We start from the raw sequence: 72089 nt of genomic DNA on the forward strand, positions 1-72089 counted from the left end.
GCACGACGGAAAAATCGACCGATTCGGCTAGCAATACGTTGAACCTGCAGAGCACTAATTACAGTGAATTCGAATTAAATGTGAAAGGGCAACCAAAGTCGAGCGCTCATACATCACCTCATTCGGTTATAAACTCAATTGTGCATCGCGACACGAAATTGGCCGTTTCAGATAGCCCGTCGATTAACATGTCCAGCGAAAGTGAATTGCTAGATATACGGCCAACGTTCAGCGCAAAAGCATCACAATTGGGTACAAAGTCAGACGAACGACAACTGTGTAATTGAAACCCAAGAAAGATGAGTAAATTCTTTACAGCGTATCCCGAAATTCGACACAGAAATAATTTAGTCGCGCAGAAGAAGAAATTCACACTGCTACCACACTGTTCGCGTTGTCTACCTGTCAAAATCAAAGAAAATGGCGAAATAAAGTCCTATTACGTCATTAATACGTGCGCCTTCGACGCACTACTCTACGCGCTCATGAGGCCTGCAATTGACGACGTCAATTACTTCAACTTCCTGAAGAGTTCCAAAAATTCCACATTGGAACTTGTGTGTAATTTAATTGAGAAAAGAGCAACGCCAGCCATGTTACGCAAGAGAATTCTAATTCTTAAAAACCTGTATTCTTGTAAACCGCACATACAGACAGAAGTACGGGTTGTATCGTACGTTATCGATGCTACTGACAGTATTGCGAATGTGGCCAACAAAACGCTAGCCTCGGAGCCTAGTGTTGAGAATACGGAGATTTGTTCGCACTGCAAAGGTAGAACTTATGGGACAATAATTCTAGCGCCTAATCACAGGAACATTGTAAATAAAGGGTTTGGCTATTTGGAGACAGCTTTACACTTCCGATCACCGATTTTCAAGATAAAATGCCGTGACCCCTGTCTGGGACAGTACACGTGGTTGAGAGAACCAGGAAATCACATTATGATTGAACTTGATATACGTTCAAATATCAAATGTACGACAGGAAAGACATACGCTCTGAAGCAAATGCCAGCTACACTGACACTTCAACACGAAGATATAAGTTTTGAATACAGGTTTGTATAATGATATGCTTTTTTATTGTATTTTTAAATACACATTTTAAGAATTATTTTTAATTGGTTTGTTACATTTACAGGTTGGCCGAAATAGTAGCCTTTGACTCACACTCTGACCATTATATCTCATACTGCCTGCTCCCCAGTGGAGTTTGGCACATTTATGATGATATGGCTACAGCCATCCGGACGTGTAGTCCAAACACCGAAATCAACCCCCACCTCGCCGTGTATATACGTTGTTAGGATTTCCATTCTACACAAACGAAGCAATTGTATTAATCGAATACAACGCGACATTAATATCGATTATTAATACATACATTGTACTTTAAATTTTAAAAATGAAGTCTTAATTTAATTAATTTTTTAAATTATCTTTGAAGTTGGTTAAAATACTTTTCTCTTATTGTATACCTATATTGTATATTGCATTTATTTTTCAAGTTCAGCAAGTAGACTAAAATTTGTTTTTGACGTTAAAACATTTTAAATATTAGTGATATTGACTTCTATCCATAAAAAATTACACATACTATCAACATATATGCCTCATCGACAAATAAAGGAGACATCCTCTTTCTAGACTTAATTACTGGTGAGATAATCTTTAATACGGATCTTGATAGCTGATTCTTTTCTTTTATATACATATATATATGTGTGTGTAACAAGGCCTATTATTTTTACAGTCATACGAAGTGCAATTCTTTGCGGCGACAACTCTGCACGTAAAGATATCCAAGCAGTGGAATGAAGTGCTTGAAGCTGAGCATCCATTGTTAAGGGAACGTTCTTTCAATAGTGTGAAGAGACCCAATATCACTTTGCATCCTTATAAAGCTTTGTCAAGCGGTAATACATCATTCCCTGTGTTATTTAAGAAAAGAAGAGCATACCATAAATAAGAAAATGGACCTCCTTTTGTTAATTATCTAACATGTACTGTTTTCAGTTAGCCGTGTTTGTGGCCAGCGTTTAAAGTTCAAAAAACAGGGAATAGGATAGGAGCGTAGTCGACGAATTGCTCGACATGTCACCTTATGATTCTCTTCCGTCTGCGTTAGAATTATTGTTTTGTGTGCTCTCAGTGCTTCCTGTTGAACCGGTAAAATATAACAATCACCCCACCACCACCACCATCATCATTAACCGTCGTTTATAAAAAAGAGGCCGCAAGAGGACGAGCGACAAATGATATTGACTGGTTAGTAAAAAAAAAAAATACAGTTTATCGATTTAGGATTAATAGATTTAAATACAATAAGATTTATTCTTTCTGAAAAGAGGAGTCGGGTTTGTTTCTACTTATGTACTACATATTGCAATGTATAAAATACATTTATAATTAAAAAATGTGTTTTGCTTATATACTGAATGTACCTGTTACTATGTATGTATGTATGTGTTTATTGCATTTCCCCGCAGGGTTTACAAGGCGTTTTTAAACGAGGAACGTACCCAAACCTCTTACAAAAGTTCCCCTTTATTCATTTCCTGGCCTTTTGCGACCTCACAATAAATCTTTTTCCCTTCCCTTATCCCTCCACCTCTTCCTGTCTCATCTCTTCCTTCCTGTCTGTCTCCTGCCCTGGGTCTGTTGATCCTCTTCCCCGCTCCTGTGGAGTTTCTCCTCCGTCTCTCTCGTGCTCTCCTCCACCTCCTACCTCCTCTCACTCCTGCTCTCCTCTTCTCCTCCACTCTCTCTCCTATTCTAATTTCCCCTCCCTCTCTCTCTCTTATCCTCGCTTCCACCTATCTGTCCTCCGCTCTTTACCCTTAGCCTCTTTCTCGCTTTCCTTCTATCCTCTAGCACCCTCCCCTTCTCCTCCTCCTCCCGTTCCTAGCCATCAACGTTATTCCCTCCCCTTTATACCTCCTCCCATTTTCCCTCCTCCTCCTTCCATTCTATCTCCCTTCCATCCACCCACAGTCTCCTGTTTTCCACCCTCGCTCTTCTTCCCTTGTCCCTCTCTTCCTTCTCCTTCTCCAGCATCCTCCACCTTGTCCTCCTTCTTCCATCGACAGGTCCTCGTCCACCCCAATCCCCCACCTCTGCCTAACCTCCCCAAATCTTCCCAGCAACTCTGCCCTCTCCCTCTCATTCTCCATCTTCACTATCAAAACCTCTCTCCCTCCTTCCCCTTTCCTTTCCCAGACCCTTCTAATATTTGGCTCTTTCCCCAGTACCTTCTCTGCTACCCGTACCATGATTGCTCCTCTTTTCTTTCGCGTCCCTCCCATCCAACCCTCTCCATACTACATTCTTCTTTCTTCTCTCCTTTTGCTCTCTCTCTTCCTCCAGCCTCTTTACTCTCTCCTTTAGTCTCCTCGCCTTCTCTTCCTCTTCCTTCCTCCTTCTCTCCATCTCCTCCCTCGGCCCTTCTCCTTTGTCCCTACCTTTCCTTTTCTCCAAATCCTCGCTTCTCCGCTTCTCCAATCTCCAGCCTTCCCCCTGACCAAGCATCCTCTCCTTCTCCTTCCTTTCCTCTTTTTCCTCTCTTTCTTTCCTTTCCCTTTTTCTCCTCACTTCCTCCTCCCTGTCTTCTGCCGCCCTCCGCGCTCTATTCCTCTCTTCTGCTCCCTCCTCCTCCCTACTCTTTTCCTCCGGTCCTCCCTTGCCCTCCTTGGCCGCCCTTTCTTCTCTGTAGCCTCTGTCTTCCTTCTCCCTGCTCGCTCTCCCTTCTGTTTCCTTTTTATTCTCATCCTTCCTTCTCCCCCCTTTTTCCTCCCCCTGTGTATGTCCTCTTGCCGCGTACATGTTCTCCTCCTCCTTTCTCCTATCTTCCTCGCTGGCCACCTCCTCCCACCGGTCTGTTCCCCACTCCTTCTCACTCCAACCTCCCTCGCTGCCTTCCGTTCCATCCTCCTCCGTCATCTCCTTTCTTGCCACTCTCCTGTTACTCCTCTTCATCCTCGCTGGTTCCTTTTCCCTCCCTCTCCACCCGTTGCTCTCATCTGTCTCTCTTTCCTCCTCCTCGTCCTGCTCCTCGCTTTCCTCGCACCGCCAGCGCCCCTCCTCCAGCCTCTCCAACCTCACTCTAATCTCCTTTAATTTCTTCCTGATGCCTTTTCCTTCCCGTCTTATTTCTTCCCTGATTTCCTGGCCTATCTTCCTAACTTCTTTCCTGATCTCCTCCACCCACTCTGTCTCCTTCGACCTTTGCCCCATCCCTGCCATCGTCTCTTTTCCTATCCCTGTATAAACAAGCCGTATGTATGTTATTTATTGCACCTCTCTTCTCCCTCTATCTCCGTCCGTCTCCGCCTCCTCCTCGTCTCTCTTGTTCCTCCTCTACTTACAGTCCTCCGTCCGCTCCTCCACGGTTTTTCTCCTTCGCATCTCCCTTACACCTTTTCTTTTCACCTTCTGTATACTTTCCTCCTTTACACTTCACCTCTGCCAGTGCGTCCAACTTTTCTCGGTTCCCTACCTCTCCTCTCAGTCGTGCCAGCCCTTTTCATCTGCAATCCAACGCCGCCGTCTCACTTTCTTCCTTTTGCTGCGCCCTCTATCCTCTCCGCTTTCTCCACACAACCTCTCGCCCATTGCTGTCCCGCGCTGCCGTATCTACTATCCTCCTCCTCCGCGCTCATCACCCTCGGCGCGCCTGCGCGAGCGCCGCGTTGCTCTCGCATCAGTTCCGTTGCCCCCGCTCGTCTCCCCCCTCTCGCTCTATCAGTCTCTTTCCTAACCTCCATATTACTCCGCCTTTTTCATCCTCCGTTTCTCTCCTCCTGCTTCGATTTTCCCGTCTCCTTCACTTCCTCATCTTCCTCTCTGCCCTCTCCATCCAATCCACCTCCTCCGGCCTCTCTCTCTCCTTTCTCTCTCCTCTCGCACCACGTTCTCCGCTCCTCTCTCCTTGGGCCGTCCACCACGTCCAAGTCCGTTCTCATGTCATGTACCTGTTACTAAAGGTCACTTTCTTTTTTTTTTATCAGGTTTAGTCGTAATGGCGAAGCTCGCCGAAGAGCCGCTGGAAACGGAAGACATTCTAACGATTTGTTGGGAGCAGAGTCAACACAAGTACACAGAGAGAAAATTACTAGCTGTTGAATGTTGCTCCTACATACCAATATCAGCTGCTGTTAGAAACTCGTTGATGCTGTCAATGCGCTTCCGGAGTAGTACTACCGGAACTGAGGCATCTCAAAACGTTGGTAAATCAATGCCTACCTCAGCAAGAAGATGCAGTGCGTTTCTTGCTCAGAGAAGCGGAGTGCAGGCAGTATTTACTGAATGAAGCCAATAGATAGGTATTGAATAAAAATAATTATGTTAATCTAAACATATCTGATCGTGTTTATAATAATTGACGAATTAATAACTATAAGACATACAGAGGTAAAGAAATATAAGAAATTTTATATTTTATTACTGTAATTTATCACGCGGTGCAATCTTTCGAACATCCCTCATTATTATAGCGACACGCTAATTTTCTTGGAATTTTTGATTGCCGAAAAAAAAGATCTCCTGATCTCGGCAGACCAGGCAGCGACCTGGATTTGAAATTACTGTGATTATATAATTGTAATCTACAGTCGCAATAATCCATAGTAGATTTGGTAGAATATTTCTGAATATTTCTGAATTTCGATATCTTTGGACCATTGAATACTTTTCTAGAAACATTATGTATCCTGTACACATTTTCTCGATAACGAAAAATGTTTAAACGTTTGTAAAAAAATTATCTTCATTCCAGGACACTCGACGAGCTCCGGGTTTTCCCTATCGATGACGACGGTGAATGTCTGCCAAGTATATGCGCCAGAAGATGAACAAGATCTTTTCAACAGAAAATTGAATCGCCCAGCATGCCGAGTATTTTCCGCAAGATGTAAACTCCCCTTTGTGTCTTATAGCAAGAAATTCTGGGTGAGAAAATCGAGTAGCACGTCGGCAAGAGATTCGCGAGTGCAAGCACAAAAAATTGTTGTTAGGCATAAATGTATAATGTTGTTTCAACGAATGTTAACTTATTTTTTTATCGCGCTAGCTCTGAGTGACGTGTAAATTATTTTGTTTAAATGTTAACACGGTCTGAGGAGTTTAGAGATGAGAAAATACGAATGTTTTTTTACGTTTTGTAAAATTCGGATGTCCATTGTGTCTGCATTCTCGCAGCGTTTGGAATTTTCTCACTTTCTCATGATCCTCTTTAGGTAAAAGAAAAGAAAAAGAGTAAATTCAAAACGCCACGATTAACAGTAATTAATGTTTAATTTCGAAGTCTGTCACTTTACATAGTAATAAACAAACGTCATAGATCATATATCATATCAAATTGTATATCGCATATCCGCATATACATATATATATAATACACAAGTGTTTTCCTCGTAGAATAATTTACAAAATCAGACTTTCTAAAAATACAGATATCCTGTTGCGTCCTGTTCTTGCTCGGTTCTGTTTTCCGTTATTTTTTTTCTTTTTTTTTTTATATAATCACAGCTTATCCTGATACGTAAAAAAAACATTGCTATTGTATTTTCCTTTTTCCGTTCGATAATTAATCAACACAATCAGAGAGTTTCTCTGAGATATTCGTAAACTGCGATATGAGAATTAAGGTTTCTCTGGGATATTCGTAAACTGCGTCGTAGTGAAATGCTGTGCCAGAGATTCTGGAATATTTATCACCAGTAGGTTGCGCCGGAAGTATAAGCTGAAATAAATATCAGTGATATATTTGTATATTTGTTTTCAGTGAAAGATTAGTTTTTAACATAAATTACAATCCTTGTATAATTTTAATTTAAATATGAAAAATAAATAAAATGCAAACGGCAGGAATAGTTTTTAGTTGTTGAAAAATGTATCCGGCACAAACGCTTTATAGCTTATATATTTGTAATATATATATATTAACTAAAATTTAATTACTATATAGCTTACCTTGTTCTTAATACTCATTAGGTCATAATCCTGCTCTAGAATCCGTTTTAATGTGCTATCTGTAGCAAGATCATCGCCTGGTTTCATACTGGCTCCAGATTGGCTACCACCACCCACTGTGTTCATCGTTACTTGTTTCACCCATGTAATCAGAACTACTCTCTGTATCCTCTTCTATGTTTACGTCCTATAAATTACAAATGTAATTCTTATAAACTTTTCTTACTTTCGCAGTCTTCGGTCTGCAATATCATACGGATAAATTAAATCATGCAGTAAATTAAACCTTTCATAGCGCGGCAACGTTAAGAAAATTACGCCCTCACAACACGATAGTCAATCAGCGTTACACATATTTTTCAAGTTATTGCTACTATCTCTTTCTGTTATTAAATTATAAAAGTTCTGAAACGTCCAAAATCAAATTTGTAACTTGAAAATGAAACTTACTTCTGTATAATAATCAGCGTGTTGGCCTGAACTGCCATCTTCGGAAATTCCGGTCGTAGATGATGCAGCTCGACTGCCACCGCTTCTCGCTCTACGACGAGGTTCTTGATGCTCTGTTTCGTTTCGATTAAGCGCTTTGACATCTTATGGCTTCTCTTTTTGCGTTTGTCCCAAGACAGATTCCAACCCTTACACAATGACAAAATATATTTATATTTCTTTAATGTCTACTTTAATATAATTTGTACAAGATTAAGTAGCTTCGCTAATGCTTTTCTAACTTACTTGGAAGTGCATGAAGTATTCCACTGCTTTTCTACCTCTTAATGACATCAAGCATCTGCAAACAATTTTATAGTTAGTTTAAACTGCGAGTTTTCGTACGATGACAAAATTACTTATATCTACGTGTACATACAATATAAGTTTATTTCTATATTTCATAAATCTGTAATTTGATGTAATTGTTCAAATACAACTTTAGTAGGTTACCTCTCTACTTTTGCAATTATCTCTTTCATATTGCAAAGATACTTTTTACTAAATTCAGAATTAAATTTGCATTTTACACTTACCTATACCTATATTTTTGCACGTGAAATGTAGCCAGGTATTAGGCATAAACAAATCTGACAAATAAATTGAAAATAGGTTAAGCACGTTTCCCGTGTTGATAAACTATAACGTAATGCGTTCCGAAACCACCACATATTCTACGTCTCACCCCCACTCTCCGGCAGCTAAACAATATACAGTTTTTCGCTTTTTTTAGCGAAACCGTAATCTAACAAACGTTTTACTTAGTATATTCGGAACTAACAAACGATTCCGCATCGATTGACCACGGTTTGAATCAAAAATTGTAAAGAATTCTATATTTACCGGCTAAATTAACACTAAAAATTATTTTTGTGATTACGTAAAAACTATTAACTAACAAACGTTCTAATTAGTCTAACAATCAATAACAAACAACTAACAATCGATTCGTAAAAAAAAATGTAAGTCGAAATTGTCCAGCTAACTTTTATGAGGTCACGTAACGGCAGTTGCTAAACGTAAACATGCCGGTGAATTTTCTGTCATTCGCTGGATAAGGTTAGGTGCCCGCGATTATTTGGCTATACCCAAATTCTGTCAGAATGTGCACGTTTTTGGTTCTCTTCCGTGCTGTGTCTACTATTTTGTGGTGATGTCAACGATTTTTGGGTTCTCTTTTATGTTATGTTCACAATTTTTTGGTTTTCTTCCGTTAGATTCATGATTTTTTGGTTTTATTTCCAAAGAGAATCAAAAAATCGTGGACATAGCACGGAAGAGAACCACAAAAATGTGCACATACCGACAAGATTCGGGTACAGCCAAAACGCGGGCGACGCTGCGTTGCCACATCTACCTACTCGCGAACTATCAACTGCTATTTCAGTCTAATTTCGATCGCTTTAACTTGTAATATATTTGTTATTAGATGGTGAATACGTGTTTTCTTGCGTTCTAAATGTTCGCATTAATTTACTGTACGCGTAGGCACGTTTTTTGAGCGTTTATATAGACTAGATATTAAAGAAAATTGGGATCAATCATCGCCGTCAACGCTTTCTCCATATAACCCCATGTAAAACGACGCATTTTTGGAAATTAATATCTCAGCTTCTGGATGGTCAATAAATCTGAAATAATTCTCACACATGCGGTAGATCCTATACTATCATATATATTTTTTACAAACTAAAATCTAGAGTTGACCAAACTGCTTCAACCTCCTTAATGCTGAACACTTTTCATTCAATGTTTGATCCTGAATAGCAACAATTTCAGCTTCTTTGTTTTTCAATGACTGCATTAATAATTTCACACGATATTTAGTACGTTTTGCCTTCCGTGTTTGATTGTTCAGTTTTTTTCGCATTGATGCTAACTTTTTTTGATCAATTGGATTTGACGATTTTAAGACACGATTAAGCGCCTTGCAACTCTCCAATTTTTTCCTTTTTGTAGTACTGTTTTTCTCAACTTATTGCAACGATCACATCTTTTTTTTTTTACAGCAGAGAACATTCGTGGGCACGCCATTCATCGACATAATCCTTGAACGCGCATTGTTCCGGAATACAATAAACATTAATATTTCCTAGACCATTGCATATATTCTTATGTTGAAACCTTTCCAAAACAACTGGCAGCGATATAGTGTTGTTCCAAAATTGTACAAGGTCAGTATCGTTTTCGTCAACGAGATTACCGTATACATAATAGCGGAGTTTTCTTTGAGTATTAAGAGTTACGCTTTTTTGTGTAACCGGAGAATCGACGCCGTTTTTTATTCTCATAACTGAATATGTAAAGAGTACATGTTGTTTTTCACGCGCATGTATTTCGGTGACCCCCCAATTTTTAAGTAACTTGGCAGAAAAATTTTTGCTACATTCTCCACTTTTGAATAATTCATGACCTAGCAAAAAAAGTACAATAAAAAATTATAACGATTCTTCACAACTAATTGTAATTAAATAGATATCATCAATTGCATAAACTATGATATAATGTACTCGCAAATACGTGAGAGTTACAGAGAACGAAAGTTAACATAGGGTAACTCCGGTATATCCGCACTTAAGGAAAACTTACTTTATCAAGTACTATTTATTATGTTTAAGGCATGTTTATACTGTCTACTACTCGCAAAGCGCGGGCAAAAAAGCTAGTGTCATATATCCTAAACAGCGAGATATACAAGATATCAAACTAAACAAAGAATACAAGAGCTATGCACTTGTATTTTGTTGTATTCTATCCTTTATTACTATCCCTTCACACTTATGTACACTTATGTGAAATAACCATTAAACCTTTTACATTCCCTACAGTAATCATTTTACGTAGTCTATGATCGTAATATATATGATCGCGCTACTTATTACGGTGAGAAATCGATTCAACTCACGACGGTTTCGTTAATGTTCAATAAAGAACTGAAATTGCAACACAATATTAATATATATGACATAAAGGCACATAACAAAATAATTGCGAGCAAATACCTTCATTTCTTTAATTTTTTTTACTTCTGCGGCGTAAATACTGGAGTTACACTATTTCTATATCAATTTGAGATAAACGGAATTTTTGTGTTTGAAATTTTTATTATATTTACAACTGCGTATTGAGTGACACCTCTTAACTACAATGAGTGGAAAATGCAACTTACATTCGCTAATGACTGAAACATTGCCGAATTTCTCTCGTTCCAAAGCCGAAACAGGAATAGAAATCTGATATGATTGTGCAACTACTGTTGGACTGTGCTTTTGAAGAATAAACTCTGTATTTTCTATTATGGCACTATCATTCATTGAGTTTGCAACATTTTCGATTTCAACATCCACTTTTGCCGACAATCAAAGATTTATCGAGGAAAATCGAAGATACGTTTACAATATAAGGATACAATAAATAAATGCTAAATGTATACATCAAGAAATGCAGCAATATTTTGATGAAAAGTTTAAAAAAATTAATAAAATTAATTTAAAAAAAAAATATATATATATAATATATATAATATATATTTATATATCTCTATACAATGAGTGGAAAATGCAACTTACATTCGCTAATGACTGAAACATTGCTGAATTTCTCTCGTTCCAAAGCCGAAGCAAGAACAGAAATCTGATGTGGTTGTGCAACTACTGTTGGACTGTGCTTTTGAAGAATAAACTCTGTATTTTCTATGATGGCACCATCATTCATTGAGTTTGCAGCATTTTCGATTTCAACATCCACTTTGCCGACAATCGAAGATACGTTTATAATAAGGATACAATAAATAAATGCTAAATGTATACATAAAAAAATGCAGCAATATTTTGATAAAAAGTAATTTTTAAAAATAAAGAAATATAATATATATGTTGTCACGACTTTTTCACTCCCGGACCGCTCCGGGACGTGTGCCGGATCAAAAGGAGTAAGGAGAGCGGGATGACGGGCCTCTTCGATGATTCCCTCGCACCTCCGACACTTCGCGAAACGAATTTACCGTTGGGCCGGGGCGCCAGACGCGTCAACGCGCGTCCGCGAAATCGCGAAAGAAAACCAACACGAGACGCAAAGCGAGACGTGCGGATGTGCGAGGAATCGGCTAGCTCGACCTAAGGGCTGGGGCTGGGGCGGGGGTGATGAAGGGCGGCGCGATATTCGGCGGCGTGACACGCCATAAATAAGGCCACGAACTCAAGCAATTAACAAATCAAAATAACATTTATTCTTTAGAAATTCGCGCGTGAAACAATAAAGGCCGATTTGGCTTCGGTCAATCAGACAAATCATATAATCGATCACGCGAGCGTCAGAAATGAAACAAACAAAATAATGATGATAGCGCGGACGCCAGAACAAACGAAGTACCATATCGTATAGTACACGCGCGGAATGCACTGTGGTTAGATTAAAGAATTACAGTAGAACGAAACTTTTGATTGACAGGGAACATCAGGAAACGCGAAATAATCGTAGAAACAGAAACTATGGTCTCGCAGAAAAGATCGCGAGAAGACGGTACGTCACGCTCGGAGCGCGTGAACGCCACGTATAGAGCCGCACGAGAATTCTGTCGCCAATTATCTTAAGCCTAACGCAAGTCATTCGAGAAAATACAAGACGGCCTTCAGTGATTTTTGAACGCAAAAAATGAGACGCCGAGGTACTCGGGATAACGCGAAATATGGGAATGAACGCGAGGAAAATTACATAATTACCGCGAGCCATAATGGCACGGAAGGCAATATGAGCCTATCGCGAGAATGGGGTAACTCACGCGAATACGTTCTCCAGCCAGCACGGCTAGTTCTTACACGCAATTACCAAAACAACGCATCCAAACATAACTATCCTAACACGAATAATCTCCTAAGGCAATCAGCCCACATACGGCCGATTAACGCGATTGATGTGCCGACGCATACGACCTTCCACAAGAGCAATGTTTGGTAATTTGATACGCCGGGAACACGAGAGGCGCGAGACACAATCACGAGCACGGACATTACACGAAACGGACTCGCAGTAACGGATTTCGCCACGAATCTATCGCGATCTCCAGAGGCTCGCAATCGCGTCTTTATCCCAATTCCGCGGCCACTATACCATCCGGAGGCCCCTCGCTCTCGCTGTCGATCGCCATTCGATACGCGGTCTCAAGGGACCGTACGCGTCGCGATGTTACAACGTTTTTCCCGGACGAGAGCGTGCACCGGAGGGCGGCGTCGTGGCTTTACATCTCGATAGTAATGACTGCGGGCAACCTCACCGATGTGATGTCTCCTCGTAGGGCTCCTCGCCGTCACCTCGTACGGAGGATCGTCGCAGCGTAACAGATTTTCCCGACTCGGGGTGGCTATCGCGTATCTTAAAAAGGCTATTCTACAATTGCGTAAGCGTGGTCGTAAGTGGTTGTAAGAGTGTTGTACGGCGTGGTTGTAGAGCGGTACTGCGGTTGTAAAGCGTGTTGTGGAAGATGGTTGAACTTCATCTTTCACGACTACGCCAGATGTGAACGTAAGAGCCAACCAATCAGAGTGCTGTTACGCGTCATCACGCCGCGCGCTGATATAATTGTTTTTGTCGAAACAGTAAATACACGTGATCCGAACCGAAGACCGCTATAAAGATCTCAAGAGTCAAGTTATAACATTCTTTCTCGGCATCCGAAAGTATTCTTTTTTTCTATTGTAGTGTTTTGAATACGAGGAAAGTGCTCAGTACGAGGAAGATGAAACTTTTTTAAACTTATTATCGTGTAGAGAATTGATTGGGCTGGTGAGAAACAACGAGTTATTATGGAAAAAACGATGCATTTCACACAAAGATCAACAAATGAAAAGTTTGTGCTGGACGAGTATCGGAAGTGCCTTGACCTCTGTACTTTCCACTGCACTCTGATTGGTTGCTGTAATCAAGTTTACAACGTATCGTTACTTTATTGTAGACTGAACCGTTGTACAACATTCACGACTACTACTACTCCTACTCCTACAACCTTACGCTTACGCAATTGTTGAATAGCCTTAAGAAGAACGTTCGGACTCGCCGACGGACGACCAGAGCAGAGAGTGTCTCGCTAGATTCGCTCGATAGCGGAATCGATGCGGCACCCCCTTCCTGAGGGGCGCGCCGACCAATCGGGAGCGAGCTTGCAAGCTCGCGCGGTATCGTAACGCAGGATCATCGCAAGGAAATCCTTCGGGGGCGCGCAACGGTCCCTCGGCGGCGTAGCGATTCCTCCCAATCTGTCCCTGGGCAGCGGACTGGACTTTGTTCTGGCCGGTGTGCCTCCGATTTGACCTCGGGGCGGTGGCCAGCCACCCCGCGGGCCGGTATTGCGTGAAGGTAATTTGCTGAGGCCGGGTTTCTCCCAGGCGCCTGGGGCCCCGCTATCGGCGGCCTTGTCCGTCGCTGCCTCATTCGCCGCACGCCTGCCGCGTTGCTCTCGCCGCCTGTGATCCATGTAGCTTCCGCTCTCGCTACCCCTCCTCGGTCCTTGGTCCTCCCGGACCCCTCTTGTTATCGGTACTCCCTCGAAGATTCGCCGTGGTGTGGGTGAGGCGCCGCGCGCATTACAATTTATACATGAAAATAAAAGCATAGTCAAAACGCGGAAATGATATCAATTTTTGGCCTCTGGAGATCTCGTCGTCGCCTCTCTGGCTCGTTCCTGGGCGCAAATTTCCGCGCCTTGTGACGGCGGCGGGGCGCTGCCACGAAGCGGTGGGCCGCAACATCACAATGTATATATTTATTTTTAAAAATCACTATCTATTATCATATGTACATATACATATATATATATATATATATATATATATATATATATGCAATGAACATACTTTCCACAACAGACAAATTTGTCCGTAAAAGTATCAATGACTTTACTTTTTGCGTCACTGTTATTCTCTGTTCGTTTTGAGATAACAGTTTCGTCAGTGTCATTAAACAATGTCGGGACAGCATCTGAGATAACAATTTCGTCAGTGTTATTAAACAATAATGTCGGGACAGCACCATCGTGTAATCGTGGACATATATGTGTACTGAAAGTGAAAAATTCGAAGGACGATATAAAAGTAATGCCTCCTAATATTTTTCTTTTAAATCTGGCGCCATAGAAAATTTTGCGTTTCAATAAAAGTTGTTATTTGAAATCTCTAGTTGAGTTATGTTGAGTGATATTGTGATCATTTACGTGAATAAAACATACACACCAGTATCTAAAACACACACTAGTTTGAAGTATTCGTGTAACACACTAATGTAACTGATCACAACACTACCACTCAACATAATATAGAGACTTCAAGTAACAACTCAGTAAAACGCATTTTCGTACCGATCTCTCTCCACGTATTTATAAGAAATATACTGGCATATAAATAAGAAATAAACATTTTCATTGTGCAACTATATGTAACATGTACATACATATACCATATTAATTCATATACCATTTACTACGAAAAATAATACGATTATTTCTTCGCGTAAACGGGATTTTGTAGTATTCTTACAATAATTTACTTCGCGTAAACGAGTGAATTATCGTAAGTTTACTGCAAAAGTAACGCTCGCGTAAACGGAGTAATTGTATTATATGTATGTTTTGTTATAAATAATAAAATAAATAAGAAAAACTTACCTCAGCAATAATTTTTCTATTCAAATCACGTTTAACCCACTGTCTGTTGATGAATCGTTCTTCAAAGTGTTTTTCACACACGTAATGGGACGATTTTAATTTTATATTGCCCGGGATCGCTGCTTGCCACTTTTTAAATAGGTCTATTTTTTTTGGTACTTTAAACGTTGACCGTTTTACTTTCAAGGATTTATATCCCGTTTTACACTTCGGGACTACGCAAGAATTCGTCATATTTAAAAAAATTTAATTCATTATATGTCATTTTCAAAAATGCACTTGAATTAGGGTGCATTCCGATGGAGAAAAAATAACGGAAACGGAATAAGCGGAACGGAACAGTAACGGAAAAGAGATATGGTGGGGGGTTAACCAATCAGAGTAGTTCCGTTTCAATTCCGTTCCGTTATTTAGTGAGTGGGTTCCCCATGGCACGGAGCTGTTACGGAACGGAAAAGAAACGGAAAAATTTCTAACCTATTCTGTCGAAAGTTCGCAAATAAGTGCAGTGGATCGATCGGTTTGCAACATTTTTATTTTTGCAAATAAAGAGCAATATGTCGTCATCGGTAGGTATTACATGTGAAAATAAAATATATATGTTAAAATCCTATGTTATTAATATGTTAATGCTAATTAATGTGATATATTTTATTAATTTCCAGAAATTCAAATGTGGATATTGTCGCTGGATTGTTTGGTTCGATGAAGACGGAAAACTTTCACATCCTTGCTTAGCAAATCATGCGAATTTAATAATGGATAAAGATCGAAATCTCTTTATAAATGGTACGTATATTTGTGTACAAGAGAGGCAATATATATATTCAATATAACTAATGGTTAGAATATGTAAATGATATATAAATTTGTTGTAAAACTAAATCTGTTATTATTTAGATTCTTTAGAAACACACGTCGAGAGTGAGAATAACAGCAATAACGCCGGAGAGACTGGAGACAGTGACGTAGGATTGTCATTGATGATGGGAATAAGATCATCATCTACGTTGAGGTTGTCACTTGTTGATGTGGAAGGAATTAATGCTGTTGCTCTTTGAACAGGACGCTTTGAACATATCCACATTTAAATTTCTGGAAATTAATGAAATATATCACATTCGGTTAATTAGCATAGGATTTTAACATATATATTTTATTTTCACATGTAATACCTACCGATGACGACATATTGCTCTTCATTTGCAAAAATAAAAATGTTGCAAAGCAATCGATCCACTGCACTTATTTGCGAACTTTCGACAGAATAGGTTAGAAATTTTTCCGTTTCTTTTCCGTTCCGTAACAGCTCCGTGCCATGGGGAACCCACTCACTAAATAACGGAACGGAATTGAAACGGAACTACTCTGATTGGTTAACCCCCCACCATATCTCTTTTCCGTTACTGTTCCGTTCCGCTATTTCTTCTCCATCGGGATGCACCCTTAAGCGCAATTAAAAAATTGTCACGTTACCATGGGTTACCATCTACACTTCGCGATGACAGCGATGCATGGTGACAACGCCGTGAAATAAATTCTTCCTTGCTAAAACGACCATCCCCCACCACCAAAATCGGTCTGTTTCCAGACCTGTGTGTAAGACCGTGCTTGCGACGTTACACGATACGACCAATGTAGAACCGGCCTTATCGCGCAACAAGCGTTGTTCCTACCCGTTCTGTATGCAGGAGCCATTAATCCTTTATAATTGATCATATCCTTTAAATAAAAAAAAAATAATAATAAAACATGCTATTGCACGAGCAAATCTATATATATAAAACAAAGTCGGGTTAGTTACACCACTTAAGATTTTAATGATCTATGATTTCTTGGATTCGTCTCCGCCCCGAATAGCAGAATAACTAAAAAAAAAAAAAAAAAAAAAATTAATCTAGAAAGAAATACCGGGGCCGGGGCAAAGCCCGGCGGGGCATGCTAGTTATTTTAAAAATGAAGGCATTAACTATCGTTATGGAACGAAATTGTATTTGTTTTGATCTTTAATTTTATATCGCAACGTTATTTTAGTTTTGCAATTTTTCCCTAATATTCATATAGCAGGCAGTTACTACGTTTACGCGAGCGTTACTTCTGTAGTAACTTACGATAATTCCTTCGCGTAAATGGGATTTTGTAGTAACTTACGATAATTTACTCTGCGTAAACGGGTAAATTATCGTAAGTTAATACAGAAGTAACGCTCGCGTAAACGTAGTATTTGACTCGTAGCTATCGCAAAAATATTAAACACCGCGCTTATACTTTCATGCCTTGCAGTATCATTTAATTTAAATTAATGCAATTCCGCGCACTTATTGTCGTACCTTAATCATGCCTGTGTCATGATAGTATATATATTAATTTGTGCAGAAAAAGTGTGTGACCATATTTTGATTGATGTTGTCAACGTTACGCAGTTACGCAGAATGTACTAAAGATATTTATTTGCAAACAAATGAAATAAAAAGTAATAGAACGCTTATTTGCTCTTAGTTTTATTAATGTTCTATCTATAATTAGGTAAGAAAGGGAGTAATGCAGGAGAAAGAAAAGTAAAAGGTGTAAGAAGGATGAAAAACAAGCGCGAAAGAAAAAAAGTGGAGAGAAGAGAAAAAAGGAAAGAAGGAAAATAAGGAGAATAAAAAGTAAGAGAAAAGGGAAAGAGAGTAGCGGAGAACAGCCCAAGATAATTGCGCAAATATTGTACAATGAATAATTGCATCAATCAATTGAGAGGAATTGCACAATTATTGCGCTAACAATAAGATGATTCGAATCCTCATAACGCAGCGTTCTTGCCTGAAATTTCTGAATGAATTAAAGGCTGTGTTCTTAAATTCATTTCCAGCGCTGGAAAACTATAGTAAACATTACGTATACTATAGATTTTCTGCGCTAGCAATGAATTTAGAAACACAGCCATATTTGCAGAAAAATTGAGGAATTAAACTTCAAATTTAAATATATATATATATATATATATATATATATATATATATACCACCGTTCATCATATAATCTATAAATCTTTCTATTGCAGGAGGTAGGAAATAAGAAAGGAGAAAAGAATGAGGAGACAAACAGAAGAGAGAAAAAGAAAAGATAAGAACAAAAAAAATAAGGAGAAGAGAGAGAAGCGTAGATAAAATAAAGAAGAAAGGAAAGAGAAAATGAAATAAATTAGGAAAAGAGAAGAGGAGGAGAGTAAGAGGAAGAGAGGGATGAAAAGCAGAGAGATTCAGAAAGAGAAGAGAGATAGGAAGTTATTTGTTCAAAACATTAGCCTTTAAGCAGGGTTGGGAAGGTAAAGTATCTTAAACGCAGTTATGCATTTATGCATCGTGTCTCTTTCGAAACAAGTCGCATATTATGATGCAAAAAAAATATATATCATAGCCAAAACTTAGCGCAATGTATTATTTCTATTAGCGACAATTAATTATTATATTTGTTCCCAAGTTAATTTGCTTATTTTGATAATCATTATTCCATATTCCTTTTCCATTATACTAAAAACTAGATTATTATAAATTCTCTAACGTATGAACAAATAGTATAAAACTTGAATAAACAAGTACGTATGTGCGCCGTTCTTGCCACGTAAAAAGAATTTTCAATTAAACATTCTCTGTCACGCATACAAGTAATACTATTTAATAAAAAAAAAATGTGACAAAAAATTAAATAAATAAAAAATATTTATATATAACTATTCATAGATAAATAATCTCGTTCCTTTTAGATATTTTACGTATATATCTAACGTAATATACAGAGGAATGTAATATATATATGTATATATATATATATATATATATATATATATATATATATATATATTACATTCCTCTGTATATTATTACATCTTCTATATGTGTATAAGAATTTATACAGGGTGTCTGGTAATAATCGCCGGACCTCTTGTATGCAAGTAGAGTGAGTCAAACCGAGTAGAAAAGTCTTCTATCATTTTGCGAAATTCGCAATACTTATTGAGAAATTAATTGAAAAAGATCGGCCAATTCACGCGCGTAGAAGCCGGCGCGGCCAGAAGAGACGCCCACACTCCCACCGTAACCCCCGTACAAGGCGCGCGGCGAAGCAGTGGAAGGGACGCTGCCGCTGGCTCGCGAGCGCGGAGCGGCGCGTAAAGCTCCTTGCACAATAGCTTTGTCGGCAACTTTATCGTTGTCGCTATCGCTATCGCTATCGCCTATTGTGCAAGGGGCTTAACGCTAAAGCTCCGCGTCGAATTATTCTCTCTCTCTCGCGCGCGCGCACGAAATAAAAAATATTACGCTGTCAGAATAAAACGCCATTTACGGTCCGAGCTTAGATCTTACAATTAGTAGCCTAATAATAATATTTTTTGTGTAGTACACATAATTTTTCTCCAACAATTTAGTAGACTGCGCGCCGACTAAATTGTCTGCAGACTTGCAACACAACAGCTCCCGTTCTAGTAGTAAAATCCCCTCTCTCCCCGTAATTAAATTGATTAGATTTAACTATTATTACGTTTAAACGCGAGCGTTACTTCTGTAGTAACTTACGATAATTCCTTTTCGTAAACGGGATTTTGTAGTAACTTACGGTAATTTACTTCGCGTAAACGTGTAGTATGTGACGCTAAGCATCTAAATAAATGTAAAGAATTTATTACGAAAAATTTTATGTAGTGCACAAGAAATATTATTAGGCTACTAATAATAAAATTCAAACTCGGGCCGTAAATGGCATTTTATTCTAATTTGATTATGCTGTCATTTCCTCGCCACCTTGCGGTATACAGCATGGCGCTTTTTTTTTAAGTGGTATCCCCAGTAGGTCTAATCCACTCTCATAAAATTTAATGTAACAATTGTTCGAAGTGCCTCCCTCGTTCTCGTAAACAAAGTTCGGCCCTTCGAATAATGTTGCGCGTCGCGCGATACGCCATTTCTGGCGTGATGGTATTAAAAGCTGCGAGAATTGCTTCTCGCATTTCAGCTTCTGTACCATCACGCCTGTGCTCGACTATGGCTTTAATGTGTCCCCACACGAAATAATCGAGCACATTAAGATCTGGCGATCGCGGCGGCCAAATGATTGGGCCACCTCGACCCACCCATCTGTCCGGATAATGCGCGTTTAAAAAATCGCGTACTTGTCGAGAGAAATGTACACATGTGTGTGTGTGTGTGTGTGTGTGTGTGTGTGTGTGTGTGTGTGTGTGTGTGTGTGTGTGTGCGTGCGTGTGCGTGTGCGTGTGCGTGTGCGTGTGTGTGTGTGTGTGCGCGCGTGTGCGTGCGTGCGTGCGTGCGTGCGCGCGTGCGCGCGTGCGTGCGTGCGTGTGTGTCGATGTTTGTAGGCTTTGTACCAAGTTACTTTGAGGTTGTTCTTTTGAGGTGCTTGTGAATTTGCGTACGTAACAAACGGAATTTACCGCAACCTGCTTCTATTCATATCAATTCCTCTCTGATAAAAATCACAGAACGATTATACAAATCCGTTATACAAATTTATTTTATGTCATGCCTGGTCATGCCTCTAGATTGATTTTTTTATATTTTCGTCGATTAATAACGGCGGAAGATATCGCTGGATGCACAGAGCAGGATTCACAAAGCACAAAGAGTGTACTTGGCTATAACAAACATTTTATTCAACTATTGTTGCATCAGATATAAACGAACATTTTTATTATTGTTAAAAGTACTAAACCGAATGGTCTAAGGTAAGTGTAATTGTATATATGTTTGTTGCGTGTCCGTTGTGTACGAGTGTACCGTGTATGTGAATGCGAATAAGGGTGGTTGTTTAAAGTATCCGCCACTGCGCGTATTATGTAACCACGAGTAATCATCTTTCGAATAAAAATGAATTTAGCTGCATCTCTATACATTTACAGATCTGCCAAAAACATGGTAGTAACATCAGAAAAAATAGTAAATATAGAAAAGTGCATCGCAGATCGTAATGCGCTACCTCCGATTCCGACATCGCATGCACACCGGTCAATATGGACGGAGCATGTATCTTTACGTGATAAATTTTGCGCCAGAACCCTAATCTCCCGTGATTCTCTAAGTACGTCGCAAATTTTGAATAATTGTATGTTTTTAAAGGAAACACAGTAAAATGAGATACTTCAGTCTTAACGATGGGATTGATGAAGCCGTTGCTACAAACCAGAATGATTTTCGTGCAGAGAAGAATGTAATTGGCGATACGAAATATCTGCTGTTGTATCATTATATTCTGTAGTGGATTGGGACTCGGTTGAGAATTGCTGTTCAGAATTGTTGAATTTATAAGAGTTGAGGCAGTTTTTCTGAAAGTGTCAAACACCCACTTCCAATTTCTTCCATGCTTTCCAATCCGTTTGTCCCACGAACCGGTACGCTGCTCATTGTTACGCCACGATGATCTGTAATAATCTGCTAGTTAAAAAATCTCTTTGACACGAAATCTTTTATTGTATCAATATGTTGCGCAATTTACGCACGAATATATCTCACGTCTATTATCTTGCTTAATTTCAAGGCAAATGAGAGTAAACCATTCGTTTTAAAAGGTATCCGTTTATATATTATCGGTACAGTTTATATAAACTGTATTTTCTCTATTTCAGCATTTCTTGACTAACTTAATATTTTCAAATAATTGCCAAAAATTATCTTTAAATTCGATAGAGGGGATGTCGAACGCGGCGGCATGATAAACGGGAGTTGGAAGACTTGCACGAGTACAGAATGCGCCAGGATGTGATATTATATAATTGCTTTTAAAACATTTCACCGTGTACTTGGATATACAGTACCAAAAATTTGGATGCACCGGGAGTAATGCAAGAAGTCGAGATTAATTGACAAAATAAATGATTATGACATTATTTGATAAAAACGATTCATTGAAACACAAAATATATTAATATTCATATCAATAAGAAATATCACATAACTTTTACTTTCCTGTTTTCGCGTCTATGTAGCCTCCACAAGTTTTTCTAGGGGCTATGTAGTCTTCATAGCTGCGCAAATTTTTAGCATTCTATTAAGAAGTTTCAAGAGTGTTTCACCTGAAATCTCTTTCCAAGCCGTTTGTAGTTCTTCGAAAAACTGTTTTTTATTTTTGGGATTAACTTCTTTTATGCGTCGATCCAGTTCATCCTATAATAATTCAATAGGACTCAAATTCGGTGATTGAGAAGGCCACGTAACATTGCGAAAATTTTCGAGTCTTTCCACATATCCTCGACACAACTTAGAAGCATTTTTAAAACAATGCCATAATAATTTTTTATTTTGTCAATTAATCTCGACTTTTTACATTTATTTCCAGTGCGTCCAAACTGTTTGGCCGGTACCGTATATATAGTTATCATTCAAATATCGCATATACATTTGGTCAATAATTAGCGTATAAAATTAGTTAGTATAACAAATAAACAGTATATATATATGTATATGTGTGTGTGTGTATGTATAATCAATATTTTCTATTTGTAATGTATTTACAACTTACATTTCTTTTATCTTACTTAAATACAGATTATATTCCAATGTAAAATGCAAACATTCGCGATTACATCCCTGCACATGGTTTCAGGCATAAAAATTTATATATGCGAACGTATTCGTTTTATTTTGCTTGTTATATTATTATTAAGTCTACATAATGATAGATATAAAATATTGAGCATAACAATTTTAGAAAAAAGATACATATTTAAGAACGCATATTTCGATGAAATAAGAAAAACATATTTTACAATATTAAATTTGTAATATATAAGTTAACTATGTTATAATTATGTCAATTAGTATAGAGTTAGAGGTAGGTTAAGGTGGTGACATTACCTGGGCCGCTACTCACCTACAGGCACTGAGCCTGCCATGGGAGTAGGTGATGATGACACCATAGTCAAACGACCCTGTTCTTTTACTATGGGATCTGAAATAGAAGAAAGTATAATTAGACAAGTACACACGTTTACACGTATGTACATAAAGAAGATATATTCGGATATAAGAGATATAGATGGACCATGTACAATAATAAATGTGTATTGTATTAATATAATTTCCTTTTTCTTGTATACTTTTAAATATATCGTAAGATAATGCAAAGGCAGACAAATATTCCAAAAAATATTTAAAAATGTATCCCGTAGATTGGCGTAGATGTATGCTTACAAAAATAAGGATGTTCCATTGCTTCACGTGCAGTTAATCTCTCGTAATGATCATAGCGCAAGAGTTTGTCAAGAAAATCCAAACTATCTGGGGATACTAAATGTTGATTCTCCGAATGCACAAAGCGTTCCCAACGCTTACGCGAATGTCGGCCTAAAATGTCATTGAAACGAGGATCTAGTTCAATATGATACTTGTCAAGATACTCGAACAGTTCTTCAGTTCCAAGAACTTTTGCGATTCGAACTAGTTGATCATAATTGTCATGTCCATGAAAAAACGGTTCTTTCCTGAATATCATACTAGCGAGCATGCAACCCAATGACCACATATCTAATGAGTAATCGTACATCTGCAAGACATCAAGATATTTCTCATTAGCTTTTATCTATAAAAGATTTACATTTTATAGAAATATATGTATGCTTATATATGTATGTATGTATGTATGGTGTATACAAGGTGTTCAATTAATGTATCTCATAAAAAAAAATCGCATATTTTACATTTAAAAAACTCAGTCAAAAAGTTTTTTTTAGTTTTTGGATCTTTAATATTAAGCAAGATATTTTGAAGTTAAAGTTTTAATAATTTATCAAATCAAAAGTTTACGTGCCGCACGCTTCATAGTTAGGTCAAGGACACAACAGCAGATTTCCTACTTGCCCCATGCCTGTGTACTCGAGTTTACTTCAATAAGCAAAGTAAACATAACAAAATTTAGTTTTTATATCAGAGTTTATTAAGAAGCTGTATATAAGTGTTCAGTCTTGAAATTTTAAGGCAATGCCTTCCTCATTTACGGAATATGCAGACATGCATCTCATTTAAGGATGCTTGATTTGAAAAATTATTCAAACTTCAACTTGCAATATCTCGCTTAATATTCAAGATATCTAAAAATTGTACAGGATTTTTCGACTGAGTTTTTTCATGTAGAATATGCGATTTCTTTTATGATATACATCAATTGAACTGCATATATATATATATATATATATATATATATATATATACACACACACACACACACACACACACACACACACACACACACACACACACACACACACACACACACACACACACACACACACGTGTGTGCGTGTGCGTGTGCGTGTGCGTGTGCGTGTGCGTGTGCGTGTGCGTGTGCGTGTGCGTGTGTGTGTGTGTGTGTGTGTGTGTGTGTGTGTGTGTGTGCGCGTGCGTGTGTGTGTGTGTACGCGCGCGCACACATGATATTTTTAACGACAGTTTTCACATTAAGATAACTAGGATTATTATTATCCCTCTACTTTTTCTTTCTTTCCGTCTCCCAATTCCTTCGCCTTTATTCCATTACATTTTGATGTTGCAAAATACCTACTTGATAATCTACGAGTAATTCCGGGCCTTTAAAATAGCGGGAAGCTACTCGTACATTGTATTCTTGACCAGGATGGTAAAACTCTGCTAATCCCCAATCGATCAATCGTAATTTTCGATTTTCATGGTCTATCATAACATTGTGCGGTTTCACATCCCTATGCATAATTCCCATACTGTGACAATAATCTAGTGCCTGTGCGAGAACAAAACGGAAACAATTATTAAACATTACAATATGCTCGTCTCCATGTCCAATTAAATAATGCATTAGTCATGCTATTTCAATACATTGCTTACAACAGATATTCATAAGTCCAAAATTCAAAACAAATTTGTTGATGAATTCTTAGAAGAATGATAAAGAATTTTTTTTACATGTTTCACCTTTGTGTAAAATTTTACATGTATTTTTACATGTATTTTTAAAGCTTTTCTAAATTGTAATAAAAATGGATAAGATAAATGTAAAACTATTAGATATTTATATAAATGTCAATTTATACATAAATTAATTATAAATTGTAAGCTATTAATATTAAAGTTTTTTTGTAAGATAAAGTAATTTAAATTAATATTGATAAATTACAGTATAAAGAAGAAAAGGTAAAACAAAATCGTACAAAAACCATAGACCAACCAAAGTCTATAAAGAAATAATCTGTTTAAAAATAGAACACGTGTAATAATTTTGTCTTGATCCAAGATTGCGACATCTTGCATGGATGCATAAATACATGGATTCTTTATAGTTTATGCGATGGTTACTGCATAAAGCAAAACTAAAGTACTAACCGTCCCATGTCCTTGACATTAATAAGAAAAATAAATATATTAATTCAATATCTTTTAACTCTTTTTTTTTTCTCGGACTCATGATATACACCTACATCTATCAAAACAATAATCTCGATGTTCACCATTGACTGATATTTTGTTCACTTCATTGCACTTAACAATACACGCACTTTTAATAATTCGTAGAGGTAGTATCTTATGTCGTAGTCAGTTAACGTCTGGTATAATTGCTTGAAATCTGTATTGTTGACATGTTCAAAAATCAGTGCCGGTGTCCTTGAAACTGGATCTTTGACAACTGCTTGGAGTGTAATTATGTTGGTCCCACCTTTAAGGTTTTCTAAAATTTTTATTTCCCTTTTTATTTTCTTCTTTTTAACAGGCTATAACAAATAAAAAATTATTATTAACAATAATATTATAAATTATTACATTCTGCTGCTACAGTAAATATTTATGATATATAACATAATTATCCTACCTTCAATATTTTTACAACACAATTTTCATTGTTTGTAACATTTATGGCCTCGAATACTTCGCTATATTTACCCCTGCCCAATTTTCTCACTAACTGATAATCATCTTGTTGCCTACATCAAGAAATATACACGGAAAAGTAAATAAAATGATATATTATAATGGCAGCAATATCATTGACACACTTGATTGCGATAAGTCTTACCCCCAATCCACAACGTAAGATTCATAATCCCAGTATTCTCTTGGTTTATGTGAATTTACATCGGCGTAGACACGTGCTCTACTCGGTAAAGCCATTCTCTCAGACGTATTATTATTGATAAGCGTCTTGTCGATCGGTATACTATCTCGACTGTCTATTCCAAACTTACAGCTATTAGCGACTCTCTTGCCTATCCAGCTACGTGTGTGTGAGAACAGTAATAAACCTAAGTAATTCATATAATCTTGTTGAGTATTTATATCAATAAAAAATATAAAGAAGAATAATCTAAACAAGAAATCAAACTAAGAAGCTGGAAAAAACTCTCCAGCAAACGACACAAGTCGACGCAAGTATGGCTTTATCTTTGTTACTCATTGCCCAAAAAAAAGGATGATATTTGTGTCGCTTGCTGAAAAACTCCCATATTTATAATAGATGATTTGACACCATCATGCATATATAACTGTATGTGTGTGTATATATATATATAATATATAAGTTTAAAATATATAAATTTATACTGTTATTATTAGAATGTATTACAAACACACAATACATTTTGAAGATCTCAAAAAGATCCAAGATCTCCAAACACAGATGCAGAGGCTGTGCCATAAATTTAAGCTCTATTTTAAACTGATAAAGAAATAAAGAAATAAAGGAATAAAAATAGGTACGATAGAAATACGTAGACAGAAATATGAATCAGAGTTTTCACCGACTATATGATCAAGAGAGAGCACGTTATCTCGATAATAATTTCATTTATCGATTGTAGCGCTAGAATTTTGGACATATCCAAAGCTGTGTACTTTGAGTTTTTCGAAGGTACAAGAAAATCATACGCATGAAAATAGAATCCCTTTTCGAGGAATCGCGAGAATTACGAGATGAAGATCCTAGTAATCCTACCGGCCAACAGGGCAAAAGCACGCAAAAGCATGCAAGGGGTATAAAGGCACGTAATACACATGTACCAAGTACCCAGTAAATTACACGCCATCGCGACCAAGGAATTCACGTAGGCTCATTTCGGACTCACCTAAAACATTCCGAGCCCGAATCTTGATCGGATTAAACACGATGGATTCCTGGATTCGTCGCGAGTGCACGAAACTCACTCGCGAAGTTGCTAAGGCCGCGCGAACGCGTGAAACTCCAGATTTTTTAGGGCGGCCGGCTTCTCAAACGAGCGAGGTGCAAGATGGCAGCCGGCAACCTGCCACAAAACCTCAAAAATCTAGACCGGAAACCCTCCGTACGAGAGTTCTATATAAAGAGAGAAGCGACTCCGTCGGCTGGCGCGGGCGTCGCGAATGACGCGTCGCGATTGATCGCGATTTCTGATTGGTTGATGCCCCTACCTATTTGAAGCAGCCAGATTGAAACCGCAGTGGGGTGAGTGGAGAGTGGAAATATTTCGATGATATTAAGGTGATCCTAAAGCTGTCTGTAATATCTACACTCGTTTTTAACAATATTTGCTTCGTATAAAAATTCAACCACTTGATGTTACAAAATGAGGGTGCAGGTCCATTCAGTAGACATCAAGGAATATCATACCGCGCGTTTGTAGAATTAGGCTGAGACTCCAAACAAAAAAGTTAAGCGAAAAGTACGATTACGTGAACGTAATGTACGTACATTATCGTACTTTTCGCTTATTTTTTGTTTGAAGTCTCAGCCTAATGTTAGGTCTACAATGCGAGTCGTAAAGTCGTAAGAATTGACCAATCACAATCGAATTTGAGGAGAATAATCGACTGTGATTGGTCAATTCTTACGACTCACGACTTTACGACTCTCATTGTAGATCTAGCATAATTCTACAAACGCGCGGTATGATATTCCTTGATGTCTACTGAATGGACCAGCACCCTCATTTTGTAACATCAAGTTGTAGAATTTTTATACGAAGCAAATATTGTTAAAAACGAGTGTAGGTATATTACAAACAGCTTTAGGATCACCTTAAAGGCCCGGGCACATAGAAAAACTTAAGCAGTAAAACATTCGTATGTATTTAACCGGAAATGAATGTCCGGGAAAGAGTCTACCATATGAAATCGTTTGTATTTCGTATGAAGACTTTTGAAGTGCAATTGAAAAGGCTTGTGAGTCATTCGGTTAATTGTAATTAATTAATTATTTTTACACCATGCATTTAGCCGAAATAGATAAATTAATAAAAGTTTTTATACGGAATCGTTTGTATTTTGTATGAAGAGTTATGAAGTGTGATTAAAAAGGTTTGTGAGAGTCACCCAGATAATTTTAATTAAATATTTATAAACTCGGTAATTAGCCGAAATATAAATTTTTAGTTATTCATGTTAAAAGAAGAAGGCGCTAGTGTTCCCGAAGGTCCGTCTGCAATCAGAATTAATATGAACGTTTAAAAAATTATTTTATACTGAAATAAATAAATATACAGGCTAATATCTGTAGCTATATAAGCGATAGTTGCTAATTAAGTTTGTAAAGATGTACCAGCTGTGCAGGGTGAAGAGCAGGTTATCTCAAACGCCCTGCCACAACCCAATTAAAAAAGACTTAAATGTCATTACCGCTGAGAAGTACTTCTTGCCATTTAAGTTAGCATGTCAGAGCAACCGAATTGTCCATTGCGTTCCACCTTGAATTTTTTTTACAGTTGTTTATTAGGATTGCCCTACTTTTAAATTGAGCGCTTTTTAATGTATTATTATTATTAAACTACCGATATCGATATATTATTAATAATTTAATATTAAAACTTGACAGAGTGACGTAAACTAATTCGCTCATAGTATTATAACAAAGTATTATGCGTTCAAATTCTCGAAAGCTAGCTTCTTTACTATGCTCTCTCTTTATGTCGATCGATTCAGATAAAACTCTCCGAAGTCTTTCTTTCTCTCGCGATATTCCTAGAGTAAAACTGTACAAAAACTCTACGAAAGTGGCGATATTTTTCACGGATCTGGTTTTGAGTCTCGGCTCTTGGGGAAGGTACGCATGTAGAAAGAGTACGCCAACACAGTTTATCCTGATAAAATGGTTATCAATCTCTATAAGTTCTTTATTGTTTACACATAAATTATAGAATATCTAAACGTTTCTTTTTTTTTCGATGTTCTGTGAAATTGTACAATAGAGTTACAAATAAAGATAAAGCCACACTTTACGTATAATCTGATTCAGTCTTTGCTAATGTTACATAATAACGTGCCAAAGAACTAACAGTTAGACTATTTAAGAGGCTATTTAAGAATTTTAATTAAGATACTGAAAGCATAAAACTGTTCAGCTAGCTTTACACAAAGATATTGGTCTTCTTTATGAAAGACCAAATCGTCAAATTATGATTATGATACATTTCTACATTATCACCAGCATCGAATCTAATCATCTTATTTATCGTGATACTCTTGAGAAACTGTTAATCCATTGTCTTAACTCGATCGCGGCGCAGAATTGCGTCCACCAATGTTGTTCCTTTCCCTCCAATCGATTCCTGTAAAAGCTGTCTACATATTGAACAGTCGATACAACGACGGCGGATTAGTCTGAAATTAAGCACACGTTAACAATCATTCTTCTTGCTAAAATCACAATTCTCTTTTCAATCGCATACCTTGATTATGACATAGACCAGCACGGGAGTCAGATCGTCGGCAGCAGGTATGCCTCTTTCCGACGCCATAGAGAAGAGATTCATGATGGTAGTCGCGCAACGAAATACACACTGCAACTTATCCCTAGGAGTCTTATACGCCGATATCACAGCCAATTCAGCCTGCGCCCATGACCAGTGGCATTCGTAATTATGAACTTTTAAAATGTGTAGGTCCTTGTGATTTGGATGAGTTACGACCTTTGCCAACTTTTTGATGTGACCGTGAAAAAGCTGGTACCTATATACATCTCCATCTTCATTTAGATAGAGCGCATTGTGGTATACCCGTGCCATGACGGTTCTTTCCACCACGACTCGCCAAATCTAACTGGTTGACGCTCGCCGCTGAAAGTAAGAAATAAGTTCAGACGTCTCTGAGCACTCCGTTAAGATCAATTGCGAGATAAATAATTATATTCATGTACATTGCCAGATCGGATCGTTATCCATTTCCACGTGGACCTTCCCTAGAAAATTATCCACGAGATCCTGTTTCTCGTCTGCTAACGTAAGGTTTTTAAACTCTTCGCAGAAACGCAGGAGAAAAGCCTTCTTTTTTCCAAAAATACCCTCACACAAACGGATACAAGATGATTATTGATAGCATCCCGATCGCACTTAACTCGCACGCATAATCTGAAAAATATTATTATTAAACGGTTAACATCTTACATTTAAACATCTTACATTTACTTATACGTTACATACAAAGATGATATTTATATATAAACAGTACCTATCTAAGTGAGCTAATATCGACAGCAATCCCTGACGACATCTGATTAAATATGCGATATAAGGAGATCGCTTTTGATAATCCTCTCGAAGTGATTTGAAGAGCTTTCTACATCCATCGTCATTAAATAGACGCACGCAACGTAAAGTTTCATGAAGATGAGCTAGTAATGCTCTATTCTGCAGGTTTATAACTTCTGCCAATTGTAGTTGTAAAAACGCAACCAGTTCGTTTTCTTTCTGCGACTAACAATGTCTCTGTAATAAAATGTTATATGCGAATATTTGAACATTAAGTAATTAAGTAATCCATAAAAAACACTTTGTTTTGTACGCCATGATTAAAAAATAATACAATAAATACCTCTGAAGTATTCCATGGAATGTGTTGAAGGTCAGCAGTGCTAAGTACCATAAGTAATTTTCTTTTAGCATCCGCAAAAGCATAAGAGTTCTACATTATTCGAATCGATTGAAAGTCTTTCGTATTCCACCTCTTTTGTACGGGACTGATGATTGCTTTCGACCGAAGCTGTATCGCCTAGCTGCGCTTCGCTTTCTTCTGTATTTCGCTAATATATCATCGGTAGTATCTGAAATTAATCAAAAGAACAATTTATTACTGTCTAAAACTTGCAGAAAAATTTTTCCTTTTTTTTTAGCATTATATACTTTCCGATTTATCTTCGATTCTACAAAACTACTAAAACAGAAACCGTTTATATTGTAACAAAATAATATATGATAATTGTTAATAGTTATTTATTAATATCTTACCGCCCGCGACATTACCGGATGATGTTACATCTTCCGACATAATTCTGCGTAATCTGTGCCTGCACACATCAACGCCGTCGCCACCAGCTTCTTGATCAAAACATCTGCCGTCCGTCACGCGGATTGCTTTACCTCTACGATTTTTCAATGACAATTTTAATTTACCACAGAAACCGCGTTTGTTTTTTTAATCGTTGTCCAACAATTCCTTATCGCCACGCTCGGCGGTCATGTCAAAACTTATGCTCTTTGGAATAGCTCCCGTTGATGCATTTGGAAAAATTGGGAATCGAACCATCTACCGCGTCACATATGTGCCATTATAACCGTCAGTGTTGGTAAATCTGACGTTGAAATGTTACTCTTCACACGAGGTTCTGATCCGGAACTGCTGCTGGATGTTACGCTAGCCGTGCTTAATCGGCCTACGGTATTCCCGACTGACGCCATGCAGCTGTCCAACTCCTGATTCACAAAATTCACATTAGATGTATAACGTTCTTCGGTGGGAAAGACAACAGATTGACAGAAGGATTAAGTAAAGAAATGCAAACCTGTTTTCACGTCACCGTTTTGGGATTTCTCTGACAAAACAGACGCAGAAATATGATTAGCTGATAGCAACGCCGGTGCGACTGCAGCCGCAGCGATGTAATTGTGCGCAGGTGCTTAACGTTCAACTTGCTTACCGTTGTCAATTTGAAGTTTATCTATCAAGTGGACCAGCCTATCATCCCGTAATGGTTTACTATAGTCCATATTGTTCATATTGTTAGCGTTTTTGTCTACATATTCCATTGTACTACGTCGGTAATCAGACTTGGTTCCACCACGACCTGTCACATTTGACGACGCTGGCAATAGAGATGTTGTTGGTGATGGCTGATCAACTATCAAAGTTCCTATGCCAGAATCCTCTCGAATCCTCGAAATTGATGGAAAAGTGATGCTTGAATCATCCGGACCTAGAATCAGGAATAATTATATATCAGTAATTATAGCTGCGATCAGAAGTCATCAGATATTGCTAATATCGTGTTATATAATTGTAGTATACTTACATGGAGTTGCAGATTGAAGAGTCTCTTCATTTCCCTCGAAATCAGCACGGCTTTCTATTTCGATCTCGGATCTTACCGTATCATCAGACCTATGAAAATATTGTCAATGGTAATTATGAAAATATCTTACTTCAAGTAAAATCATATTTTACGAATGTAATATGTAGTATGTAATAATATACCTGGCAACACTAGCAGTGTCATCGGTATCTACTTCAGTTAATCTTTCCGAATCGCTAGCTAATACATCTGTGCTCCAGGCTTCAGAAGCGGTTTCACTAATGCCTAACATGGTTAGCGTAGGTTCGGCAGGTAACACAAATGCAACCTGTTCAGTAAGAACAGCAAGCAATATTCGATCCTGTTGTTCAACTATTTCGCTATCTGAGGCCAACACATCCGTAGACCAAGTATTGGATACCATAGAAACAGTCTCGTCTCCTAAAAAGTACCAATATGTACAATTAGCAAAAGTAAATATTATCAATTTTGTCAGTAAATAAATATTGTTCGTTTTAAGTGTATTATTTAGAGATATATGTATTTATCTTCAATAAGTTTCTTAATATCAAATTTACAAAATTTGTCATCAATTTCGGATCGACTTTGTTTAGTTGGGATCTTGTCATCCTCTTTCTTATAACGCACCTGATTTGGCGATGCACCTAGCTCCAGAGCTTGACAACCTTGAGCAATCTTAGAGAGATCATTGACGAGCTTCTCGAAGAGATTCGCTGCTGAGATCGCAATCGTAGTTAACGTAGATGTCGACGACGCTCTGGGCATCCGCACAGATCCTCGTAAGCGCATGTATGACCATCCACTTGTGCTCAAAAGAGCTGCTACAGGTCTCGAGGATGTTCATAAAGATCTCCTTAAAGAACACCTCAATCTGCATCTTGAGGTGCATCTTGAAACGGGCGAGCAGCGCCAGGAACAGCGCTAACGACAGCTCGAACAATTCCGGCACCAAAGACACGCCATTCTTCGACAGCACGACACACAAGTACTGTTTAATGGCGATAACAAACATCTCGTTAGAGCGCAATATTGGACCGGCATTCTGCAAGATTCCCAGAAGTAAAACTGAAGCGACAAGATCTTGGAACGGAGCTCGGGCGATATTGGATCGGGAGTGCCGTCCGGTAGCGGTTTCATAGAGAGCTTGCAGAGAGCGCAAAACACCAGGACTGCATCATTTTGCAGCACATGGGTGAATTTTGCAGTTACCATGTTGTCATTCTCAGCGGCTGCCTCGTCACCGTTGTTCTCCGGACTACCGTTCTCCAAACTGACTTCCTCTTCCAATGGCACCACGGATTTTACTACATCATCAAGAATACTCTTGACAATTGTTTGAGAATCAATGTTATCATTACTAGGAGCATTCTCTGGACTAACCTTGGCTTCAGTTTCGCCGTTTGCTACGACAGAACCCTCCTGCTGATGTTCCCCATCAAGCCTCACGATCTCTTCCTCCGCCTGAGTCTCCATTCGCGCGAGGATCACGTTGATCATCTGCGTGAGAGTCGCACGGGCTGTTGTTTGATTCACCAGGTTGCACGACGCCAAGTAAACGTTGTAAACAGTACGAATTGTTTAACAGTACCGTACTCTCGTGTACCTCCACACCTCCGCTGGCTTGTCATTACAGTCAGCAGAGCTTTAATAATCTGCAGCTGCACACCCTCATCGGTCTGTGGACCGGTGAAGCAACCGCAGATTGTCTCGACAATGCGCACAATCAGCAGCTTGTTAGGCCCGTTGAATCAGGCACATTGCCAGAGAGATGGCTATATGCGATTAACTTCTGCAGGCAGTCCAGTGCTATGTCACCACAATCCGTAGTGACTAGCTCTGACATGCTGATTCAAATGGCAAGAAGTACTTCTCAGCGGTAATGACATTTGAGTCGCTCAATTGGGCTGTGGCAGGGCGTTTGAGATAACCTCTTTACCCTGCACAGCTGGTACACTAGTTCGGCTCGGACCGCCGCACGAGTCGGACGTGTATGCGAGTCGCTCTATACCTTTATATCGATAGTTGCTAGGTTATAGTCGGTGTCGTGTTGTCTCTTCGTGTTGCCCCGGGGTTACCCTCTTATTCGGGCGGGTGTTATATATTTTTGGTAGCTCCCCTCTCGGAGGGGGAGCGATATCTCAGGGATGAATCCCCCCGTGGACCCGAGGGATGCTGGCGATGGTGAGCGCGTGTCGATGGACACGTCACAGTGCAATAAGAGACAGAGGTCGAGTTTTTCGGAGGAATGCTTTGACGACTTCACTAGAGACAATTTACCGTTGAACGACCGGCTCGATATGATGTTAGCTGGGATTACTAAAAAACGCCACGTCGGTGAGTCAGATTAACGACGAAGAAAACTCGACGGATGTGCAAGTGCCGTCGCCCCCGGGGAACGAGTTGGGGGTGGACAATACGAACTGTGATAGGGGTGACTCTATAAACTGTGATATAAAAAATAAAATGAGTGTGACGACGTCTCCGGTAGACGAAGATATCAATAATAATAGTCAGAACGAGCGTACGCCTGTAACCAGGGGCGATCACGTGAACAGCGGCGGCGAGCGGCGTGGTACAGACGTGAATCTCATACCGAGGATCGAAAAGGAGATATATATAGTAAGCGAACAAAGACTGAAGAAATGTGTAAACAAGCCGGAATTCCAGCGGTATTGTAAGATATCGACGGCGCGAATACTCGCGCCTGCAGCTCCGAATGATCGCCGCGTGAGTTAGGGCGCTAGCGGCGCTACCGATACGTCACGATTGCGAAAGCCCACGATTGGCTGATGAGATTCCACGAGATGACCATATATGGTCATAAAGCGGATACGATATGACCATATATGGACATGAAGCGGGCATCGGTCGCAAGCTTGCACGAACACGATCAACCAAAAGAAGGCGAGTTCGGGAAAACGAAACAGTCAGTCGGAAAGGGTCGCTCGAAGGGATCGGTCGTGCTTGTGCTTTCTATTACGTTCCGGCGTGCCATTTGTAATCAAGAATCCGAGCAATGGATTATATCGAATAAAGTTATTCGTTCCTACCGTTAGACCCTGGCTAATGTATTTATTACATATATCCTGACTCCTCCCGTTCGACAACGCGGGACATCAAATATCACCTTACAGTTTTATCAGAAGTGGGATCTGACCGTGTAGCCATTTTACGCTCGTGTCGTGTGCGCGAGATTTGGTACCGCCGCGGAATCCCGTTTTCTTCTGCCCTTATCAATTTCTCTGTTGTGGAAATACGAGGGGTCTGTAAAACAATACCCTCGATTCCATGTCGTAACAGTGATTAGTGTGCGCGAAGAAAACGACGCACGCTGAGGGGTCTGTGAAACAATACCCTCGATTTCATTAGTGCGCGCGAAGAAAACGACGTACGTGAACATAGCGGAGAGTGTGCGCCCGCGCGCCTATCACGTTTCCGAAAGTGCGCGACCGCGTGTTCGAACGCGAAAAATGGACACATTGAATATCCGTGCGCGCTTAGAATCGCTCACATTGCTCGAGCTTCAAAAAGAAGCCCAGTCATACGGGATCATGGCGCTGGACAATCGCGATCAATGCATTCAGGCGATTGCATCTCACCTCGAGAGGACCGGCCCCATAAGTAATTTCGTCAACGATGGGCGGACAACACAAGGAAAGTCCGCACATTCCGGACGTTCCGTTCATACGACGCAGACAGCTCAATCAGAAGCGTCGAATATTCCGGCGGATTCTTTTAACATGGCTCAGATCGGCAAGGTAATAGCGGAACAGGAGCGACAGAACCGTGAGTTATCGGAGCAGCTAAGACAGAGCAGTGAAATCATTCAAAGAATGTCCGCCATGATAAACGAGAACCAGAGATCCGGCGTTCAAGGAGCATCCACAGCAACGTCAGGACATTCCAGTCGATCGTTTGTATCTACCGTGCCTCTAGCACAGGCAGTCCATCTCTTGGCGTCCCAGTTACCAAATTTCGGAGGCTCTGAGGACGAGAATGTCAATGTATGGATAGAAAAAGTGGAGAACGTCGCTCGAATACACGGAGTGACGCACGAAGTGGCGCTTTTAGCCGCCACAAGTAAACTGACCAATAACGCGCAGCGATGGCTCACCCAGAATACAGGCACTGTTAATAGCTCCTGGATAATGTTCAAGCAGATGATTACACGAAGATTCAAAAGAAGAACATTGATGTACGTCGCCATGAGAAAAATAGAATCACGAATATGGAACTTCGCCAAAGAGTCATTCATGGATTATGCGATGGATAAGTTGGACCTTATGCAAAATGTCTCGATACCTGAAGTCGATAAAGTTCAATTATTGATAGATGGAATTACGAGTAATGCGCTGAGAGGAACAGCAACAGCGCTGGATACCGAAGACGTCGACGGATTCCTGGATCAGATGCATCGCATCACATCATCATTCGCGGTGAAGAAAAGTGTCTCGAACAAGCCGCAAACTGGAAAAGACTTTTCTGCAAAGAAGGGAAGTCAACCGAAAGTGTTAGTGCCTCAAAATTCTTCTCCCAATCCGGTGCCAGTGTCTAAGGACAAGTTTTGTGCCTATTGCAAGGCCAAAGGCCATGTGCGTGACGAGTGCTACAAACTAAAGCGCAAGGAGCAGTTACCGGCGACAACGCCGGCTATCTCTTCTACAACGGTGTCGGCCGTGGATGTGGATTACGCGACGCCTTCGCCGGAAGCCGCGACACCATTATCGGAGACGACCACGGTGGCCTGTGTCGCTGAGAAGGAACGGAAACTCGAACTAAATAACTTCCGGATCAAGGTTACATCTTTAAATAATATTAAGTCCGAACTGATAGCTCTTGTTGATTCGGGAAGCCCAATATCTTTCATTCGTCCGTCTATTTACGAGAAATATTTCGGTTCGTCTGTAAACGAAAAAAATTGTTTTCGTTCGTACAAAGCGTTAAATGATTCGCCTATTCGAATAACGGGTACAATCTCGTCAAATATAATCTTATCTCCGTTACCGGATTTTTCAGCTTCGATTGATTTGAAAGTTTTGCAAAATGATTATCTGTCAATGGATTTGATAATCGGTATGGATTTCATTAATGAGCATAAATTAAAAATTGTATATAGTCCATCAACCGATAGTCCGGAGAATAGATTACAGTTATTTAACGAGATTGCGTTTGCGGGTGCGATTACTGAATCATCTGAAAGTTTTGACGAAAAGTTATCGTTTATCGAAACCGATTTTGAAAATAATGTCAAGAAACGTTTAATTTCTGTGTTCAAGGAAGTTGAATTAACGGAGGTAATCCCTCCCGGAGAAAAATATTTAGTAAGAGTACCACTCAAGGATGATTCAATATACGCATACACGCCTCGACGTGTTTCGTGGAAAGAAAGAGAGCAAACGAGGGAAATAATAGACGATCTCTTGCGAAGAGGTAAAATTAAGCCCAGTTCTTCCCCGTATTGCGCGAGAACGGTTTTAGTTCGAAAAAAGAACGGCAAAATGCGGTTATGCGTAGATTTCAGACCGTTAAATTGTCGCGTACATCGGCAGAAATGTCCTTTCCCTGTTATTGAAAATTGTTTGGTCGATGTCGGAAATAAGACTGTTTACACTTTAATAGATCTGAAGGATGGATACCACCAAGTTGAAGTCCATCCGGAAGATACAAAATATTTTTCGTTTGCCACTTATGATGGCCAGTATGAATATGTCTATCTGCCTTTCGGATACGGCGAATCAGGAGCAGAGTTTTATAAACGTTTAAAAAATCTTCCTGATTTAGCCGAATTGATACGAACACGTCAAATCATATTGTATATGGACGATATTCTAATAGCTACCGATACTGTAGAAGAAAATTTGGAAATAATTAAACGAGTACTTCTTGAACTCAAGAAATACCAGTTTGAAGTAAATCTCGAAAAAAGTCAATTTTTGAGATTAAAAATCGAGTTTTTAGGTTATATGGTGTCGGCAAATGGTATCACTATCAGTGAAAGGCACACAGACGTCATTCAGAAATTTCCTATACCGAAAAAGGTAGTGGACATACAACGATTTTTTGGTTTAACCAATTATTTCCGTAGATTCATTCAGAATTACGCCACCAAGGCAAAACCTTTGACTAATTTGCTTCGAAAATCGAGTAAATTCATCTTTAATGATGATTGTAAAAAGGCTTTCGGAACATTGAAAAAAGATTTGATCTCTTACCCGGTATTAAGACTTTACAATTCAGAAGCTGAGACCCAGCTGCATACTGACGCTAGTCATATCGCGATAGCTGCTATTCTATTGCAAAAACAAAATGATGGTGTTTTCGCTCCTGTGGCTTATTTCAGTCAAGCAACGAACAAGGCCGAAGCCAATTATCATAGTTTCGAACTTGAAATTTTAGCCGTAGTAAAGTCGATCGAAAGATTTCATATTTATCTCTATGGAATAAAGTTCACCGTAATTACGGATTGTCAAGCTTTGGTCTACGCCGTGAATAAAGCGCATTTGAACCCAAGAATCGCTCGATGGACACTTCGTATACAAGATTACGATTTCAAGTTAATTCATCGCGCAGGCGAAAAAATGGCGCATGTCGATGCACTAAGTCGAATGGTGGCATATGTCGATTCAATGCCCTTAGAAAGAGAGCTTGAGTACAAGCAATTGACAGACGCTACACGGAAAAAGGTATTCACCGTATGAGATCATGCAAGGCGGACCATGAAACGCGCTGCGCCCTACCACTACGCTGGGCCGTGTCCCTCACTCTATTCCGTCGTGCGCCCATGTCAAAACACGCTGCCGCGCAGCAACGTCTTTCCTCGTACTAAGCACGGTATTTTTCCGTGCATCGCACCGGCTTTCGCGTTGCGAACGTAGCACGTCGCTGGGCCGTGTCCCTCACTCTCTTCCGTCGTGCGCCCGCATGTCAAAACACGCTGCTCGCGGCGCTCGCGCAGCAACGTCTTTCCTCGTACTAAGCACGATATTTTTCCGTGCATCGCACCGGCTTTCGCGTTGCGAACGTAGCACGTCGTCAAGCGCTGCGCGATATTTCGACTTTCGTATGGGACTGAAAATCAAATAACCGAAAGGAGAAAGGGAGGCACATAACGCCTATTTAAAACATTTTTATTTTATCATTATTGTATTACATAAAATGCATAATTTACAATACGTGTCTGGTCGCAATTAACATAGTGCCATCTCTTTTAAAAAGTAAACATGGTATTCTTGATATCAAAGAATCATATCGTATAATTTTTTTTTCATTTAAAGGTACAACACTGTGAGCGAAATAATGTGAATTGAAACCAATCAGTTGAAAAGGGATATATTCAAAGAAAATATTGCTATCAACAGAATAAATTTTACTTATTTCTCCATATTCTAATCCGTCTTCTAAAATATAAGCCGCAATGATCGTTTTGCATTTATAAGTCACATCATTTACTGTGACAGAACGAAGAGCATATTTTACAGTAGAAAAAGGAAAATAATAATTAATTAAAATATCTTCAATCTGTACACCATGCGTGATATCTAAATCTTTGTAACTAGAAAACCGTACATTCATTTGACTTAACTGATACCTAATACCAATACTTTTTAATATATTTTTATGACAAGAAGATTGTAAAATCGCGGATTTTAATATTCTGTGTTTCGATTCGAAGCGCATTGATGAAACCTTGATTACTGGACCGATTTTTAACATTAGTTTAGCATAATGTATCAAATTGTGAAATTTAGCTTTTAAATTGCCAAATAAATTAATATATAATTTGTGGTGTTGACTTACTAACATTTCTAATTGTAACAGATACGATTTTCTTAGTATTGGTGAAGTAACAATGTGCACTATTTCACGAAGTTTTTTATATAATTCCCAAACTTTATTTTCTTTTGGAACTTGGTCTCCTATTAATACTCCAAAATACCTAGTAAAAAACAAAATTTCGGTTGCAGACATTTTAAGCTTATTATTTTTCTTTACATAATCCATATTTATTTGTGGCGGAATATTTGATAATTCATAATCAAAATACTCTGTGTGTAGTTTGTAATTTAAGTAATCTATAGAAAAACAGTTATCGTCTAAAATTAATGTTAATAATATTCGAGTCATCACGTAATTGCATACTCCCTCAAACATATCGTTCTATTACGTGAAAATTAGATAAATTATTAAAAATACATTGCTCTTTAATACCTGTTTTGCGAACATTAATATTTTCAATATCTTTTTCATAATTTTCCACAGTTCGCATTAGCGAATCGTCTTGCTCAGTTAATGTTTTAGCAATATCTGGCGTAGCGTAGCACATTCGACAAAAAACTGTTGAGGAAAATGACTCTACAAAGCCCATGATACTATTAACGCCAAGGTTATCTCCTAATATTAAATTAGTAAGGAAATATATTTTATATTTTTTTTTATTAGCAATTATTTCAATTCCATTTTCTCTTATTTCACGCAATTCTTCAATGAATTTATCAAATATCGCCTTGTTACCGTACTTTTTTCTATCTTTGGAATGAAATACGCAAAACATAATAATACTTTCAAGTTTAGAAGCGTAACTTGGTGGTAAGCAAGGAATCGTGACATATACAGCACCAACATTATTATTTCCCGCATGGGAACCTAAAGCATTGCCACATTCAATATCATCGAAATATCCAAGTAGAGGTAATCCGATTCCATTTTTATCAAAATTTTTAATTTGTTGTTCCCATAGTTCACCTTGTATAAAATTTGTCAAAACAGTTTTTTCTTTTTTCAAAAAATCCATATAACGTATTAATTCATCAAACAAGCCTTCTAATTCCAACAGATTTTTAAGAGAATTTTTCATAGGTAAATAAGTCAGTGTAATTTCTTTTTCATGTATACACAATTCATTTCTATTTGTTGTATTAAATGTCTCAGTTTTTACTAAATGTGTTTTTGGTTCAATGTATAAATCCAACTTTTTGTACAATACTAATCTTTTGTCTTCGGTACTATAGTTTTCAAAAGGATCACTATATTTATTAAAAGTTTCACTGATTTCTCTAGCAATTTCATCACTGATTGCTTTATACAAATTTTGTTGTAACATTTTCAACAAAAACGGGTTATAAGACGTTGAAATAAATTCTCTGATCAGAGTTATTATGGATTGAATTTCAGTTCTTGTCAAACTTACATTTTTATACAACTGACAGGTTAATTTTAAAATATCTCGATTAAGATCCATTTTTTAAATTATATTAATGTTTTATACCAGAAATTTTTTATGAATTACAAAATAAAATGAGTAAATAAATCTAATATTAATATAGACTTATAAATGCAACATGACAATAATTTGAGTATTGAAGTCATGCGTATAACAATTTCAAAGTAACTTATTCTAAAAATGTTTTCATTATTACGTGTATTACAAAATAAAGTCAAATTTACAAAAATAAAATCTTACGAAAGTGTCTTCAAAATTACAGGTGGCTAATGTCTCGTACAGGTACAAGTTATTTCGAAATAACGTCGTTTTAAAGTAAAAATATAATTATTTAAAAAAAAACAAAAGATTTTATATCAAATGTTAATATGCTTGAAATATTGCCTTTAATCAATTTTAATAGATAATCCTTTGTGATAAATTGTAGAAGATATAAATAATTCTACAATTTATTACGTATCTACATATACATATGCAAAAATTATTGTTATTTAATCGTAGTTAATAAACTATTTTAAATAGTTGCACAATAGTGCATGAAACAAAAATAAAAAAAGAACTATGAAAACTCAACATAAAACTAAAACAAGCTTATTATTATCGGTTACTATCAGACTAAGTGATTTTTTTTCACTTAATATCACATTAAAAAATCACGATTTCAAACTTAAACTTTCTTTTGCTTATTAACTTATTTTGTTATTAATATAACTTAACTATAACGCACTAACTTTTTCATAAATCTGCAATCAGTTCGTTAATTTTTTGGGTTCCTAATAGTCTTCTATCTTTTTCCATTTCGAATACATGTTTTTGCAAAAAACACCACACATGTGGGCATGCAAACGGATACTCTAACTTAAGTACAAAAAATAATTTAAAAAGAAAATCTACGGCATTTATAACTAAATTAAAATTATATACAAAATCTTCAACTACTACATGGTAACATTTTGTGTTCTCTAACGGACCACAGCACACGATATATGCTTGACCAGAAATATAATTTTGTTCGTAATTGGACTTTACTTCTCTGACCAATGCCTGCAGCTTGTCGTGATTCTAAAAAATTTAATATTTCAATTTTTAATTATAATTTAATCGTATTACATTTATAGATCGACAGCTTGTACGAAATCTAGCAGTCTAGTTTTAGATCAAGTTTCAGATTTTTCAAAAATTATCTTCTTTCATTAGACGAAATATAGTACAATTAAAAAGAATGAATAAACAAAATAATGAATAAACAATATGAAATATAAGGACAGTAGAACATTTCCGTAAATATATAGTTATAAGATTAAAACTATTTTTATTAACGACAATAAAACGTTGTTACAAGTAACAACATTTTTTTACAAGACTATAAACGAGTTTCCAAACGAGTCGACGATATAGACTATTCTATTGAAAAAATTCAGCTAAGAAATTAGCTGATTTCTTAATTGATTTTTCAGTTAATGAGAAATGTCTCCTATTTCTTCTCCGAATTCTTTCAATTTCTCAGCGGAAAAATCAACTGATTTCTCAGTTGAATTCTTTCAGCGGGGTACACATTTCTTTCATATTATATTTTAATATTTCTAGGTACGTATTGATGAGTTTCTTGTTTGATAATATGATTTAATTTATTCTTTTTTAATTTATTCTTTTATAAAAATTATTAGTCGTGTAAAGTATACTAGCACATTAGGGAGAAAGTTCATACTTTTCATAACAGTACTTACGTTGATATGTCGGATAAATGAACTGAAAATATCGCCTTTGAGAGGTCTCCAGTTATTGTAGACAGACTTCGACTTAATTGGATACTTGATTAAAGCTGGTATTAGAATAAATGCCAAAGTATTTTTGTAATCTAAAATTAATCATTTTTGAAAATTATTTTTTATGTATGATTTATTAGAATGAAATATATATTAATGTAAAAATATTATTAGATTTATTAGTACTAAAACAATTGCATAAATGGGAAAGTTGCATATGTTAATATATAAAAATAAAAATGTAATAATAGTAGCACTCTCTTACTGTCGTCATCTATTGTGTTGTGTTTTTCAAAAATATCATTTATATTTGTATAATCAGTAACTATAAAATTTGACTCTTTTGTGAGATTGGTGGTATTGGTTTCTATATTATTTTTTGATTGAGGTTTGCATTTTCTTTTTGCAGTTTTAATAATGCTATCTGCAATCTTGGCCCAGTTATTTATTAAATTATTAGATTGCGCTGGGTAACGTTGTTCAAAGTCTGACAGAATCTAAAAAGATACAATAAAATATTTAAAAAGTTACTGTTCAAAAATGAATGTAATTAATCGACTTATAAAAAATGTGTTTAATTTAGTTTAAATTTAACCATAGTTATTTTTATTATCACGTTATTCAAATTGCATTAAAAATTCATTCATAAAATAGAATAATCTATATATAAATGGTTGAAAAGATCAATAACCAAATATGAAGCCACTTGACCTTTTAAAACCTGAAATTTTTTAATAATATTTATTCCTTTATTATTATCAAAGGAGCTTTTTTGTCTATGATGAAATGATTTAGTCCATACATGTTTCGCAGTATCAATTTTTTTTATATCGTCATTATCTATTATTTCGTACAAAATAGATAAATCAACTATTGTGCGAGAGTTTTCTGTAATATGTATATAAATAAAACATTCATTAGGATACAACATCATAAAATTACATAAGCGTTAAAAACATAAGTATTAACACTGGTATTTAATAAAAATAGTTTTTTATTTGTTAATAGAATAATTTTTCATTAAAATTATTTTAACATAGTCTTTCGTACATAAATTACCTTTAGTGTTTTGTAATACTCTTTTTTTTGTCGGAAATATATATCCAGCGGCCCTTAATTGATCTCTTACTTTTAAATAAGCATTATACAAAAGTCCAGTCGAATTAGCTCGCACAGCCTTTTTTTCATCCGCCATCTTCCTCATATACGGCATAAGATGGTTCATAATATAAATCTTTCTTTTCGTTGGGAAAAAGTTCAATAATTGATTGAGATAATTCTATGAACCTTTTGCTACATATGCTACAATAAAAAATGTAAGAATGTTTCTTGTTTAATATCGTGTTATATTATTAGCATAAAGAAGTAATTACAAATCGTTAACATGTAATTTTGTACAAGCACACATTCACAGCTGTGGGATACAATACTTATCATGCATTATAAAAAACATGCAAAACATAAAATGTAAAATTGAACTGATTCCTATCAGGGAATAATTTTGTTGAAATAAAAAAAATTTTTTATAAATCCAATAGATTGACAGTATTACCAATTGTTTAACATAAGTTATACATTGTAAATACAAATTAACATTAAATGAAATAGCATCTTACGCAAATTCAGGTGAAGATTTTTTAGACATTGATAATTCGTGATCAATTATGATACGACTTAATGTTTTTCGAAAAATCGAAATATCTGAATTTTTTGCATATGCGAGAAGTATCGCATTGCCCGATATGGTTTTATCGTCATCTAGCAGTCTGTACAGGTCTTTGTTTTTTTTAATTAAAAATATGTGTATTTATTTAAAACAATACAATAATTATTTTACGAATTGACGTAAAGCAGACGCATTAGAGCTTTAATATTGACCTAATTGCATCGTTTAACGTCAATTATATGATTCAATTAAATTTTTCAAATTTGTTTTAATAAGTAAATAATAATAATTTAAGTATATTTACTTTGACTGTAACATTTTTCGTAGTTTTCAAAATTTACTATGTCAAAATTAGTATTTATTTCATTTGAAAACGTTTTGTATAAATCGGTTTCTGTTGCATTAGATTCATGAAGCATATTTTGTTCAGAACAATCTTGTAAACAAGAATCGGACATATCGGCCTGAACGGAAGCACATTCATGATTAGTTTGAGGATTAGTTACATTGGCTTCGTGGATTGAGTTGCATTATTATTTGTTTCAAAACATTCTTTAGAATATTTATGGAAACTATATGAGAACTCAAATAAAGCTTTCGACGGATGGTGTGCTGGTATAATATTATCAATATCATTTTTGGAAAGTAATTTAAATTTTTCGCTGTCAATTTTTTTAACTGTAATAAAACACAAAATACATACGTTAACCATATGTAACCAGAAAATGATTTTATAAAACACTGAGGAAAATTTCTTCTAATTACATTTCATTTAATTGACATTCTGGTTTAAAAATAGAATTAAATGAATATTTTATTTTGTATTTATAGTGCAAATATGTATTTTTGCTAATCGACATGCTGCTAAATTTTTTAATGATGATACTGTTGGGTATTACTACTCAACAGTACTGAGTTGCTATTTATATAGGTGTCAATAGTCCACATTAAGTCGCTCTTCATAAAATTATAACTAATATTTCAACATCAATTATATATTATATACACATTAAATGTGATTGTTTTCTATTATTTTAATATATGCATTATCATTAAATAATCTGATGTCCAATAAATAAAAATTTGCCTTTTAAATAACAGTTTTGTCATAAATGTAATTTGATCATTAAATAGTAAAAGTTTTCAGAGAAATGTTCAGTACACTAACTCAATTTTTACATGAATGCAAAAATGCTTACTAGGTTCTTGAATTGGACAGTAGTATAGATAAAGACGACCCGTTGAACTACTCTTTCTTAATTTTACATATATAATAATTTAATTAGATTTTATTTTCGATGAAAATTAGCTTGACAAATATAAGCACCATAAATAGATATGTATATTAATATACATATTAATAAAAATATTAATAATTAATAATTAATTTTAATCATTAAACTTTAATTTTTTAGTCAAATGTTAGAACTGTCACGTACAGTAAAATTTTCATTATATAATTGACCAATGTAGATATATGGAAACAACTATGTATTTATTATTCCTCAAATACATGCATTTATATATTTTCGACAAAAAAATCTTAAAACTGATACCCTATTATTCGCAAATGCTTATATCTTTTAATCTTTTTCATATAACTCTGTAATTATATATTCAACTTTTCATTATATTATATTTTGTTGGCAACTATGGATTGGGACTCTTACTACAGTATCAATTATCAATAATATTTTGATTTACACAAATTTATTCAGTTGTCAATCGCTTATTCTGTTGTAGCCAGTTTGTTAAAAGTAATCCAAAGGAACTGTTTATATTTTTCAGAAAATAAATTATTTTGGCTGAATTCTGACAAAAATACTGAAAAAATTTATTTTAAAAAATGAAAAGAATAGGTACACATTCATAATTCTTTAATGAGATAATTTCATGTGTTAAACTGTCTTTGAAACTGACACACAAAGATTTATAGTTTTTCTGGAAACTTTTTTAACATTAATTTATATTTACATTAATACAATTATTTGAAAGAGATTAAGAAAAACAAACATTTTTGTATAAGGTATCGTTTTCAACAAATACTTTATTATAACAGCAATCATAATACATTTATCTATAATACATTTTTAGTAGAAATTGTACTTATTACAACAGCTTGTTATACGTTAGCAATTTGTTTATCAAATAAAACAGGATCATAAAATTCAGTAATGAAATAATTTTATTGATTACACATGAATTTGAATTAGTATTTATTGCCAATCTTTTCAGTCACTCGTTAATACAAAAACTGAAGATTTTTTGCAAAAATAATATCAAGTGTAAAATAATTATTATAAATTGATTTATGTTCTATGTTTTATGAGTGTAAAATTTTATTCATACAACAAACTGTTTTTGAGCTACTTTGGATAGTAGTATTTACTTTTGGAATTAAAATATAATTATGAACTTACCAGTGAAAAAGTGTAAAAGATCTCCAACCTTCCACTGATTTAAAATATTCTTCAACGAGTCTTCACTCATATTAAAAAATCGCAAGTTTCCACTCTCTCAGTCCCACATGAAAGTCGAAATATCGCGCAGCGCTTGACGACGTGCTATACGTTCGAGGAACGTACGAGGAAAGACGTTGCTGCGCGAGCGCCGCGAGCAGCGTGTTTTGACATGCGGGCGCACGACGGAAGAGAGTGAGGGACACGGCCCAGCGACGTGCTACGTTCGCAACGCGAAAGCCGGTGCGATGCACGGAAAAATACCGTGCTTAGTACGAGGAAAGACGTTGCTGCGCGGCAGCGTGTTTTGACATGGGCGCACGACGGAATAGAGTGAGGGACACGGCCCAGCGTAGTGGTAGGGCGCAGCGCGTTTCATGGTCCGCCTTGCATGATCTCATACGGTGAATACCTTTTTCCGTGTAGGTTGAAAACCATTGCGGAAGAATTAGAGTATAAAGATAACGATAAATTCGAATTAATAGAAGGATTAATATATCGAAAGGGTTCGGACAAGCCACGATTCGTTGTTCCGGATTCAATGGTCGGTAATGTAATTCGAGCGTATCATGATAGTATGGCACATTGCGGAGTGGAAAAGACGGTCCAAGGCGTAGCGACAAATTATTGGTTTCCGTCGATGTATAAAAAAATTCGTGACTATATTGACGATTGTTTGGTTTGCCTGATGTCCAACACATCCGTCAATATACGCGAAGGCGAATTGCAGGCAACAAATACTCCTACGGTACCTTTTCAATTGCTACATACCGATCATTATGGCCCTTTGATAGAATCGGTTGGCGGATATAAACATATCCTTTTGATAGTCGACGCGTATACGCGGTACACCTGGTTGTTCCCCGTAAAAACAACCAATTCGAAAGAGGCGATTAAACATTTTGAAAATTTATTTTGCATGTTCGGTAACCCAAGCGAAATTGTTTCGGATAGAGGAACTGCCTTTACCTCGCATGAATTTTCCGAATTCTTGAATTCGAAAAGAATTAAACATCGTAAAGTGGCAGTGGCGGCCCCTTGGGCAAACGGTTTAGTGGAGAGGGTGAATAGATTCCTAAAGTCGACCTTAAGAAAGATTGTAGAGGATCCTCGCAAATGGAAAGAATGCCTGAGCGCTATTCAATACGTGATAAACAATACTCATCATTCCTCTTTGAAAAATTCTCCCTCAAAACTACTCCTTGGTTACGACCAGTGTAGTCACGTGGATGCGAAACTAGTGGATTGTTTAAATCGAATAGCGAAAGTTGATTTTAATTTCGAGTCCTACCGAGAATCGGTTCGCGAGGCGGCTATGGACTCTACTGAGTGCATAAAGAATTATAATAAAATGTATTACGACAAGCGACATAAAAAACCCACTAAATATAATATTGGCGATCTGGTTATGATTCGAGATACGGTTGTCAAACCCGGGGAAGATAAAAAGTTGAAATCTTCGTATAAAGGTCCCTACCGAATTGCGAAAGTGTTAAACAAGAATCGGTATGTTGTCGAAAGCGTTCCCGGTTTTGACGTTACCTCTCGTATATATAATTCTATATTGTCACCGGATCGTTTAAAACCATGGATTAGGTTGGGTAATCCTGATGAGTCGACGCAAGCGGAAGTCGATCCATAAGATGCGTAAATTATTTTGCGTTAGATTAATATGGATTACATGCGAGATCCACCAGAAAATGGTGAAAAAGTTATATTCTCTTACCAAAGATTTTCAAATGTAATCATTATTTTTAAGTTCGAAATGGGTAATATAGAATGTGGTTGTTTACGTTTAAGTTCGAATAGTATTAAATGAAAACTGTGTTCCTTATATGTGATATTAATAATAAAATGTTAAACGTATGGTAGCAGTAATATTGACGAGCGTAATATACTACAATAATTAGATCACATTCGGGTCGAATGTCGTTCCAGCATGGCCGAACTGTAAGATATCGACGGCGCGAATACTCGCGCCTGCAGCTCCGAATGATCGGTCGTGCTTGTGCTTTCTATTACGTTCCGGCGTGCCATTTGTAATCAAGAATCCGAGCAATGGATTATATCGAATAAAGTTATTTGTTCATACCGTTAGACCCTGGCTAATGTATTTATTACATATATCCTGACTCCTCCCGTTCGACAACGCGGGACATCAAATATCACCTTACAGTATACTGAGTTTGACGAACAATACGAAGGTAAAGCTAAGATTATCGTTAGGCTTGAGCCACAGCATGCCGCTACCAGAAAGGGCATGAATGAAATAAAGATTTGGATGCTCCTTTCTGAGTCGAATATTTGTCCCATCGCCGTGGAAATGCTTAACCACTTTTCGGCTGAAGTGGAATTCGCTAATGCCACGGAGGCCAACCGCGCGCTTAGTATTATTGAAAAATTGAGAATTTCCAAAATAAAAGCATATATTGCGCAACGTTCTATTATTAGCAGGGGCGTTGTTACAGATTGGCCGGCTGGTATCCCGGAGCTCTGGGAAGCAATACAGGATAGGGCGGATATATTAAGCCTAGAAAGAATGTATCGAAGAAGGTGGGATGTTGCTACAAGAACATCGTCTCTCTCGGCTACGGACAGCATTATGATTACATTTAAGTCGAAGAATATCAGGTATTTGAAGATTTTCCAACGCTGCGTTAACCTCAGAGTAAGGCCGTTTATACCGCAAACTAAACAATGTTTCAATTGTTTTAAGTTTGGCCACACTAAGGTGGCATGTAAAAGTGACACTCGCTGCATCGTGTGCGGAGAAAAATCACACGGTAATGGCCAATGTGTAAAACCTATGCGATGTTTCAATTGCCATGGTCCGCATAAATCAACTTTTCGTGGTTGCCCGATGTATAAGAAGAATAGGAACATAAATGAAACTATGGCGTATAATAATATTTCTTTCCATAGTGCGAGAAGACTGGTGGAGGGAAAGCCCTTGCCCACAGATGGGCTTATGGACAGCAGAATGGATACTAATAGCTGGCCGGCGTTGCCGCCGCGGAGGGCGAGTCCCGTTATTCCGGAGGCACGTGATCCAACGCCGCGTAAATTTTTTTACGTTAATAATGACCCTCCGAAGGTCAGAAGCAGAGCGAGACCTATGACAAGTGGAATTGGTAACTATTTTGCCCAATTTAATAGCCGTGAAGAGGATATTACTGCGGACAGAAGAGGATTGGCCTTACCTGGTAATCGAGGAGTCTCTCGGCCCCAAGTGACACGCCGTGAGGTTGAAAATGAGGCGATGCAGCGGGACGCTGCGGTGAGTGAGATCGTCGCGAGTATGATGTCCCTCATTAAGAGGTTCCCTTCGGCTAGGATAGGTTTGATTGAGGTATTAACGAGGAAAGGACGGGAGGCATCTCCCCCTGCGCGAGGTGGTGCTGATTACGGTGCCAAAAAGGATATGAATATAGAGGATTATCGTAGAAATGGACCGCGGAACTATAATAGTGAGGGACGGAATCCCTCTCATGGAAGAACATAATTCAGGCTCCTTCTGTGGAATTGCAGAGGATATCGTAGTTGTAAGGAGGAATTGGCACGACACGTTTCGGAGTATGACATCGTGATTCTGACAGAAACAAGATGTAAGGGTCCACGAGGTGTTACTCTCTCTAACTTTAAATCCGTCAATAGTGCCAACAGATTGGGTAGTGGTGGTGTATCCGTATCTCTGCGCAATTCTGTGGAGTTCTCTGAAATCCCAGTACAAGTTGCTTTGCCGGTGGGGTATGATGTTGTGTGCGTCAAGACAAATAATTTGTCTTGCAATATCAATATTGTGGCTGTTTACAGGCACCCTTGTGAGCCGATGAATAGACATGATTTCAGACCGATTTTTAATGCTATTAGAGGGAATGGCCTGGATACAATTATCTTGGGAGACTTCAACGCCCATAATACCCTATGGAACTGTCCAACTACCAACGGCAATGGTGACTTGCTACACGAAATCATGGATGAGGAGGAACTGATGTGCGTGAACGTGGACACTTGTTCTCGAAGTGGTGTCAGGGGACAAAGGGATACTAACATTGACCTTCTCTTTGGCACAAGGAAAATTATTGGGGGAGTATCATATTCGCAGGAGACGGATCCCTGGGGCAGTGATCATCATCCGCTGTCTTTTTCGTTTGGAAGCTCGCCTTTAATATATGGTAAGATTACCAACAGGTTGTCTACTAAGAAGACGGACTGGGATAGATTTTGCGACCTAATGAAGGAGGAAATGAAGGATATTGCTCAGCGACGCATTCTCCTGGAGCAGGATTTGGGGGTGTGCTATTCGTCTTTTGTCGCTTCTATTGGAAGCGCTGTTGCGACGGCCTCGGGCAGGAGAGGTACTGGCCCTCCCACGCATGTTCCTTGCAATAGAAGAAAACCGTCTCATAAATGGTGGGACGTCGAATGTGACGAGGCCATCCGTCTCAGAAGGGAATCCTTCAAGTCTTTTAAGTCTACTAAAAGTTTGCATGACTGGCTTGCGTATAAGAGGGCTACTGCGATAGTTAGAAGAACCATCAGGCAGAAGAAGAAGACCGGCTTCGAGGAGTTCTGCAAGGGCATCGACAGGTTTACCAGCCTGTCATACGTGTGGAAGATTATGCGTATCTTCAAGAACGCCAGGAAAAATTTAGAATGGAACTCTTGGCCCACTAAGAATAGGGAGGATGTCGTGAAGTCTTCTGTCGACTGTCTTGCTCCACCTTTTGTGGGTGTGGAGCCGGTTTTCGACTTTGAGGGATGTCGCTCTAACGATGAGTTGGATGCACCGTTTGCCCGGGAGGAAATGACTAGGGCTTTGGAGATGATCCGCAAGGACTCTTCACCGGGGCTTGATGGTATTGAGTATAAAACCATCAAGGCCCTTCCTGACGTGGCCAAGGAACACTTGTTGGAGATCTACAACAAGGTGTGGTCAACATGCTGTATACCTGATGACTGGTTTAACTACCAAGTGATTTTCATCGACAAGGTCGGCTGTGAAAAGGTCAGGCCCATATCCTTGTCTTCCTGTGTTGGCAAGGTGATGGAGAGGATGATCAATGAGCGCCTGGTCTGGTGGGCAGAGAAAGAGAACAAATTTAGCCCGTCCCAGAGTGGCTTTCGCAGGGGTAAGTCGTGTGCTGATAACCTGGTCAGAATTGTGTCGGACATCAAGTCCGCGATGTGCGTTGGCGAATACACGTTGGCGGCCTTCCTTGATGTCTCGTCCGCGTATGACAGTGTGGACTATTGGATTATGGTGAGGAGATTGATAGCGCTTAGTTGCCCCCCAGCTATAGCCAGATTTGTCAGTTCGTGGCTGTATCGTAGAAAAGTGCGATTTATAATTAATTCTGGTTTATTTGTGGATCGCCTTGTTTATCGGGGCCTCCCGCAGGGTGCTGTCTTGAGCCCGATACTATATTCATTGTACACGCAGGGTCTATGTGCGGACTTGCCGGAGGGTGTCGAGGTGGTCGAGTTTGCTGATGACATCGGGATTTATGTACGTGGATCGAATCGAGAGAGAAATAGACTACTATTACAGAGGGCTATTGATGGTGTTGCGAGGCGGTTGCGGGGACTGGGTTTGGACCTGGAACCTAGAAAGACTGTATTGGTGGAGTTCTCCAAGAGCGGGTACATCGACAGAAATATGAACATAGTCATTAATGGTTGTAGTGTTTTTAACTGTGGCGGGGCCAGATTCCTGGGTGTCTGGCTGGACAACAAGCTGAGCTTTGAACAGCAAATCCAGATCGTGAGGGGCAAAGTTAACCGTGCCAACTCCATTATTAGATATCTTTGTGGGGTCTCAAGAGGAATGGAGGTCAACACAGCCTTACTGCTATATAAGAGTCTCGTCAGATCGATTGTTGACTATGCGTGCTTCGTGTTCTTCCCCAGGGAGTGCTCGGTACAACTCAAACTGGAGAGAGCTCAAAATCTTGGGATACGCACTGCCCTTGGTTATAGGAACTCTACTCCGAATAACGTGATCATCGCGGAGGCCAAGGTGATGCTGCTGAGGGATCGTGCGCTGATGCTGGGCGCTAACTTCGCAAATAAGGCGATTGCACACAACACTAATGGCCTATGCGATAAGATGCGTGGGCTGTTGATGGCTGAGAATTTTAAGAGATATAGACAACCTGCATATAGACTCTCCCCCCTTGCGGAGATATGGCGTAAAGTGGAAAGAACGAGAAGGCTTATCGGCCCGACTGAGAAGCCACTTATTTTTGATGGATTCTTCAATGCCCACACCTTTACTTCGAAAGTGGACTTTGATATCGGGGCCGTGAGAAAAAATAAAAAATGTTCTGACCAAGCTTTGATCAAGAGGATAATCGAGAAGTTCCAACTGAGGGATAATCCGGATATCATCTTTACCGACGGTTCTTATAGGGAGGATGCGATGGCCACTGGTGCAAGTATTGTGATTTGTGATCAAGAGGAGGCTTTCAAGATAAGTCTTCCTAATGTGTGTTCGTCTTATACTGCGGAGGCTTTTGCGGTCTGTGCTGTCCTGCGGCTGCTATGGACGCGAAGATATGAGAGCGGCGACGAAGTGATTATTTTGTCTGATTGCCAATCTGTCCTTAAATCTATTTGCAATAACCATTTGAATGTGCACAAAAATAAGTATGTCACAGAGGCCAGAATATTGATCTATAGTCTTGAGAGATTGAGTAACAAGAGGATTGTGCTGGTGTGGATTCCTTCACACGTGGGCATTCTGGGAAATGAGATAGCTGATGGACTTGCTAAGGAGGCAACGGAGGAGGAGCCCGACCCCACCATCTCGGTCCCGGTGGGGGACTTGCTGGTGCGAGTGAGAGAGGAGTCATGGGAGGCAACGCGAGTATCGATCGAGCATGACGCTCGATACAAGGGCACTTTCTATTTCGATACATTCTATGACCGAGAGGCGAGACAGCCGTGGTTTCGCAAGGTCCGTGCGGAGAGATACTTTGTTACACTGATTAATCGCCTTAGGGCAAATCATTATAATTTGAACGCGTCATTGCACAGGAAAAACTATATAGAGAGTGCGAGATGCGAATGTGGTTGTGAATATGAGGATATACACCACGTTATTCTGAGATGTAATAAGTATGACAATCAGAGGTTAATTATGGATGCCGAACTGAGAGAGGTGGAATTTACTGAGGATATAGACATTTTCCGTTTAATTCGTGCGAAGAATTGGGATATAGTGGATATTATTTTTAAATTTATTAGAACTACGCGTAGAGTGATTTAAATTTATTAGTCTTTGATGGTGATAGAGACACGAGACTATAGTATATGGTCTTTAGTAGATATAGATCAATTGCGCCAAATAGCCCAGTGCTGAAGGCGTCTAACCGTCCTCACCCGAGGACAAATTGGAAAACCCCCCCCCCCACAGCTGGTACATCTTTGATCTCGTTACAGAGGTCCTTTGCAAGACAGAATATTAGTCACAAACTTAATTAGCAACTATCGCTTATAATTACAGGCTTATTAGTCTGTACATTTATTTATTTTACTATAAAATAATTTTTAAAACGTTTATATTAATTCTGATTGCAGACGGACCTTCGGGAACACTAGCGCCTTCTTCTTTTAACATAAATAACTAAAAATCTATATTTCGGCTAATTACCGAGTTTATAAATATTTAATTAAAATTATCTGGGTGACTCACAAACCTTTTTAATCACACTTCATAACTCTTCATACAAAATACAAACGATTCCGTATAAAAACTTTTATTAATTTATCTATTTCGGTTAAATGCATGGTGTAAAAATAATTAATTAATTACAATTAAACGAATGACTCACAAACCTTTTCAATTGCACTTCAAAAGTCTTCATACGAAATACAAACGATTTCATATGGTAGATTCTTTCCCAGATATTCATTTCCGGTCAAATACATACGAATTATCGATTAGAGAACTTTTGTTGGTTAACAAATGCAGTTTCCCCGCGCTTTTATTATATGCCATATGCTTTAATAGCTATCGCATATTATATTAATGAATAACGTTTGTTCTATATATTATACATATATGTGCTTAATAAATATTGGTAATTATTCAGTTTACACCCCTCACATTATTATAAGATTGGTAATTAATAATTATAAAAATTATTCGTACAGGTTAGAATGCATCAATAATGTGATGGTAATTATTCAGTTTACACCCCTCACCTAATGTACTTATATTAATGTCTTATAAAATTGTATAATAATTAATAAGCATTTTCTATAAATCTTACTATAATTATAATTTACCGTTAAACATTAAGAACGAAAACCTCAGTCATCATTAAGCAGTGCGAGCACACAATCTGTCAGGTGAATTTCATATGGTATAATTACTCAAAGTCGTTTTTCAAAATTTTATTGCTCTTCCATGTTTTATAGGGTGTCGACAACGTTCCCACCACGTTCCCGATACTTCTTTGGACACATGTTAATGTTTGCTGCTACTTTTGGGCAACGGTTCGTGCTACCTGGGTAGTATATTTATTCATTTAACCATCCATATGATTTAGTAATAAGTAATAAGCTATAAACCTAAAATTTTAATTGAGTATAGTAGGAATTATTATTTTCAAAATGTCGGAGAGAAAACCATATTTAGGACTTTCAGATAAGCAAAAAACAAGACGTCTTGATAAAGCTTTTGAAAATAGTATAAATGAATTATACTTTATGCAAATAAAAACAGATTAAAATCAAATACCGTATTGGAATCAGTAGCTTCAAACAGTAATCCTCAAGCAGATTTATCTCGTGTTTTTCGTTTTGATAATCTTCAGTCTAGCAGTTATTGTAGTAATTCAGTTTCAGAAAATGAAAGTAGTTGTGCAAATAATGTGCAAATTCCTGAGGGTAGTGAGGATCTTAATAATTATTCTTTTAACAGTGATGTTTTTAGTTTCGTTAATGATGATTCAGATAGCGATTTTTCAAGCTGTAATGGGAATTCTGATGTCTCAGATGATGAGTTAGAATATTTTGATTTAGGTAATAACAATGTAGGTCCAGATTTTAGAGTAGATAATGTAGACAAAGAATCAGATTTAAGATATTTTTTATATCATTGGGCTATAACATACCAAATTAGACAGAATGCTCTTACTAGTTTGCTTCATGGTTTAAAAAAATATGGACATGATATGATGATCTGCCTAGCGATGCAAAAACTTTTTTGCATACTCTAAAAAAAAAACTACAGTTTCTTCTGTTGGATCAGGATTGTATTCACATTACGGCTTGAAAAAAGGATTACTCGATCAGTTGAAATGTTTTGAGCGAAATAAAATCCCAAAAGACATCGCTCTACATCTAAATATTGATGGTTTGCCCCTTTCGAAAAGTTCTCCGAGCCAAGTATGGCCAATTCGTGTAAAAATAGTAAATTATCCTTATGCTACTTGTGATCCGTTTGCAGTAGGTATTTTTTATGGCAATCGTAAACCAGAAGATGTAAATTTATTTTTACAGCCTACAATTATGGAGTATTTAGAATTAAGTAATACTGGCTTTATTTTTAATGATCAGCGGTATAGGGTGTTTATTAAGTTGTTCGCTGCAGATACAGTTGCAAGGAATCAGATTTTGTGTTTTCCTCCACACAATAGAGTAGATGTGGTAAATGTATACAAGTAGGCAAAACAGTACAGCATAGACGAGTCTTTTTGGAAAATGATTCACCTTTAAGAACTGATAATAATTTTAGGATAGATGTTCCGAATGAGTATGAAAATTTATTATCTCCTCTTGAAGGTATTGGAATGAGTTTGACAAATCAAGTTCCTCTTGATCCGATGCATTTGCTTGATAAAGGAGTAGGGAAGAAACATCTTAAGCTTTTGTTAAACCTATATGGTACCCAGCCGGAACGCTGACGTCGATTCGACGTCTAACCGACGTCGGAGAGAGCTAGATTACGTCTAATCTAAATGCACATCTACAAATATGACAATTTAGACGTCTCCTGCTCTGAGTATTTTTACAATTTATATGTAATACATTGAGCATCGGAAAATAATTTTCCATAAAATTTCGAGATTTCATATTTTGTAAACTCGCGCTATCCTTAGACGTGTATTCGACGTCTAGTCGACGTCTAATATGTACCTTTCATATTTTGCTAACTCCGCGCTATCCTTAGACGTATATTCGACGTCTAGTCGACGTCTAATATGTACCTTTTGATTTTTGCATTAAAATATATAAATGTTCGCACTTGCTTAAATTTTGGAATAAAGATTTGAAGTAAAAAATATTGCACGTGCCGCAACGTTAACTTGAGGTCTTTCTCATTCCTACATTGTACAGATAAATCACACTCATGCATACTATGATTGCTTTCCAGTAATTAAACGACACAAGTTGACATAAGCGTCACTCTATCTTTGTTGTTCACTATAGATGTTGAAAAAAGATAGAATGACGCGTGTGTCAATTTGTGTCGCTAAATGAAAAGCACTCATTAGTAGTTATAAAATCTAGAATATTTTCTTGCTCATTTGTTCTCGAAACGACAAACAATCAAAATCGCGTTAATTGCGGGACACGAAAGTGCATTTTGGTTGGAGGATTACGTCAGTGTTGTGTGAAGGTAAGTGAGAATTTTTTTCCATATAAATGTATTTTTGTGTACAATTTAAGCGTATTTAAAATATTTTTGTCGTTAAAAAAAAATTTGACATTTCACAGAGGACTATTATGGCTCAGATGCAGGCCGAAGAGGTGGGAATGAGGAGCATGCGATTATAAAAAAAAATATAATTTTTTTACATAAAAAATATCTTTCACACTCCAAATAGTCCAAATTCGTCTTTTCTTATTCAGAAATTTTTTTTCTGGCATCCTTAAAGTCTTTCTGTACCACTTAAAAATTACCAAATTTTTGGTAACGAAATTAAGTATTCCTATTTAATTAACAATTATCTCACATTTTTTTCTCATTTGCACTACTCTTAGCTTTAATTTGCGTACTGAAACATTAAATTTCGTCAATTTGTTCGTGAGTTATGAATTTTTAAATGAAACAAGTCGTAACGTGCGTTTTTCAACATATAATTGTTATAAAAAAATATTTAAATAAATAATTTCCAAATTTTATTTACATTGATTTTTAGTCGAAGGTATAAAGATATTATAATAATTTTGGGGAATTTTTCAAAGTTATTAACATACTGAAAAACGCGTGGGACACAAAAGTGCATGGTTGGAGGAATTAAGTGGCGGAAAAAACGTTGGAGAAATTAGTGTTAATTACTTTTCAAAAACTAATTAATGGTAATCTAATGCTTAATTTGTTTTTTAAATTTGTACGGTTTTGAATTTGGCGGTTATAACTATCGCGACTTTGAGCGTCAGCCAATCAAATCATCTTAGCTATCATATGTGTACGCAACTTACGCGGCGTGGATGCTATAGTATGTTACTTGATATTCAACAAGTCGAGTCGCGTTAACGGTGTGTTGTGTGCACGAGGCGTCAATTAAAGAAAAATCGATCGAATACCGCGGATATATCAGGATATATCGAATATATCGAGCCTCGTAACGCGAGTTACCGCATCAGTACCGAGTATATACCGAGATACGAAAGCCGCACGCCGATCCGGCCGATCGCAATCGCAGCGTGCGTTGCCGCACGACGAGGCCGTCGAAACGCCGACGAGGGTACGGTGATGCATGATCGCACCTCATCCACGCCTGAGGTATTTAGCCAGAATCCGGGGCGGAACTGAAGGCACTAATTTTTCCTCAACCGAGGGAATTAACCTCAACAAAAAAAAGGTATGTAACTAAAATACATTTAGGTTGTGTGTGTGCGTGTGCGTGTGCGTGTGCGTGTGCGTGTGCGTGCGTGTGCGTGCGTGTGTGATGGCAGAGAACGAGACGTCTGTCGACTACACAGCATAAAGCGCCTATGTCTCTCGTTCTCTGCCATCAGCCTAGGGTCATAATTCCAACGTCTGTTAACCTCTAAACCGGCAGTTAACTTTCAAAATAGCGAATTTTTGTTGTCTATTCCAAAGTGTTAACCGTCGGTTAAAGGTTAACAGATGTTGAAAATAGTGACCCTTAGCACCCGCAGGGAGGATTGATTCGCACGCATAATCCTACGAGTTCATTAAGCTCGAGTTCGTCGCTGCGAACACACAGCATACCACACATACTCATTAACATACATTTCTCTTTTCCAGATTTCATATTTGATTGTGACCGTGTATCGAGCCCGTTTAGGAGATCAAGTATTAATTATTATAAGAGGGAGTTAAAAATAAGGACGAATAGTATGGCTGACCTTTCAGTAAGTACACATTTGTACTTTTTTTATTACGTTTTTTGTTATTGTCAATGTTAAAAGCTTTGTTGCATCAAAAATGTAAATTTTTCACATTTGCTCAAATTTTATTTTTTTTGTACAATTAAATAACTGTTATCTAATGCGTCAATTTTTTGGTTTATAAAGTATATATTCTCAATAAAAAATGTTTTATATGGAAAAATAATAAATAATAAAAATTAGAAAATAAAAGAATATTTCTTGCATTGTTTTTTTTACAAAAAAAATCTGAGCAAATGTGAAAAATTTTCTCTTATATACAATCATGTATAATCTAATAAAGATACATTAAACCGTTATTTACTAAAATAAAAATAATAGTATACAAACCTGGTAAAAAAGTTTTTATATAAAAACATAAATATATACAAATAAAAATATATAAATACAAATATATATATATAATCATATAATATTTTATATAATATTATATGATTATCTATATTAACATCCATACTATGTTTTTTTCTCTTATATAATCTCTGTTCGTATGTATACAGGAAAAATAATAAGAAAAAGAATTAGAAAATAATTAAAAGGATAATTTCTGCATTGTTTTTTTACAAAAGAATAAAATCTGAGCAAATGTGAAAAATTTGCTCATATATAATCATATATAATGTAATAATTGTATATATAATTTTATAAACAGAGATTATACAAGAGAAAAAAACATAGTATGGACATATATGGACATATTTCATATAATATTTTATATAATATTATATGATTATATATATTTGTATTTGTTTTTATATAAAAATTTTTTTACTAGGTATGTATACTATTATTTTTATTTTAGTAAATAACGGTTTAATGTATCTTGTTAATATGGATGTCTTATCCTCTAATAATTTTATTATTTCTTGTTTTGCAGGGGCTTTATCACTTAAATTTCCGGACAGCAACCTTGATACAGCACTTAAAACCATAAAGTCATGGCTACGAAATGCTAGCGGTAGGAAACAAAAGGAATATATTGGCTCTGATAGTCATTAGAAAAACATTTTCTCTCGCCCACCTACCGAACACACACGTCCGAGCGATAAAAGCGTGAAGGCGCGAGAGAAGGCCTGCTACGGAGTAAACATCGGAACGCAAAGCAACCGAATGGAGCAACAAACTTGGGAAAGCGGACTCGATTAGGGGCTATCATGAGCTGTAAGGAACGTGCGCGAACCATCTTTCCGCAGAGATGACTTTGTTATCGTTGATCTCATTGACCGTTTCGGGTGCGGCATAATTTTTTTTATTTATATATATTTATGTATACGCGCGCGCATAGGTATCTGTATCTAGGTGTGTATTTTTTGTGTATGTGTACGTGTACAGTTGGGCCTAATCTTCACTTGCTTTGAAACAATATATTCTTTTCTTCACGATTGCGTCTACAATTATACGTACTATATAAGAGTTACTTTACTATATAAGACTTTCTTTAGATCTTAATTAGCTAGCCAGCCAACTTACACTGATCTCTCTTCTTTAGAGATATTTTTTAGAGATGACCGTTTCGGGTGCGGCATAATTTTTTTTTATTTATATATATTTATGTATACGCGCGCGCATAGGTATCTGTATCTAGGTGTGTATTTTTTGTGTATATGTACAGTTGGGCCTAATCTTCACTTGCTTCGAAACAATATGTTTTTTTCTTCACTATTGCGTCTACGATTACGTACTATATAAGAGTTACTTTACTATATAAGACTTTCTTTAGATCTTAATTAGCTAGCCAGCCAACTTACACTGATCTCTCTTTTTTAGAGATATTTTTTAGAGATATTCTTTTATATAAGATGAAATAGTAACCTAACAGTATGATTTCTCCATTTTGATAAAAATTTTTAGAGGTTCTGTAACGTCTTCAATTTTGATACGGACTGTTTTTATGTATATTTTATTAAAAACATAATATATGTTTAATATAGTATATGGTTTTATGTATTAAAGAAATTTTTTAAATTAAATGTTTTTCACTCTTTCTCTCTAACAAGATCCGACTATGTATTTTAGGCATTTTTAGGCTGGTATTTATTGATCAGATTTTATATTTACGATCGTCTTAAGTTTACCTTGAAAGTTTACGTTTTGTAGTCATCAATAAAATATCTAATATACAACATCTGAAATTGAACTTAAAATAATACGATTTTAAATATAAGATCCAACTATAAATATTGGGCTTATGTCCATTTCTGCCAATGCAGATTAACGTTAATCTTGGTTTAATTTACTTTTTATTTTTTTCTAATTCTTAAAATTAGAAAAGAATAAAAAATTAGTTAAACCAAGATTAAAGTTAATCGGGATTGGTAGAAATGGACATTTTAGACATTTAAAACTAACATTGATAAGGGCCTAAACAGAATGGCTGTCTTATAACCTTAAGGCAGTGTTTTATGCTTTAAGTCTTTGTCTTATGTAACGCACAATACTGTACAGTACAGTATTGTGCGTTACATAAGACAAAGACTTAAGGCATAAAACACTGCCAAAACAGCCATTCTGCTTAGGCCCTATCATGTCGATAAGACGTCGGTAAGACGTCGAAATCCGAGATCGATAAGACGTCGATAAGACGTCGAAATCTGAGATCGATTAGACGTCGTCGATTAGACGTCGAAAAGATGCCCATTTTTAGGTCGATGTCGACCTTAATTTAGATTAGATGTAGCTGGTCTATAGATGTAGCTTTAGACGTCGGATCGACGTCGAATCGACGTGACTATTCCGGCTGGGATAATAGCAGTGAAGATGCTTTGAACAGAATTAAAAACATAAATGATCAATACATTTCTTTTAAAGAATGAGTACCATGCAAATTTGTACGAAAAACACGTACTTTAAATGAGTTAAATAGATTCAAAGCAACTGAATTGCAAATGGCTATTTTGTATACAGCACCAGTTGTATTTTAAAATACCATACCCAATGAATTAATGCTTCACTTCAATGTATTAAATTGTGCATTACGTATACTATATGATGCAAATGAGTGCATAAAAAACAATCAATATGCTAAAGATGTATTAATTTATTATGTAGATTGTATGAAAAATTTTTACGGAGACCAGTATATAGTTTACAATATGCACATACAATTTAATCCACCTTTCTGATGATGTTTTGCGATTTGGACCATTAGATGGTTTTAGTGTGATAGATTTTGAAAATCATTTGTAACGATGCACCCCTTACGACAAGGCATCGTCCCCGGCTACCACCCGCCGGGAGCCGCCCGAGCGATCCTCCGTCGGGCGACCACAGGGCGCGGTGCGCCCACATTTTTTAAAAACTTGAAACGCGCCGTGTGCGCGGGAAATCCGTCGCACCGGTGCCTTCCCGCACGACGCCGACGAGCGCCGAAGCGAGCCGATCCCCGCCGAAGCGAGCCCGCGGGATCGCGCCGCTTCCACCACCGCACCGTCACCTGACGATCGGCCTTCCTCCTGCCAAAGCTCACCGCGCCGAGTGGTATAAAAAGCCGGCGCGCTCGACGAAAAGACACGCTGCGGTGGGGCATTCTCTGGTTCGCTGCGTCACGTCTGATATCTGAGTTGGTGCTCGTTTCGAGACTCTCCTGTACGGGTGGTGCCTTCCCCGACCTTTGTGGCTCTTGGCCTCTGCATCGTCGTGGAGGAGAATTTGGATTCCCCGCCTGGACACCCCTCCAACTCGGAGGGTAGGCTGAACACGAAATCTTCGCTTAAGCGAAAAGTACTCGACACCGAGGCGCTGACTGCATCCTCAGGAACTGACAAGCTTTCTCGCATTGGGAATACTGACATCAATGATCTATGTAAATTCGTTACTTTTAATCGCTTTCAATTTTTGGCTGATGCGGTTGATTTGAATGACGAGGCCGGGGAGTCTTGTTCGGGACTGCATGTTTCCGACCCCGAAAGTAATCGTGTGCAGGCTCATCCAGCCAGTGATGAGACGAATCAGACTCATTTCATTCCGAAGGCAACTAGGAAGCCTCCTCCTATTTATCTTGCTTCGAAGATAACGAAATACACCGCTTTTATTGATTCACTAAAGATGGATGTCGGAGAGAATTTCCATGTAAAATTTCTTGGAAATCAAGTTAAAATCCAGTTTCTCAAAATCGACGACTTCACGGCTTTTAAGAAATTCGCAATCGCAAGTAAATACTCCTTTCACACTTACTCTCTGCCGGAGGAGAAAACGACCACGGTCACCTTAAAGGGCTTGCCTAACTTACCTAACCTCACGATTACAAATGAGTTAAAGAAGCTCGGAATAGAGATCAATTCATGCACGATGCTGAATGACGAGAATAGCCTGTATGCTACTTACAAAATTAACCTGACTCTAAATTTTCTCTGACTCAACTGCGGAAAATTAGATTCCTTTTTTACTCAAAGATTTACTGGAATAAATATATTAACAGAAAAATCGCACTACAATGTTACCGATGTCAGGCCTTTGGCCACACCTCTACGAATTGCTTCAAAAAGCCACGCTGTGTTAAATGCGCTGAAAATCACATAACTTCAAGCTGTAAGAAGGATTCGGATTCACCGGCTAAGTGCGCGAATTGCTCCGGGGATCATCCGGCTAGTTATTCTCAATGCCCGTCATATTTAAAGTTCCTCGAGAAGCGAAAGGCCTTGAATCGACCCTCTGATCTGGCAAACAACCCGCATGCTATCAACAAAAACTTGCACGCTCTTCTCCCCTCCTCAAATATAACGGCTCCTTTGCTTTCAAGAGCCTCGTCTGCCTCTAAGATAAATAAACCGACTCAATATTTACCTCCGAAAACATACCTTGAGGCTTTGAATAATAATGCACGCTCTGGTGCGTCGGAGGACGTGGCCAATTTTAATGATCTTGTTTCTGAAATTAAGAAACTTAGCCAATTAGTAAACATTAATACAATGCTCTCAGTTATCAGAGATTTAAATAAAAAGTTGGCCTCCTGCTCCGATGGCCTTAGTAGACTACAGGCGTTTGTTGAGGCGGCAGAGAGCCTTTGAAATGCCTCCGATCACAGAGCCTCTTAAGATTTGCTTGTGGAATGCCACAAGCATAAATAATAAAAACGCGGAATTCCACCATTTTCTTCTCTCTAACAGTGTCGATGTTGCTATGGTCACGGAAACTTGGCTGCATCCTAGTACCAAATTAAATTTCTCGGGTTATAAAATTGTGCGCTTGGATTCCCCGTGTGTTAAGGGCGGGGGCTTGGCCATTATCGTCAGCGACTCGTTGCGCTTTCATACACTGCCTGCTCCGGTTCTGAATGGCTGTGAGCTGCTGCTGATTAAACTGTTGGCCGGTCTAAATCTCACTCTGGGCGTAACGTACATCTCTCCCAGCGTTAAATTTGATGTTAATCTTCTAACAGATGTTTTTAGAGATCACCATCAACTTTTGCTTGGTGGTGATTTTAATGCCAAGCATCGCTCATGGAATAATTTTACGAATAACACTAGAGGCATTCATCTGCTTAATTTTATCAATAATAACAACTTTAATTTGATTCACAGTACAACCTATTCACATAAAGCCCTTCGTAAATATCCTTCGAATATTGATTTTTTCATAGTTAAAAATATTAACAATAACTATTCCTGTCTCACCTTAAATGACTTATCCACCAATCAATTTCCTATCATGCTGGCTCTTGATAACTCCTCCATTGAAAAAATATCTTACAAATTTTATAAAGCCAACTGGAAAAAATTTAAATCTTCTACTTTGAAATGGAAAATAACTCATAATTTTTCTAACGAATCTGAAATTAATCTTTGTATAAATAACCTACAGCAGTTTCTTTGTCGTACTTCTAGACAATCTTCTAAATTATTAGATTATAATCTGAACTATATTACTGATGATCCAACAGTGGCTGCGGATCTTAATAAACTTATTAAGCTTCGCAATTACTATCGTCATAAATTTCAACGTTCCGGTCTGGAAAAGTTTAAGAGATATCGCAATGTTCTCACATCCATTATTCACAATACGATACGTGATGCTAAAAACAAGAAATGGTCCGATCGATTATCGAAAGCCAAAACCAGTGATAATAGTATATGGAGTTTAACCAAATCTCTCCAAAGAAATAAAACTCCTGCGCCTCCCTTTTCCTTGGATAACGGCACGTTTGCTTATGACCCCGGTGAAAAAGCTCATCTTCTGGCTCAAAATTTTTATAAAGTTTATCAAGACGCTGACGGACTTACTTCCCCTCATGAAACTGTGGTTAATGATTTTGTCAGTAGTTTGGATGATTCCTCTCCTAACTGTAATCTAGAGTTTATTACTCCCCGTTTAATCTACGATATTATTAAAACTTTCCCTAACAATAAAGCTCCCGGCTCTGACAGGGTCACCACTTCTATTCTTAAGAATTCATCCTTTAAAATTATCCTGCAGATTTATTATATAATTCTATATTCTTTTCGATTGTGTTACTTTCCTTCTCGTTGGAAAACAGCTAAAGTCCTTGCCTTTCCCAAACCTGGCAAATCTCAATCCTCCCCTGCTAATTATAGGCCAATTAGCCTATTGAGTGTACTCAGTAAAATCTATGAGAGAGCTTTATTAACTCAAATTAATTCTTTTCTATCCGAAAATAGAATTATAATCAATGAACAATTTGGTTTCAAACCGCGACATTCCACGGTTCAGCAGTTGCTTAGAGTAACGGAGGATTTTGCAATGGAAATGAACAAAAAACGCAGTTCCGCTATGGTGTTGCTAGATATTCAGAAGGCTTTTGACTCTGTCTGGCATAAGGCTTTATTATATAAACTAAATCTTCTGAGTTTGCCTTTATTTATTATTAAAATCTTACGCTCTTACCTTCAGGATCGCTCCTATTTTGTTTGCTTTGAGGGGGGTCAGTCTTCCGTTTTTGATGTCCCTACAGGGGTACCGCAGGGCTCTATCCTGGGACCCGTGTTGTTTAACATCTTCATCAATGATATACCTAGAAATCCTAAAACCAGCTTGGCGGTATATGCGGACGACACGGCCGTCTACACATCGTCGTGGAGTCCGGCGTTGCTTGTCTTTAGGCTGCAAGAGCATGTTGATGCCATCGTTCAATTCCTTCGGGAATGGAGGATGGTCATCAACAATGAGAAAACTGAGGCGATTATTATTACCCGCAAGGTTTTTCCGCCGCCTCCTTTGATTAAGATGAAAAATTTTGACGTTCCATGGTCCAGGGTGGTTAAATACCTGGGAGTAAAAATAGATACGGGTCTTCGCTGGAGTCCTGCTATTAATGATAGAGTCTCTAAAGCTTATGGCGCTATGAAAAGGCTTTTCCCTCTCATTGCGGGGAGGAGCGATCTTTTGCTAAAATATAAATTACTTTTGTATAAGACTTGTGCCAGACCGGTTTTGCTATACGCTGCTCCTGTATGGGCCCCCGTGGGTAGGTCTTATTTTGAACGCTTGCAAATTTTGCAAAACAAGTTTCTTCGAATTATTCTGGATTTGCCTCGGGGCACGCGGGTCGCTGACCTTCATGTTCAGGCTCAGATTCAGCCTATTAGTGAAGTCGTTACAGATATGGTAAATAAAGCGTACAATCCGGAACATGATAATCCGCTCATACGTGACGTTGGCAACTACGACATTAGAGATATTCCTATGAGAATTAGATGTAGATTGCCCAAGCATTTCGTACAGGAATAGATGTAATATATTCTTTGATATATTAATTCCCTTTCACCCTTATTTCCTTCTTCTCCTACTAAATTTGCTTGACATGAGTTTTTTTTGCAAGTTTTTCCCAAACGCTTCACTCTGGAATAAAACGCACTTCCAAGATCTACTTGTCATTTATATATTTACATATTTATTTATGCTATATGCGGGTTGTAGGCTAGTTCCTGGGTACCGCAACTTGGACATTGGATCTACAAAAAAAAAAAACGAAAAGACACTTCGTCTTTACCACGGCTTTCCGCTATCCCCGACGAAGCTACCTTCCGAATCCTAGGGCAACACGCACAACGAGGTCCAGAGTTCTGGTTCTCGACTGAGGGTTCTCAGAGTGTTCCCGAGCTCCCTGAACACTACCCCGACGGCCACGGCACCGTGGGGTCGAGCGTGCTCGGCCTCGCCGCGAGGGTTCTCGCGACCGTGATCCCGGGATTCCGCCACCCTTCCGTATGGAATATACCGCGTTCCGTATGTAATGTACCGCGTTCCGCTGTCGTCACCGGTATTAATTCGGTTCATATAGCCTAGCGCTTGCGTCCGGATACCTGTAGCCGCGTTCCGCATGTACTATACCGCGTCCCGTATGTAATATACCGCGTTCCGTTACTCTCACATGTATTAATTCGGTTCATATAGCCGAGCGCCTGCGTCCGGATACCTGTGGCCGCGTTCCGTATATCATATACCGCGTCCCGTATGTAATATACCGCGTTCCGTTATTATCCCCTGTATTAATTCGGTTCATATAGCCTAGCGCTTGCGTCCTGATACCTGTAGCCGCGTTCCGTATATGTACTATACCGCGTCCTGTATGTAATATACCGCGTTCCGTTATTATCACATGTATTACTGCGGTTCATATAGCCGAGCGCCTGCGTCCTGATACCTGGTGCCGCGTTCCGTATGTAATATACCGCGTCCCGTATGTAATATACCGCGTTCCGTCATTATCACCTGTGTTAATTCGGTTCATATAGCCTAGCCCCGCGTTCTGATACCTGTAGCCGCGTCCCGCCTGTAATATACCGCGTCCAGCTTACGTGTAATATCGAATCTTGAATAAAGTGCATGTTACTATCCCATGGCAAATTGATTACTGTCTCTGGGCCTCTCATCGAACTCCCGATCCCGTAAGCCAGTCCGCGTTCGATAAAGACAGGCCGTTACACATTTACAAGTTATAAAAAAATTAGTAAGAAAAGGTTCGTATGTTTTAACTCAGATTATGAATAGGATAAATGAGAAATCACAACTTGGGATTAATGTCAAACATCATTCTATTCCTGAAGGTCGTCCAGTTTTGAAACAAAGCATCGTACAACAACTCTTTGAAGGCTGTACAAGACCTCATAGGGCTATTGAATTTTCTAATTTTCTTTTAACAATCGCAAAACCAAATAATTGTTTTTATCTCACAGATAGAAGCGTCATTGTAATTAAAAATATGTTTTTTTAATGAAAGACCAGTTATTCTTGGGCATAAGTATATTGATTTTATTAGTATCGATAATTATCCAATAGATTCTCGTTTAATAAATGTATGCAAGGCAAAGACTCTCTCTAATGAATTTCAAGTATGGCCCGTTAAAGCTATTTTTAAAAAAGGATTTCGAATCTTCTCGTGTAGATACTTTCATATTTTTTCTCTTCTTCATTGCAAACCTTAAATTTTTTAACAATTTTTAATAATTTTTTATAATTTACATATTCCACATAAGTGTCTCTTAAATAAATGTGTTAAGGCCTGTGTCCACGATGTTAGAACTTGGTCCGAAATCTTGGACGGAGAAAGAATTAACCAATCACATTTGAACAATTCGGCCATTTGACCATTGCGATTAGTCAATTCTTTCTCTGTCCGAGGTCTCTCGGACCAAGTTCTAGTACAATCGTGGACACAGACCTTTATACAATAAATAAAATACTCATGCATAACGCCAGTTACAAATTGATTTAATAAGACCTTTTTTAATTTTGAAGAAAATCATGAAACGTTATCAATTATATTAAAAAATAAAGGTACATATATATTTATTAAGATAAATATATAAATAATATAAATATATATAAATACTGTATTGGTAGAACAAATTCTCTTTAAAAAAAAACATTCATTTTATATTTCAAATCTTAATAATTTTGCAAAGTCTATGTAAATCAACAAACAAAAACAATATAAATAATCTATCCATATTTTTGAGACCTTTTTCAGGTACTGTACTGTTATCACTGTGACCGGAGCGATTGATCTTGCACTAATAAAATACGCATAAGTATATAATTAACTATCATTAGCAATGTCATCAAAAAGAAAAAGTGTAGAAAATACATGCGTGAGAGAACATCTCAAAAGGACTAGTAAGTTTTGATCAACTTAATAAAGGAGCTTTCCAGCAAGTGACACAAGCCGACACAAATGTCGTTCTATCTTTCTTTTTTGGCAATGAGTAACAAAGACAAAACGATACCTGTGTCGACTTGTGTCGCTTGCTGGAAAGCTCCCTAAGTGACTGTTGATATTCGTTCTAATGTAATTGTAGTATAACATTGTAATCTAACCTATAATAATGTATTATTAGAAGTTAAGGTTCCGGTTGAGCGGCCGTACGAGACGGACGTGTTAGCGCGATCTGGCACTTAACCTATTCTGGAATATTCTTAGTTGCTTAGAGGGATAGTTCTGGTCAATGCAAGCTCAGAGTCGGGCCTTCAGTGTTCTTTGGGCCGGAATCTTTGGGAGGGAATAAAGGAATTCTAATATTTTGTGGGCTCCCCTCTTGGAGGGGGAGCGATATATCTTTTGATTCCCTTTTTTCCGCTGCGCAAGAGACGACTGACGATGGAGATATCGGACGAAGAGAGAGAAGAAGATACCGGGAATCAGCCCGCAGATTCGGATAATGTGATCAACGATCTGGTCAAGACCGGCGTGTCGGAGAAGGACTTCGACAAATTCGTAGAGGGAATAAACGCCGTAAGATCAAAGGAGAGAGAAGCAAGGGAAGTGGTGCGTCGAGGGGACCGTGGTGGTGCTAAGAGGCAGAGGACGGGCGACGCAAATAATCCGGAAGATGTTACGGATGACAGAAGGGAAGGGAATAATAAAGACTTAATTAATCAAGTCCCTGAGAGCTTGAGTGCGTTCACGGGTGACCACGCGGCACCGCCCGACTGTGCACGTGATACAGGTGTGCTCAACTCACAAGTGCCATCTATGAATACTCGAGATACGGAGAGGCTTAACAGGCAGACAACGGTGGAAAGAAAAATATACAGGGTACGTGGATCGGAGTTGATTGAGAGTGCAGCACTTGTGAACGAAGTGGAGCACATTCAAAATAGATTCTCTGACGACCACGAGGGTAAGGTATTTTTGACCCTCCGGCTCCCCCCAGAGCAAACATTAACGAGAAAAGGTAGGAATCATATTAAGATATGGATGATTCTAACCGAATTAAAGATCCGTCCAAATAACGTTGTTATATTAAATCATTTTTCGGCCGAAGCAGAATTTGAAAATGGATCATCGGCAAATTCTGCGCTGGAAAAAATAGAGAATCTTAAGACTAAAAAGATAACTGCTAATATAGAAAAACACCAAATTTTTTGTAAAGGTGTTATAACGGATTGGCCTTCTGCGATCCCCGATTTGTGGGCAGCTATTAGCGATAAGACAAATATAGTTAGTTTGGAACGAATGTATAGACGTAAGTGGGACACTACAAATAAGACTGCCTCTCTGGCAGAAACAGACAATATTATCATTACTTTTAGAGATAATAAACTGAGGGGACAGAAAATATTTAACAATATGGTTGGCCTGAGAGTTCGGCCTTACATAATGCAAGTTAGACAATGCTATAACTGTTTCAGATTCGGACACACAAAGAATGCATGTAAGAGCGAGACGAAATGCATTATATGTGGTGACAAGGTCCATGGTCAATGCACGAAACCGGTTAAGTGTTGTAATTGTGATGGTTCTCATAGATCCACGTTTAGAGGATGTCCTATTTTTGATAAAAATAAGAAAATTAATGTTGTGAAAGCACACAATAATATATCATTTTACAGAGCACGAAAAATAGTGGAAGGCAAGGAAGCTCCAGTGCTGCCCAGCCATGATATATATGTGAACCCGGGGGCATGGCCTACCCTACCGGATCCTAAAAGAGGCACGACGTACTCCGCAAAAACCAGATCTAATGCCCGGAACGAGGTAGAAACTTCTAAATCAAAAAATGACTACAGGGTAAAATATCCCCGCGAAGATACTCATAAGGACAAAAGGAGGAAGGATCCCTCCCGTTCATATTATAAACAATTTAACCCCCGAGAAGAGGAAATTACCAAAAATAGGAGAGGCGTGGCGCTTAGGGCCAGCCACAGCGACGCATCAGAGGAAGGAAGTTGCAAAGAGGCGACATCCTGCGATGGAAGAGAAGACACGACGAGTGCCGCGGGGATCTCGAATGCCAGGGATACCGTCAAGG

At 37.8% G+C, this 72089-nt stretch overlaps 4 protein-coding genes, 3 long non-coding RNA genes and 1 pseudogene across 16 annotated transcripts in view; 3 read left to right on the forward strand and 5 right to left on the reverse strand.

Moving 5' to 3' along the window:
- Window positions 1-2449: 2449 nt before the first annotated feature.
- On the reverse strand, window positions 2450-5044 carry LOC143908476 (uncharacterized). Its single transcript, XM_077426155.1, has 2 exons — window positions 4367-5044; window positions 2450-4261 (listed from the first exon to the last, which is right to left on the reverse strand). The coding sequence occupies exons 1-2, from the start codon at window positions 4404-4406 to the stop codon at window positions 3228-3230; spliced, it is 1074 nt and encodes a 357-aa protein (XP_077282281.1). The 5' UTR covers window positions 4407-5044; the 3' UTR covers window positions 2450-3227.
- A 1448-nt stretch (window positions 5045-6492) lies between these two features.
- LOC143908478 (uncharacterized) lies at window positions 6493-13258 on the reverse strand. 5 transcript variants are annotated; one of them, XR_013260157.1, is made up of 6 exons: window positions 8549-9156; window positions 7997-8050; window positions 7707-7761; window positions 7422-7609; window positions 6972-7213; window positions 6493-6741 (listed from the first exon to the last, which is right to left on the reverse strand). It is a non-coding gene; the product is annotated as an uncharacterized LOC143908478 (long non-coding RNA). The 5 variants fall into 5 exon arrangements; XR_013260159.1 differs by lacking the exons at window positions 7997-8050; window positions 8549-9156 and adding an exon at window positions 12733-13258; XR_013260158.1 differs by lacking the exon at window positions 8549-9156 and having other exon boundaries at window positions 8003-8511.
- A 2221-nt stretch (window positions 13259-15479) lies between these two features.
- Window positions 15480-16219, forward strand: LOC143908477 (uncharacterized). The gene is made up of 3 exons (XR_013260156.1): window positions 15480-15683; window positions 15780-15903; window positions 16015-16219. It is a non-coding gene; the product is annotated as an uncharacterized LOC143908477 (long non-coding RNA).
- A 3838-nt stretch (window positions 16220-20057) lies between these two features.
- Window positions 20058-23055, forward strand: LOC143908479 (uncharacterized). The gene is made up of 2 exons (XR_013260162.1): window positions 20058-20836; window positions 21011-23055. It is a non-coding gene; the product is annotated as an uncharacterized LOC143908479 (long non-coding RNA).
- Window positions 21235-27386, reverse strand: Ckiialpha (casein kinase II subunit alpha). 5 transcript variants are annotated; one of them, XR_013260155.1, is made up of 9 exons: window positions 27191-27385; window positions 26146-26371; window positions 25942-26053; window positions 25631-25843; window positions 24664-24858; window positions 23298-23649; window positions 22962-23055; window positions 22181-22271; window positions 21369-21529 (listed from the first exon to the last, which is right to left on the reverse strand). XR_013260155.1 is itself a non-coding variant. In XM_077426151.1 (8 exons), the coding sequence occupies exons 2-8, from the start codon at window positions 26238-26240 to the stop codon at window positions 21411-21413; spliced, it is 1164 nt and encodes a 387-aa protein (XP_077282277.1). In that variant the 5' UTR covers window positions 26241-26343; window positions 27191-27386; the 3' UTR covers window positions 21235-21410. The 5 variants fall into 5 exon arrangements, 4 of the variants coding, with proteins under 4 accessions (XP_077282277.1, XP_077282276.1, XP_077282278.1 ...); XM_077426151.1 differs by lacking the exon at window positions 22181-22271 and having other exon boundaries at window positions 21235-21529; window positions 22978-23055; window positions 26146-26343; window positions 27191-27386; XM_077426150.1 differs by lacking the exon at window positions 22181-22271 and having other exon boundaries at window positions 21235-21529; window positions 22978-23055; window positions 27191-27386.
- A 700-nt stretch (window positions 27387-28086) lies between these two features.
- On the reverse strand, window positions 28087-33166 carry LOC143908455 (GTPase-activating protein and VPS9 domain-containing protein 1-like; annotated as a pseudogene). Its single transcript, XR_013260151.1, has 11 exons — window positions 33028-33166; window positions 32562-32820; window positions 32380-32468; window positions 31873-32283; window positions 31319-31785; window positions 30906-31134; window positions 30543-30799; window positions 30232-30442; window positions 29765-30151; window positions 28716-29696; window positions 28087-28518 (listed from the first exon to the last, which is right to left on the reverse strand). The product of XR_013260151.1 is annotated as a GTPase-activating protein and VPS9 domain-containing protein 1-like (transcript).
- Window positions 33167-42336: 9170 nt separating this feature from the next.
- LOC143908461 (uncharacterized) lies at window positions 42337-47611 on the reverse strand. The gene is made up of 7 exons (XM_077426127.1): window positions 47473-47611; window positions 44189-44274; window positions 44078-44107; window positions 43652-43883; window positions 43348-43478; window positions 42545-42682; window positions 42337-42363 (listed from the first exon to the last, which is right to left on the reverse strand). The coding sequence occupies exons 1-7, from the start codon at window positions 47540-47542 to the stop codon at window positions 42337-42339; spliced, it is 714 nt and encodes a 237-aa protein (XP_077282253.1). The 5' UTR covers window positions 47543-47611.
- A 22536-nt stretch (window positions 47612-70147) lies between these two features.
- The window catches only part of LOC143908453 (uncharacterized), a 2146-nt gene continuing 204 nt past the window's right edge, over window positions 70148-72089 (forward strand). Inside the window, exons 1-3 of the mRNA XM_077426120.1 lie at window positions 70148-71303; window positions 71470-71554; window positions 71671-72089. The exon at window positions 71671-72089 is cut by the window's right edge and continues 204 nt beyond it. Coding sequence (XP_077282246.1) covers window positions 70436-71303; window positions 71470-71554; window positions 71671-72089 — 1372 coding nt within the window. The 5' untranslated portion in view covers window positions 70148-70435. The remainder of the gene's footprint in view (window positions 71304-71469; window positions 71555-71670) is intronic.

This window comes from Temnothorax americanus, unplaced genomic scaffold, assembly GCF_048541705.1.
Source record: "Temnothorax americanus isolate GAGA-0224 unplaced genomic scaffold, ASM4854170v1 Scaffold96, whole genome shotgun sequence".
In the NCBI taxonomy this organism is placed as follows: Eukaryota; Metazoa; Arthropoda; class Insecta; order Hymenoptera; family Formicidae; genus Temnothorax; species Temnothorax americanus.

What these genes read in the sequence shown, in the direction of transcription:
- LOC143908476 (XM_077426155.1), bottom strand. Translation starts at nt 4,406, where the DNA reads ATGCGAAGGAGAAAAACCGTGGAGGAGCGGACGGAGGACT. An exon ending in GGAGGAGCGGACGGAGGACT is followed by an intron (nt 4,262 to 4,366) that starts GTAAGTAGAGGA and finishes TTGTTTATACAG; the next exon opens with GGATAGGAAAAGAGACGATG.
- Ckiialpha (XM_077426151.1), bottom strand. Translation starts at nt 26,240, where the DNA reads ATGGCTTTACCGAGTAGAGCACGTGTCTACGCCGATGTAAATTCACAT. An exon ending in GTGTTGTAAAAATATTGAAG is followed by an intron (nt 25,844 to 25,941) that starts GTAGGATAATTA and finishes TATTTGTTATAG; the next exon opens with CCTGTTAAAAAGAAGAAAAT. An exon ending in AATGGAACATCCTTATTTTT is followed by an intron (nt 23,056 to 23,297) that starts GTAAGCATACAT and finishes CTTCTATTTCAG; the next exon opens with ATCCCATAGTAAAAGAACAG.
- LOC143908461 (XM_077426127.1), bottom strand. Translation starts at nt 47,542, where the DNA reads ATGAGTGAAGACTCGTTGAAGAATATTTTAAATCAGTGGAAGGTTGGA. An exon ending in GTCAAGTGGCTTCATATTTG is followed by an intron (nt 43,884 to 44,077) that starts GTTATTGATCTT and finishes GTATCTTTTTAG; the next exon opens with ATTCTGTCAGACTTTGAACA. An exon ending in ATGTAGTAGTTGAAGATTTT is followed by an intron (nt 42,364 to 42,544) that starts GTATATAATTTT and finishes AACTGATTGCAG; the next exon opens with ATTTATGAAAAAGTTAGTGC.